Source organism: Quercus lobata, chromosome 10 (genome assembly GCF_001633185.2).
Source record: "Quercus lobata isolate SW786 chromosome 10, ValleyOak3.0 Primary Assembly, whole genome shotgun sequence".
NCBI classification, from domain to species: domain Eukaryota; kingdom Viridiplantae; phylum Streptophyta; class Magnoliopsida; order Fagales; family Fagaceae; genus Quercus; species Quercus lobata.
In genome coordinates this window covers 63,135,533-63,196,480 of record NC_044913.1, presented here as the reverse complement: position 1 = coordinate 63,196,480, position 60,948 = coordinate 63,135,533, and the positions used below count along the sequence as shown (strand labels likewise).

The following is a 60,948-nucleotide window of genomic DNA, read 5'->3' as shown; positions in this document are numbered from 1 at the left end:
TTTTGTACCTCTCGCATTGGGTCGGTGCCACAATATCATAGTTTGAAAATCTTCTATTAAAATTCTCATTTTTAATTTAAATAAAGAGAATGTTTCGACAAAAATATATTATTAAAATTTCTACAAAGTAGTACAAATTAGTTAAAAATGGTAATGAAGAATTGTGTGTATCTAACTTTTTTTAAAGTAGACAATCGAGTGGATAACATGCATTGCAGTAGCTGATTTCTCAAATTGTTTGGCTCACACACGTGTCATCTCCTCAGTCCACAAACTTGATATTATAAAAGCAACAATAATTGAAACTGAACACACAGCATAGATTGACGTAGAGAAACACTGAAACACCAGAAGCTCTTAGAAAGACTAACAATGGCTAGTGGTGTTGTTGGTGAAGAAGTGAGGAACAAGCAAGTAATATTGAAGGACTACGTGTCTGGTTTTCCTAAAGAGTCGGACATGCAAGTGATCAATGGAACCATGAAACTGAAGCTTCAAGAGGGGTCCCATGGAATAGTAGTGAAGAACCTTTACTTGTCCTGTGATCCTTACATGCGTAGCCGGATGACAAGAGTTGAAGGTCCTAACGTGTTTACCTCCTATACTCCTGGCTCTGTAGGCTCCCTCTCTCTCTCTCTCTCTCTCTGCTTTCTTTTAAGAGAAATCTGTAATTTGACATGGTATCAGAGCAAGAGATCATGTCTTTAATCCTTAAGATTCAGCAGCTCCAACGATGAAAGCCTCACAGATTTTTCTATGGCTCTCTGGCTCCCTAAATCTCATTTCTCAACTCTGATGTCTTCTTTTTGGCTCAAGGAGCATGGAAACTGAATTCCTCAATTGTTTGGTGCTTGCCTGTTTCCTTAAGTTGCTCGTATGAGCTGTGTTAACTACCTGCTCGGGCAGGTTCTTATTTGAGCTTCTCTCATTAGGGAATTTATGGGACCAACAATGTCACACTCAATACAAATTACATTGTCATAGATATTTGCCAATTCAAATCATCATAATATATATTAGTACGTAACATATAGGGTTCGAAAATTATATTGATGAAATTTTTAGAAAGATAATCATAATTAAATGGAAATTAACTAAATGGTCAAATTCATTGTATGTTGTAAGCATTATATAAAGTTAAAAATTTCCACCTCTTGCAATATATATATATATATATGTTGAGTGGGCTTTGTAAAATGACTCAGCTTGTATCTTGTTCAGAGTGCAATTCTAATTTCTTTTTCTGATGATAACATGAAGCAGCCATTAACTGGGTTTGGGGTGGCCAAAGTTTTGGATTCAGGACACCCGAACTTCAAGAAAGGTGACTTGATTTGGGGCACAAATTCATGGGAAGAATACAGCCTCATCACAGAACTGGAAGGACTCTTTAAAATCAAGAACACTGATGTACCCCTTTCCTACTATACTGGAATTCTTGGTAACTTAGTCATCTACTCATTCAATGAAATATTCTAGATTGAATTAGCTATTAAATTACAATGAATGCTGCTTGTGCATGCGCCTTCATGTGTATGATTTAGATATGCATGTCTGCTTGGGTGTGCGTTTTTATGTATGAATTGGATATGCATGTGTTAGCTTGTAAAATTCTTATTTGAAGGTGATTACTTCATATTTTCAGATGCGCTATATATGCAAATGCACCATAAAACTATGTGAGTTTCATAGTTTCTTACTGCCATTTGTCTATTTTTCTCTTACTAGTTAGTTGTCATAGTTAAAAACAATGACGGTTAATAGTTATTCCATGGTGATGGCCTTTACATTGTAATTATAACCCTCAAAAGTTTGAATCAAAACTTGCACGGATAATCCATATCCTATAACTTTGATCCTGAGAAGCATGAATTCAATTCTTTTCTTGTGTTGAAATTTTGAGCTAGTGTGGTACAGTTGGGTCCTTGATCAATTCAGTGAGCTGGCTCTGTAGTTTGCTGGAACAGATTTCGTAATTACAACTGTTTATGATTGTGGCTTTAGATCAGATATAATTGGTAGATGTAGTTGATTCTGAACAAAGTATGTATTCTTAATTGAAATTATGTGTTGAGTTTAGTAGTCTAGTTGGTTAGATAATTCTAGGTTTTCAACTAAGTTTGCAACGTACATTCTGTTTAAATTAATCACATACCAACAATGTGCATATTAATATGGATGTTTAGCAACATTGCAACAGTAAATGTTATTAAATGAACATTTGACAAGATTAGGTGAGATTCTGCCATTTTACCTTTCCATCTACTAATATCCGCCCTATAATTGGCTGAACATTTGGATTTTATTCTAGGTATGCCTGGTTTGACTGCTTATGTCGGTTTTTATGAAGTTTGTTCTCCTAAGAAAGGAGAGTATGTCTTCATTTCTGCTGCATCAGGTGCAGTTGGTCAGCTTGTTGGGCAATTTGCAAAGTTGATGGGTTGCTATGTAGTTGGTAGTGCTGGAAGTAAAGAAAAGGTGAGCTATTTCTATTTGGCATGCTTCAAAGTTGGACCCTATCTATTCTTTATCCACTGCCTGCATTGAACCTTTTTTTTTTTTTTTTTTGGTTATCTTTTCATAATATGATTCAATTACATGCAATGACCATGATTAAGCATTGCTAACCTGATCTCATCACATGTCATTGGATTTCTTCGAAAATTTGTAGTCAACCTGACCGAATATGTGAACTCTTAGACCAATAGAATTTCTCTCTTTCTATCATTAAGCTTACTTCTTTTGTTCTTACAGTCGCTTCTTTTTCTATGACATAATGAAATTTCCACAGGAAAACTTATAAACTCATATAATTCTTACTAATTAATACCAAAATACTTCCCAATTTTCTCTTCCCATGGAATGGTCCTACGGTTAATGGACTACAATCTTCTGACCACTATGTAGACCTGGTTTTCTTCTTGAAAATTTTGGATGGGAAACAGAAGGTATATTGAAGGCCTTGTTTTAGAAATACAAACATCATATACATAAATAATTCTTTATAGGAAGTAATCATTGCATTGTTTTGAAAGGATAGATTTCTTGCTACAGTTGTTAGCCATACAATATCTTTCTTTCTCCTTCCCTTCTCTGCTCTATGAGGGAATAAGCAGGCCAGTCAATACTCAACAAAAAAATTTCTATCTTCTTTCTGTGTTTTGATGTCATGCAGGTTGATCTACTACGGAACAAGTTTGGGTTTGATGAGGCTTTCAATTATAAGGAAGAAACTGACTTGGACGGAGCTTTGAAGAGGTCAGTATCTATAAATATTTCCTAACACTTTTCTTGCTCTGTAGCTTTAATTAATCATTGGACATCAGATGGATATAAAGTTATTCCTTCTATCTTTCTTATCATCTATATATGTGCGTGTGTCTATATTTTTATACTATTAAGGATAACATACATGATATGGTCTTGATCATCATAATGATATTAGAAATTACTATCTTCGGGTGAGTTCCATGGTTTACGTTACTAGCAGATTAATCGTTGCATTGGAAGCATGGCCAATGGGTTGAGGCCTTTCTATAAAATATCCAAAAATGACTTTGCACACGAAAGTGTACATTCTTCAATTGCAGATTTTATATTTGATTTTTCTATGTAGGTAGATGCATGGTGATAGCACATTAATGGAAAATCTTATTAACAAGAAAGGATTAAGATGGTAACGGAAATTCATAAGATTACATTATTGCAGTATTGATTATGCATTTCCAAATCCTTTTTAAAATAATGGTTATACTGCATCCACTAACATGCCCAGGCCTGTCTGATTAAAATAATAATAATAATAATAAAAAATAAAAAATAAAAAACGAGGCAGAATAAGGTGAAGGGGAGGATAGGAAATTATTTATTTATTTTTTAAATCAAAGGTGCATATTCTCCCAATTTAAGTTTCAGCCCACAGCTGTTAATTATGAGCTATTGAAATGTTCTCTCAGGCACTAACTACAGTCTGACTATTTCTGAGTGTCACCAGGTACTTCCCTGAGGGCATTGATATCTACTTTGAGAACGTAGGGGGGAAAATGCTTGATGCTGTGCTTCTCAATATGAAAGACCATGGCAGAATTTCTGTATGTGGACAGGTTTCACAATACAATATTCTCGATCAGCCTGAAGGTGTTCAGAATCTGATGTGTCTTATTTATAAAAGGATTCACATGAAAGGATTTGTTGTCTTTGATTACTATAACATTTATCCCAAATTCTTGGATGTAATGCTGCCTTACATCAGAGAAGGGAAGATAATGTATGTGGAGGACATAGCTGAAGGCCTTGAGAGTGGCCCTGCTGCTCTGGTAGGACTTTATAGTGGCCGCAATGTTGGGAAACAAGTTGTTTTGATTGCTCGGGAGTGATTTGGCCATGATTTATGTATCCATTTGCTATTATGTTGAGTTTTATGTCAAATTCTTCGATGTTAGAGGTCCACCTTGTGGTAGTTTAATAAAGCCCTGTCTGCAGCCAGGGAAAGGTTTATGGTTTGGTGTTGGTACAATAAATCTACAAGAAGGAACTTTAACAATTTACAAAACCACATTATATGAGTTTCAGCCGTTAACTTAGTCATGAAGGATATGTCATATCTTATTTAGGAAACTATGTTTAGTAAGCTTTGAGACCTGTAAGATAATTTAAAAAAAAAAAAAAAAAAAAAAAAAAAAAACTGGCTCCATCTCTAAAGAATGTGAATTGAGATTTTTAAGAATCTGATTTGCAGGCATGTGTATTATTCATTCTAGTGTGCAATGAAAACTTGAGAGTAGCTTAGTTTAGTGTGCAATGCAATTTGAGCCGCAGAGGTATTGTCAAATTATCATTTCTTGGAATTAAAAAAGTAGCTTTGAGAAATATCTGTTTCAGGTTGAGTGATTGATGACCTTAATCATATGCGACAACGCAAAGGAACAGCTCAAGACAAAGCCACGTAGCCGTAGGCATTAGCTGAAGCCCACCCCCCCCAAAAAAAAAAAAACACAAATATAAATAAAAATAATAATTAATAATCTTTCATATCAAGAGACGAGAAGCATTTAAATACTATATTAAAATGAAAGAAAAACACTAATTATATATAAAATTATCGTCTAATTGCTCAAATTGTAATGAGCGGCCTTGTCTTTGCATACCAATTAAAATTTACTACTTTGTTTGAAAATGAAAAATTTTAAAATGTCAATGTAAAACTTAAAATAAATAATTATTATTATTTAAAGGAAACTATTCTCTCTTAAAATTGATGTGTTTTGTGGTTTTTAAAATAATACTATTATTTAATAAAAATAAAAATAAAAATAAAAGTAAAAATATAATGATTTTTTTTTTAAAGAGGGTAAATTACTAACATGGTTTTTGGACTACTAGATAAAGTTTGATTTGCTAACTCATTATCATAACTTTTATATGGAGATTGCGGTGTGTCTCTGGGTTAGAACCCCATTCTCTCTCCATTTTGGTCTACTTCAGTACATTCGGTCCACTTTGGTCTATTTGGACCATTCGCTAAACTTCAATTTGATTCGGTCCAATACAGTCCACTTCATCCATTTGCTCCACTTCATTCTATTTCATCCCTTTGTTCCACTTCTATCCATTTAGTTCATTTTGGTCCACTACCACTTTTGTCCATTCGGTCCATTTAGCCTAATTCGGTCCTTTCGGTCTATTTGGTACATTTCAGTCCATTACGGTCTAATTCAGTCAAATGGGTCCATTCAGTCTATTTTGGTCCACTTCAGCCCATTCACTTTACTTCAATCCATTTCAGTCCTTAAGTTAAAGTCAAATTTATCTTTCTATAATTTCCTACTCTCGAAAATGGCATTGACCTAATATTAAAGATGTCTAAATTAAAAGCATTTATAATTATGGAATGTAACCTCAACAAATTAAAATGACAATGTTTTGAAAGCTTTAACCGTAGTCCAAATTGTCCAATTGGTGGATGGAAGAACCATATTGAACACAGAACAAAAGTTGAACAAAATTGGATAAAAAAAAAAATTTTTAAATCAACATATTTAGAAATGAAATTTGAAAAATTCAAGGTCATTTGGATGAAAAGGGTTTTTTTTTTTGGGGGGGGGGGGGGGGGGCTAAAGATTCTTCGGACACGGTTCCCTTGCTTTAACTTTGGAAGTAGAAAAATCTTCATTCAAATAGAAAAGGAATAAAAAAATTGTATGTGATAGAAAATTATTAAGTACTCCTGAAGTATCATAAATGTGTACTTCTTCTTCTCACATGAATGGTGGGTCTCACCATGAATTTAATTAGTGGGACCCACCATTTATGTGAGAGGAGAGAGTACGTATTTATGGTACTCTAGGAGTATACAATAATTTCAGGCAAAATTTCCCAATTACTAGTTTTAAATTTAATTATTGAAAAGTTACACTTTGTTATCTTGACATACTCTTGAATTCTCCCAATTCATTTAAGCTCTATGAGCAATTTCTTTTTTTTAAGTACTCCTGTATGGTGATTTGATCCACAGATTTCATTATTAGAGAAGATGGCTACAAAAATAAGTTTGAAGAAGCTCAGAAAAAGCAACCTACAATTTTCGTGCAAACAATGTCATTACATCGGGAAAAATGGGGACTGTCTACAAGGCAATGCTTCCGGACGGTACTTCCATGGCAGTTAAGAGGTTTCATGCATCACACAATCAGAGCTAATCACTTTGGCTAGTTTGAGACATAATAATTATTTATTTAATAGGTGTCATGAGAAAAAGAATTATTTACTTAATAGGAATATGTCCCGAACACGGTTGTGACTAATTTGTACAAGAGAAAAAGAACAAAACAAAGTTGCTTGTACTTACACCCTTTTTGTTTTCTTTTTGTTTTTGTTTTTATTTTTATTTTTTTGGAAAAAATTTCAACATATGGTATTTGCTCCTAATAATCTCTTATTCAACCAGTAGAGACCTTACCATTTGAGTTAACTGAAACCCACATCACATTTTTTGTTTTCTATTACAAGGTAGTGGCTAGGTTTTTTCTCTATCAATTTGTGTATTTTTATTTATTTATTATTTGGTATAATAAATTTTGTTTTTTCATTTAAAAATAATAATTTGTAGCGCGTAGGTTATTTGCTTTAATTATTTCAATTTATATTACTAAATTGAATTATTTAAAATGTTTCTTTGTAATTTGAACATCATTTAAGGGGTATTAATGTACTTATCTGTGATATATTATTACTTTTAAATTAATTTTAGATATATATTTTTTTTAAATTTTGCTTGTTAGTAATTATTTTTTAAACCTAAATTATAGGTTAAACTAAATAATATATATTCAAAAATAAATATTAATTTAATCAATTAATTTTTTATTCCTTCTGTGTCATATCTTAATTTTTCAAAAAATGTTGTGTTGTATCGTAATGCATATAATTTTGTACCTCTCGTATTGTGTCGGTGCCACTATATTATAGTTTGAAACTGTCCTATTAAAATTCTCATTTTTAATATAAATTCAGAAATATAAATTCAGAAATAATGTTTCGCCAATAAAATATTATTAAAATTTCGATAAAGTAGTACAAATTAGTTAAAAATGGTAATGAAAAATTGTGTGTATCTAACTTTTTTTAAAGTAGGCAATATTTTAATGACGATCAAGACATAATCAAATGGATAACATGCATTGCAGTAGTGGATTTCTCAAGTGTTTGGCGCACACACACGTGTCATGTCCTCAGTCCACAAACTTCATATTATAAAAGCAACAATAGTTGAAACTGAAAATACAGCATAGATTGACGGAGAGAAACACTGAAACACCAGAAGCTCTTAGAAAGACTAACAATGGCTAGTGGTGTTGTTGGTGAAGAAGTGAGGAACAAGCAAGTAATATTGAAAGACTACGTGACTGGTTTTCCTAAAGAGTCGGACATGCAAGTGATCAATGGAACCATGAAACTTAAGCTACAAGAGGGGTCCCATGGAATAGTAGTGAAGAACCTTTACTTGTCCTGTGATCCTTACATGCGTATCCGGATGACAAGGGTTGAGGGTCCTAACGTGCTTACCTCCTATACTCCTGGCTCTGTAAGCTCTCTCTCTCTCTCTCTCTCTGCTTTCATGGTTTTGCTTCCTCTATGTTAGGAACCACTGTAGGCATATGGATAATAATTGTTGTTGTTATAATAAATGAATAAATTATCTATCTCCTTTTAAGAGAATCGATAATTTGATATGGTATCAGAGCAACAGGTCATGAGTTCAATCCACCAGTGCGAGCCAAAAAAAAAAAAGCCAATGTAAGAAAACTAAGTTCTTTAAGCATATGCTCCTAACGAATTAGTAGCTCCAACGATGAAAGCCACACAGATTTTTCTAAGGGTCTCTGGCTCCCTAAAGCTCAATTCTCAACTATGATGTCTTCTTTTCGACTCATAGAGCATGGAAACTGAAGTCCTCAATTGTTTGGTGCTTGCCTGTTTTCTTAAGTTGCTCGTATGAGCAGTGTTAGCTACTTGATCGAGCAGGTTCTAATTTGAGCAAGACAAAATCCTGATTAGAAAACACCCTCTGATAAAATTGCGCTCGAGCGAGATTTTTCAAATTGCAAAACTCTGAGCTTCTCTCATTAGGGAATTTATTGGACCAACAATTTCACACTCAATACAAATTACATTGTCATGGATATTTGCCAATTCAAATCATCACAATATATATTAGTATGTAACATATAGGGTTGGAAAATTATATTGTTGAAATTTTTAGATAGATAATCATAATTAAATGGCAATTAACTAAATGGTCAAATTCTTTGTATGTTGTAAGCATTATCTAAATTTAAAAAATTAAAAAATTTCCACCTCTTGCAATATATATATATATATATATATGTTGAGTGGGCTTTGTAAGATGACTCAGCTTGTATCTTGTTCTATGAGTGCAATTCTAATTTCTTTTTCTGATGATAACATGAGGCAGCCATTAACTGGGTTTGGGGTGGCCAAAGTTTTGGATTCAGGACACCCGAACTTCAAGAAAGGTGACTTGATTTGGGGCACAACTTCATGGGAAGAATACAGCCTCATCACAGAACTGGAAGGACTCTTTAAAATTGAGCACACTGATGTACCCCTTTCCTACTATACTGGAATTCTTGGTAACTTAGTCATCTACTCATTCAATGAAATATTCTAGATTGAATTAGCTATTACATTACAATGATTGCTGCTTGTGCATGCGCCTGCATGTGTATGATTTGGATTTGCATGTCTGCTTGGGTGTGTGTTTGTATGTATGAATTGGATATGCATGTGTTAGCTTGTAAAATTCTTATTTGAAGGTGATTACTTCATATTTTCAGATGCGCTATATATGCAAATGCACCATAAAACTATGTGAGTTTCATAGTTTCTTACTTCCATTTGTCTATTTTTCTCTTACTAGTTAGTTGTCATAGTTAAAAACAATGACGGTTTATAGTTACTCCATGGTGATGACCCTTACATTGTAATTATAACCCTCAAAAGTTTGAATCAAAACTTGCACGGATAATCCATATCCTTTAACTTTGATCCTGAGAAGCATGAATTCAATTCTTTTCATGTGTTGAAATTTCGAGCTAGTGTGGTACGGTTGGGTCCTTGATCAATTCAGTGAGCTGGCTCTGTAGTTTACTGGAACAGATTTTGTAATTACAACTGTTTATGATTGTGGCTTTAGATCAGATATAATTGGTAGATGTAGTTGATTCTGAACAATGTATGTATTCTTAATTGAAATTATGTGTTGAGTTTAGTAGTCTAGTTGGTTAGATAATTCTAGGTTTTCGACTAAGTTTGCTATGTACATTCTGTTTAAATAAATCACATACCAACAATGTGCATTTTAATATTGACGTTTAGCAACATTGCAACAGTAAATGTTATTAAATGAACATTTGACAAGATTAGGTGAGATTTCTGTCATTTTACCTTTCCATCAACTAATATCCGCCCTATAATTGGCTGAACATTTGGATTTTATTCTAGGTATGCCTGGTTTGACTGCTTATGCCGGTTTTTATGAAGTTTGTTCTCCTAAGAAAGGAGAGTATCTCTTCATTTCTGCTGCATCAGGTGCAGTTGGTCAGCTTGTTGGGCAATTTGCAAAGTTGATGGGTTGCTATGTAGTTGGTTGTGCTGGAAGTAAAGAAAAGGTGAGCTATTTCTATTTGGCACGCTTCAAAGTTGGGCCCTATCTATTCTTTATCCACTGCCTGCATTGAACTCTTTTTTCTTTTTCTTTTTTGTTATCTTTTCATAATATGATTCAATTACATGCAATGACCATGATTAAGCATTGCTAACCTGATCTCATCACATGTAATATCTTTCTTGCTAGAGTTGTTAGCCATGCAATATCTTTCTTTCTCCTTCCCTTCTCTGCTCAAGAAGGGAATAAGCAGGCCAGTCAATACTCAACAAAAAATTTCTATCCTCTTTCTGTGCTTTGATGTAATGCAGGTTGATCTACTACGGAACAAGTTTGGGTTTGATGAGGCTTTCAATTATAAGGAAGAAACTGACTTGGACGGAGCTTTGAAGAGGTCAGTATCTATAAATATTTCCTAACACATTTCTTGCTCTGTAGCTTTAATTAATCATTGGACATCAGATGGATATAAAGTTGTTCCTTCTATCTTTCTTATCATCTATATATGTGTGTGTGTCTATATTTTTATACTATTAAGGATAACATACATGACACGGTCTTGATCATCCTAATGATATTAGAAATTACTAGCTTCGGGTGAGTTCCATGGTTTACGTTACTAGCAGCTTAATCATTGCATTGGATGCATGGCCAATGGGTTGAGGCCTTTCTATAAAATATCCAAAAAAAGAGATTGTTAGAATAAAGAATGCACCATTTCATCAATTTGTATAATAATTTTACCTTCTTTATTGTTGATGTAACCATTCATCACAATGAAACCATGTCTTACAGACAAAGCCATGTAAATGACTTTGCACATGAAAGTGTACATTCTTCAATTGCAGATTTTATATTTGATTTTTCTATGTAGGTAGATGCATGGTGATAGCACATTAATGGAAAATCCTATTAACAAGAAAGGATTAAGATGGTAACGGAAATTCATAAGATTACATTATTGCAGTATTGATTATGCATTTCCAAATCCTTTTTTAAAATAAAGGTTATACTGCATCCACTAACATGCCCAGGCCTGTCTGATTAAAAAAAGAAAAAAAAAAGAGGCAGAATAAGGGGAAGGGGAGGATAGGAAATTATTTATTTATGTTTTAAATCAAAGGTGCATATTCTCCCAATTTAAGTTTCAGCCCACAGCTGTTAATTATGAGCTATTGAAATGTTCTCTCAGGCACTAAATACAGTCTTCTCTATTTCCGATGTCACCAGGTACTTCCCTGAGGGCATTGATATCTACTTTGAGAATGTTGGGGGGAAAATGCTTGATGCTGTGCTTCTCAATATGAGAGACCATGGCAGGATTGCAGTATGTGGAATGGTCTCACAATACAATCTTGCTCAGCCTGAAGGTGTTCAGAATTTGATGTGTCTTATTTTTAAAAGGATTCACATGGACGGATTTGCTTTCTTTGATTACTATAATGTTTATCCCAAGTTATTGGATGTAGTGCTGCCTTACATCAGAGAAGGGAAGATAAAGTATGTGGAGGACATTGCTGAAGGCCTTGAGAACGGCCCTGCCGCTTTGGTAGGACTTTATAGTGGCCGCAATGTTGGAAAACAAGTTGTTTTGATTGCTCGGGAGTGATTTAGCCATGTTTTGTATATCGATTTGCTATTATGTTGAGTTTTATGTCAAATTCTTTGATGTTAGAGGTCCACCTTGTAGTAGTTTAACAAAGCTCTGTCTGGTTTATGGTTTGGTGTTTTAGTACAGGAAATATATGAGAAGGAACTTTGAACATTTACAAACCACATTATATGGTTTTCAACCTATAACTTAGTCATGGATGGTATGTTATATCTCATTATGGAAACTATGTTTAGTAAGCTTTGAGGTCTGTAAGATAGAAAAACCTGGTGGCTGGCTCCATCTCTAGAGAATGTGAATTGATACTTTTAGGAATCTGATTTGCAGGAACATGTATTATTCATTCTGGTGTACAACGAAAACTTGAGAGTAGCTCTGTTTGGCGCACAATGCAATTTGAGCCAAAGGTACTGTCAAAGAAGCCATTATCATTTCTTGGAATAAACAAGCAGCTCTGTGAAATATCTGTTTCAGGTTGAGAGATTGATGGCCTTAATCATATGCAACCATGCACAGGGTCGGTTCAAGACAAAGTCACTTAGGCATTGCCTTAAGGCCCCTCAAAATCTAAATACAAAAAAAATAAATAAAAATAATAATAATAATAATAATAATAATAATAATAATAATAATCTTGCATCTCAAGAAATGAGAAGCATTTAAATACTATATTAAAATGTAAAAGTTCTAATTATATATAAAATTATCATTTTATACCCCAAATTGTAATGAGCAGCCTTGTCTTTGCTTACCCATTAAAACTTACAACTTTGTTTGAAAAAGAAACTTTTCAAATGTCAATGTAAAACTTTAAAATAATAATAATAATAATTTAAAGGAAACTATTCTCTCCCACACAATAGATGAATTTTATGGTTTTAAAATAATAATATCAATGATAAATAAATAAATAAAAAGTAAAAATATAATATTTTTTATAAATCGGGTAAATTAATAATATGGTTTTTGGATTACTAGATAAATTTGATTTGCTAACTCATTTTCATGGCTTTTGAATGGAGTTTGTGATGTGCCTTTGTGTTAGAATTTCATTCTCTTTCCACTTTAGAGAATTTCATTCTCTTTCCACTTTAGTCCATTTGGACCAATTTGATCTAATTTGGTCCATTCAGTCCACTAGGTCCCTTTGGTCTATGCGGTCCAGTGGTTCCATTCAGTCTAGTGGGTTCATTTTGGTCCATAAGTTGAAAGTCACATTTATTTTTTGTGAGGGTGCCTTTTTTTTCTTAGCACACAAACTCAAGGATCTTGGGCCAAATACTTATTGTTTGGTGGACTAGGCTTGGTTCACCGTAGCTAAATGGGTTGTTTACAAACCAAGTGGTGCACAAAGCAAGGAATCCTACAACACGTATACACTAGCAAGCAAGAATATATGTATTGAACAGTAAGAAAAACAGCAAAAGGAAAACAATGTAATAAGGAAAAGCACACAATAACTGTCAAGGATCCTCAAGTCAATATGAAATATTTGATTATTTTCTTAATTATGGATTACAATGTGCTCACTAAGACATATTACAAGGTCCAAATAAACTCAAAAATCACAGACTTTAATGGCTATTCAAGCTTCCAAGACTTGCAAAGTTTGAATCTCTTTGAATTCGAGTATATTCTATAGTGGTTGTGTTGGGATACTGTATTTCTCTTTCTTTTACTACTTTCTCTAAGTTTTGATAGAGTTTTCTCAATGTTTCTATTATGATTCACTACTGCTGAATTGCCCCTTCAATGTTGGTTGTCTTCCCCTTTTATAGTGCCATGGTAGGGTTTCGGGGTACCACTAATTCTTCTCTTTTGCTCCCCTAGGTACCAGAGCTTATGCTAGAGCTCGTGCTGTGTCAATTACTTAGAGGGCTGGTCCTTTTCTTATTCCTCATAATTTTCTCTTTTTGGTGCTGTCTCCCTGAACGTCCTTTGCTAACTTTCCATTCCGAGATGCCCTTAGGTAGATGACCTCAGCTTTTGGCTCCTTACTTTTTTAGCTTTTTTTGGCTGTCCCCTTTTCTTGTCATTTTTCCCAAGTGGTTAGAATCCTTTCCTACTGGGTTGAAGGTTTTCCAGTCACTTCCCCTTTTATAGTTCTTCATTTTGGGTTTCCTAAAGTGCCACCCCCTTTGTTCACGAATTGTTACTTCATGTCTTCTGATTCCTTGTTGTATCACTTGGTACTTGAGAAGGACATATCTGTCCTTCGTTCCTTATGCCTTTTGGTACTTCCTTTGAGCTGTCTCAATCTTGCCTTAGCTGTGCTGTACGTCCTAGGGATCTCGAGCCTTTGGCAGCCTCTGGGGATCCCGGCCCAGCCTTTCCTGCTGGACTCCCCTCAATCCCCTGATCTTGGCAGGCTAAGCTTTTCCTTTCGCGGATTTTGGGCTTCAAATATTTTGGGCTTACCATCCTTTCTTCTTTGTGGTGAATTCATCCCTTTTATGATTACTTGTCATGGGGTTGGCCCATTGTGCTATTTCTTTGGGCCTTGGTTTCATGATTTTTTGGACCTCAACATTTTTCTATAATTTCCCACTTTCAAAAATGACATTGACCTAATTTTAAAGGTTATCTAAATTAATAATCATTTATAATTGTGGAATTTAACCTCATAATATCATTTGGAGTACAAAATTAGATGTAATACAATTAAAAACTAGTTACAGACTCATGCGATGCGCAGGAAAATTTGATATGATTATTTTTTATTAGATAATTATTAAATTAATATATTAGATTGTATATTTTTAAATATTCAATAGTTGTTATTTGAAATTGTGTTTTAAATTAGAAGTTTTTTTGTAGTGTAGCAAAATATATTTTGTAATTAGGTATTATATATAGTAAGCTATGCATGCAAGCACAATGCAATATTAGAAGAAAAAAAATTGATTGTGTGAGAACTATTAGACCAAGTGTAACTATGTATACTTTGTTTATTACTATAGATATGTATGCGATTTAGCTCTTATAGGTATATTTTTCTTCTATACATAGATCCACATCGATCTCTTTCTTCCTCACAATTGAAACTAAGTGAAAAAGTAAATAAAGATAACTATACAATAGATCATTGTCAATAAATCATATATCATAAAGTAGAAATATAAAATAAAATAAAATGCAAAAAGAAAAAGTTTCTTAAGTATCTATACATAAAAACATTAATAGCATAATGACGCTCTAGAGTAAATTATATTTTATCTTATTCTCTTTTTGGCATTTTCAGTAAAGATGATTAACTAAGTAAAGTAAAAGTTTACCAAGAAAGTTCAAATTATATAAAATTTTGATGGCGGAGATGCTAATTATATGTAATAAAATGACCAAAATAAAAATAACAAATAGATTTGAGAAAAACAAATAAGATGCAACAATACAAAATTACTACACTGAATATTTTTTAACTTTTTTGATACTCTACAAATAAAACAACTTTATTCACTTTTCGTCACCGTATAGGCTATAGAGCGATTACAATGTTTATTATAATCTCCCCCCTTAGAGGTTCTTTTATAAGCACTTTGATTGAAATCAAAATATGCTTTTTATTTCTTTTATATTTTTTGCCCAAAGGCAAGTTAGCCTACTAGATAATCCAAATTATTATCATATGGACTTGCTACCATAGAGCAATTTGGTAAATGTCTATTATATCAAACATTTGATGAAATTTTAGGTTTAAATATCATAGATTCGTTTTCTCAAAATAAACTGAATGTCTCTCCGTAATAAATCTAATAAGGGGATTCTCCACAACATCACCAACTTGAGTCTTGTAACAGCAAACTGATATCTTTTCATTACTTGTAACAACTACAACCTCGTCTTTGCGAGTTAAAAGCTCATTTTCCATAACCATATGCATCTTGTACTTTTTAAGAGTCAGTCTTCTCCAAAAGTATTTGTATATCTGTCTCTAGTTGTTTGGTCAGGTACAGGAGAACTTTCAGTTCCATTTCATTATAAAATAACAAAAAGTCAAGGAACTTATAGCAAAAGGTTTTCTAAACAAAATTTCAGTAGAAAGGAGAATAATAGGCCCTCCACTGTTTTCAAGGCATAGGGGATTATGAAAGACCATACATCCTTTGCCTACCCTTTTCTCTTTCTCAAATTCACATTACCAAAGAAGTATATGAAGTTAAAAACATTGTGATTACATCTATGTTCAATGGAAGTCCATTTGTAGACATTCAAATTTGTAGCCATATATATTTTGTTTTGATATAAACTCAAATTTCTATTTTTTTTTAGGGACTGGCTCACCTCCTGTTAAGAACCCTCCCATTACCTCCTGCTTTTAAATAGATTTGAGACACCTGTCAAATGATAAATCCAATGGTCAAAAACAAAACCACGTCACCCCACCTTATTTATCACACATCTACTATTTTTTTTGTCTCAAACTTTCTCCCTTTGCAACATCACTGTTGCCGCACCATCACCGGAAAGGGGACCCTTGCACGGCAAAGAGCTTAAGGAGACACGATTTGGTGGAGATCTTTCCATTGCCATTTACCTCTCCTTAAAAAACCTAGAAGCTAATAGATGGAACTTGACCCAGAGATCTTTGATCCCAATCTTGTTTTATTAGCTTCACTTTCATAGGTTTGCTAGAATTTTATTAATGTTTGGGTTTTGCTGAATTTGAAATAAAATTTGGCTCATGTTGTTTATAGATTTGACTTTTTTGAATCATTAAAATTTAGTAAATCCATTCTCCATCAAAAGAGAGAGAGAAAGGTTCTTGTACTTTGCATCAAGGCCTTGTGGACCTATGCCTCCGCCAGCAAACTGAAGCTTTCTTCTGTCCACGTGGTTGTTGTTGCAGAGAGAGGAAGGTTGAGACAAAACAGAGGAGAATGTGTGATAAATAAAGTGGGGTTGACGTGGTTTTATTTTTGACCATTAGATTTATTATTTGACAGGTGTTTCAAATCTATTTAAAAACCGGAGGTAATGGGAGGATTCTTAACTGGAGGTGAGCCGGTCCCTTTTTTTTAAAATAACATATTAACCCAAACCAAAATTCAACCAAATCTATAAGAGAGATTTGTGATGGGAAATTTAAAAAAAAATACAAAACTAAAAAATTAAAAAAAAAAATCAACCTAAATTAGAAAGACCAACAAGGGCGAACCAAGTGTATCGTTCATCCAAAGCTTCCTTAAAAGGATCGTTCGTCCTTAGAAGCATTTTGACGGACAGACTTCATTAAAAAGCTTGTCCATCCTTAGAAGCATTTAGACAGATGTGCTCTACACTTGAACAAAGGAAATTAGGCCTCTTTGTCACAAATCGTTTCCAACGCTTCGTTATGGAAAATAAAGTCAAGAAACATAACTCCCACGACAGTTACAGGAGTTAACTCCAAATCCTACGGACTCCTTAATAATAGGGGGAGTTATGAGATGAATAACCGCTTACATCGACCTATATAAACACTTTTATTCCCATGAAGAAGGGTAAGTTCATTTTAGACAATACTCCTAGAATCTTGAAATTTTAGATTTCCTGAAGAAAGAAACTAACTTTATCATCGGAGGATTTGTGGCCGGTTACCCCGGTCTCCTCTGACTTTTATCAATTCCTTTTTAGGTCCGACACATCATTGGAATCATTGGAATCCATATCATCCAACCTACTGATTTTCCAAGAAACAACAGTAATATTTTGTAATAAATAGTCAAACATATGCATATATCTACAAAAAAAAAAAAAAAATTTATTTTGCAATTTTTTTTTCTTTCCGTGACAAAGGGTTGAATGATTCGGACCAGATCGAGGGCTACTAGCCCAAGCCATCAGGGAAGCAGAGACGCTTCAATCAACCCTCATTGCGATCGCCAGTTTGCATCGGTCATACAGACAACATCTGTCTAACATGTGCAATCTATGGTGGCTGCAATGGCGGAGTTAACTCGCCAAAACCAAGAATTAAGAAGGGAGATTAATCTGAGAAGACAAACACATGAAGAGCGTGAAGGAGGAGGACAAACACAAAGTCAAGATGATAGAGAAAACACTGAAATTGGAAGTCAGTTAAGAGGTACCACTTCACGAACGGTTCCACACTTGAAACAAGAGATGGACCAAATGAAGAAAGTCATGAAAGAAATGAAAGAGAGCATGAGAAGGGCGAATCCTGTAGAAGATTTGGTCCACATAACTGATTCCCCCTTTACGGCTTCCATCAACAGTCACCCTCTACCACCAAAGTTCAAGTTGTCTTCTCTGGATTCGTATGATAGGACACGAGACCCTTTTGATCACATTGCCACCTTTAAGACCACTATGCATCTTCAAGGGGTTCCCAATGAAATAATGTGTAGAGCTTTCCCTACCACCCTCTAAGGCCCAGCACGAGTGTGGTTCGGCAAAATACCCCTGAATTCAGTAAGTTCTTTTGAAGAATCAAGTAAGTTGTTTGTCAATAACTTCATCGGAGGACAGAGACACAAAACGTTCTTCGTCCAGCCTATTGACTATAGAACAGGGGGAAAATGAAAGCTTGCGGTCCTTCATCACCCATTTTAATAGGGAAGCCTTGGCGGTGGACGAGATGGACGATAAGTTGCTATTGGCAGCTTTCCATAACGGACTTAATTCAGATTTGTTCATCCACAAGCTTTACAAGCAAGAGCCTCAAACTATGGCTGAACTCGTCCATTCTGCTCAGAACTTTATGAATGCAGAAGATGCAATCATAGCCAAGAAGAGGAAGAGAACTGAGAAAATGGAAGTGAACTGCCACTCTAAACAAGGCCCCCATCCAAAGAAGGGACGGACGGACGATAAAAAGGACCGAGATAATAGGAAGACAGGCCCCCCAGCAAGGAATCAGAATTATACACCCTTAAATGCCCCACTCAACTAAGTGCTCATGCAGATCAAGGATGATCCTTCCTTGAAGTGGCCAGAGAAGATGAAAGGCGATCCTAACAAGCACAATAAGAATAAATACTATCGCTTCCATAGAGATCATGGCCATGACATGGTCGAGTGTTATGACTTGAAGCAGCAGATTAAGAATCTTATTAGGCAAGGAAAGTTGAGGCATTTCGTTGGAAGAGATCATAAAGATGAGAAATTGAAGGGAAAAATGGAAGAATCATCACGGCCCCCACTTGGAGAGATAAGGGTTATATTAGGAGGGACTTTAGCAGGACAATCTTCCAAATCAAAGAAGATGTACCTCAAAGTGGTGCAAAACGTCCAACTCTCTGGACGATCACCAAAGACGAAAGGGACCGACGAGTCAACTATCTCATTCACCGACGAAGAAGCTGAAAGGATCCATCATGCACATGACGATGCCATTGTCATCACTTTACTCATTGCAGATTATACAACCAGGAGAGTGTTGGTGGATAACGGAAGTTCAACAGATATATTGTACTACCTTGCCTTCCAACAGATGAGACTTGGACGAGATCAACTTCATCCAGTGTACTCGCCATTGATAGAGTTTGGAGGAATGAAAATGCAGCCTGTGAGTACCATTACGTTGCCTGTAGTGGTGGGGGCATATCCGCAGCAAGTAACTAAGGACGTGAATTTCCTACTGGTTGACTGTTCATCGTCCTACAATGCCATAATTGGAAGACCAACTCTAAATAGTTGGAAGGCGGTCACGTCCACTTACCACCTGTCGGTTAAGTTCCCAATAGAACATGGAGTAGGACAAGTGCAAGGAGACCAACTAGCAACTAGAGAGTGCTACCTGGCCATGCTAACCATGGATGAACAGGTTCAGACAATGAACATTGAAGAAAGAAAACTTGTGGCGGAGCCCACCGAAGCATTGGAAGACATTTCATTAGATGAGGATAGACCTGAAAGGTGCACAAGAGTAGGGGCAGATTTAGAAGAAAATATTAAGAATGACCTTATCTGCTTTCTGAAGAAAAGCATTGATGTATTTGCTTAGAGTCATGAGGACATGCTGGGTATAGACCCTAAGGTCATCACCAATTGTCTGAATGTATATCCTTCTTCTAAGCATATACGACAGAAGGAGAAAGTGTTTGCCCCTGCCATTAGAGAAGAGGTGCAGAAGCTGAGTGTAGCAAAGTTCATCCGAGAAGTATATTACCCGGATTGGTTAGCTAATGTGGTCATGGTCAAGAAGGCAAATGGCAAGTGAAGAATGTGTGTAGATTTCACGGTTCTAAACAAGACTTGCCCCAAGGATAGCTACCTGTTACCACGCATTGACCAGTTAGTGGATTCTACTGCAGGTCACAAGTTGCTTAGTTTCATGGATGCTTTTTTGGGCTACAATCAGATAAGGATGGACGAAGCAGATCAAGAGAAGACATCATTTGTCACCAGCCAGGGATTATTCTATTATAAAGTGATGTCTTTCGGTTTGAAGAACATAGGGGCAACGTACCAACGGTTGGTCAACCATATGTTTTGTCCTCAGATTGGACGAAATGTAAAAGTTTATGTAGATGACATGTTGGTGAAAAGCCTCAACGAAGAAGGGCACCTGGACGACCTGCAGGAGACGTTTGATGCACTTAGGCGATACAACATGAAATTGAACCCCAGCAATTGTGCTTTTGGAGTGTCGTCAAGAAAGTTCCTTGGATTCATGGTTTCGCATAGGGGAATTGAAGCAAATCCAAACAAGATCCAAGGAATCATAAATATGGAGCCCCCGCGAAATATCAAAAAAGTCCAATCTCTCACCGGATGAGTTGTTGCCCTCAACAGGTTTGTCTCTAAAGCCACTGATAAATGTTTGCCTTTTTTTAAGGTACTTAAAAAGGCGTTTGAATGGAACGACTGTCAAAAAGCCTTCCAAGATCTGAAGATGTACCTCACTACCGCTCCTTTGCTAAGTCCTTCCGTGCTAGGAGAGGAGTTATACTTGTACTTAGCGGTGACTTCACAAGCCGTAAGTTCAGCATTGGTGAGGGAAGAAGGAAAGGTACAAAAACCTATATACTACACAAGCAGAGTGCTAAGAGGAGCATTGTAAGTAGCAACCACAAGAAAGACACGTGGAGGTTTGCATGCACACTATCCAAATTTGAAAACCATGTTCACGGCTTATTAGTTACTAGGCTTGGCGTTGAAATTCAAGGCTACAAGGAAGCCATGTGTTCGCGTGGGGCATGGAAGCTTTAGGCATGTATTTAATGTGCACCTTAGTTGTCACATGAAGATGAAGGCCAGAGTGCTATAGTCATGTAGAAGCAAAAAGAGACAATTAACAAGCCAATGCTTCTTCTTACATGGTGTCCACCTTGGGTGAATTTGAATCAACAAAAGTCGATTGCTTTTGGAGCTTCAAGGACAACACAACTCCTCCTTTAACACTGCGTATGCAAAGAATCAACATGAAAACATGCGACTCACAGGGAAAAGGTTGGGGCGCCCAAAATCAAATGCAGTGCGTTACAAACTCACAATGTGGAATAGTAAAGAGCTTTAGACGACCTTTACTCTTTGGCATGGGTAAGGAATAAGGATAGGCAAACAAAGCTCACACAGATAGCCGGGGAACCAAGGTAGTCTGATGTTAATGTGGGCAAAAGCGAATGGTTCTTGAACCCGACATTATAGAAGAATAACTGAACAATTTAGCTTGCTTCTTTAGCGCTGATGCGTGAAGGAGGTTCGGAGACGAGGCAGAGATCTCACTATGGTAGTGCCTCCAAGAGCTTGCAATTAGAGTTTGTATCCGAACTATCCGGCAACAACAGTCAACAGCTGCGAGATGAAGAGTGAAACACACGAAGGAACCTACACCGATAGTCGCAAGATGAAAGCAATGGGACAGCTAGCTTACAAGTCGATGGCCACAAGATGAAGGCAGTGAGATGGCTACGCCAATGAAGCTCTCAGAGATAGTGAGAGGACCGTTGATGCTTGAATCCCTTAAATGCTGAGTCGAAGATTAGAACCCCATAACTCGTTCTGGACCACGGCGCAAAGGACATCAACTCACAATAGAGGTGACTGCAACAAGGTCTAAGTTGAAGCTGCTAGTACTTCAATCTGCAAGGCGTTGAAAGAAGAAGAGCGTAATTCAGAGATGAAACAGAGACCTCACTACGGTATCGCCTCCAAGAAATGATAATTGGTTGCTTGAATCCATATGTGGCTATCTCTATGCTCCTGTGCCAATAGCTGCGAGGTGGAGACGATGGATGCGCAAATAAAGCTATACACCTATGGTTGTGGAACGAGGGCAACAAGGGTAATCCGTTGGAGGCTAGAGGAAAAGCAGTGCACGATGACTCACTCTGGACTTAGTGCCGACTCAAGAAGGTTGTTCGAAGACGAAGCCGCCAATGCTAGGATCTGTTGGATGCCAAGGCAAGAAGATCATAACACAGACTAGTTTGGAGGAATGAACGAAGCAGATCAAGAGAAGACATCATTTGTCACCAGCCAGGGATTATTCTATTATAAAGTGATGCCCTTCGGTTTTAAGAACGTAGGGGCAACGTACCAACGGTTGGTCAACCACATGTTTTGTCCTCAGATTGGACGAAATGTAGAAGTTTATGTAGATGACATGTTGGTGAAAAGCCTCGACGAAGAAGGGCACCTGGACCACCTGCAAGAGACTTTTGATGCACTTAGGCGATACAACATGAAATTGAACCCCAGCAAGTGTGCTTTTGGAGTGTCGTCAGGAAAGTTCCTTGGATTCATGGTTTCGCATAGGGGAATCGAAGCAAATCTAAACAAGATCCAAGCAATCATAAATATGGAGCCCCCATGAAATATCAAAGAAGTCCAATCTCTCACCGGACGAGTTGTTGCCCTTGACAGGTTTGTCTCTAAAACCACTGATAAATGTTTTCCATTTTTTAAGGTACTTAAAAAGGTGTTTGAATGGACGAACGACTGTCAAAAAGCCTTCCAAGATCTGAAGATGTACCTCACTACCGCTCCTTTGCTAAGTCCTTCCGTGCTAGCAGAGGAGTTATACTTGTACTTAGCGGTGACTCCACACGTCATAAGTTCAGCATTGGTGAGGGAAGAAGGAAAGGTACAAAAACCTGTATACTACACAAGCAGAGCGCTAAGAGGAGCGGAAGGACGATATCCGCAAATGGAGAAGTTGGCTTTTGCATTAATAACAGCTTTTAGGAAACTGAGGCACTACTTCCAAGCTCATGTTATCAATGTCATGATAGATCATCTGCTCAAGAAGGCAATGAGCAAGCTGGAAGCCGTAGGACGACTAATCCAGTGGGCAGTCGAACTTAGTGAATTTGATATCAGATATCAACCAAGGCATGCAATAAAAGCTCAAGCTCTGGTAGATTTCATTGCAGAGTTCACTCCAAGTTGTGAAGACTTAAGCGAGGTGGAAGATAAAAAGAAATGGATCGTCCATGTAGATGGGTCATCAACGCAGCATGCAGGAGGAATTGGAGTTGTTTTACTATCCACTGAGGGAGATAAACTGAAACACAAGGTTCGTCTGCAGTATCAAACAGCTAACAATGAAGCTGAATATGAAGCCCTACTTAAAGGGTTGGAGTTGGCTAAGTCTGTGGAAGCAGAATCGATACTCGTCCTAGGAGACTCACAACTAGTCATAGGCCAAGTGAATGGGACATGTGAAGCCAAAGAAGAACGAATGAAGAAGTACCTAAATAAGGTAATACGCCTTGTCAAGAAGTTTAAGGAAGCCAATTTCGTTCAGCTTCCAAGAGAAGAAAATATTGAAGCAGGTACATTAGCAAAAGAAGCCTCAGCGAGCGAAGTAATGGACAAGATTGATGAAATTCAATACCTGCCTAGTATAGACTTTCCAGAAGTGCATCAAATAGAGGTGAAGAAAATTGGATGACTCCAATAGTATCATACTTGAAGAACGGAAAGCTTCCAGAAGAAAAAGACGAGGCCAGGAAACTCAGAGTTAGATCAACTAGATACGTCCTCATGAACGAGGTGCTATACAAAAGAGGTTTTTCACAACCGTATTTGAGATGTTTAGCTCTGAACGAGGCCAACTATGTATTGAGAGAAGTTCATGAAGGAGCATGCGGCAGCCACTCTAGAGCCAGATCACTTGTCCATAAAGTCATCCGCGCCAGCTACTATTGGCCAAACATTCAAGCTGGTGCCAAGGCATATGTCAAGGTCTGCGATCAATGCCAAAAATTTAGTAATGTCCCCAAACAACCATTAGAATATCTTACCCGATGATGGCCCCATGGCTTTTTGCACAATGGGGGCTAGACATTTTAGGTCCTTTTCCACTTGGGATGAGACAGATGAAATTTCTGATAGTAGGTATCGATTATTTCACCAAGTGGGTAGAAGCAAAACCCTTGGCAAGTATCACACAATAAAATGTCAAGAACTTCGTTTGGAAGAACATTGTGTGCAGGTTTGGGGTACCCAGAGTATTAGTGTCTGACAACAGACGACAATTTGACAATGTACTTTTCAAGGACTTTTGTAAACATTTTGGAATTCAAAATCATTATTCCTCACCCATCCATCCCCAAGCAAATGGTCAAGCCAAAGTTGCAAACCAATCCTTGTTAAAAATCATCAAGACTCGGCTTGAAGGGGCAAAGGGAGTATGGCCAGACGAGTTACCAGGTGTTCTATGGGCGTACAAAACGATGGTGAGAACCCGTACAGGAGAAACTCCTTTCAAGTTAGCCTATGGAAGCGAAGTAGTCATACTCGCAGAAGTGCACATGGCCAACCATAGGGTGATGATGTATCAAGGTAAGGATAACGAGGAGCAACTTCATCTAAACCTCAATCTAATAGACGAGGTGAGGACGGACGCAGAACATAGGACGGCCAGGTACAAAAACCTAATGGCTAGGCAGTATGATGCAATGATGAAGCCAAGGCGATTCAACATAGGAGATCTCATCCTGAAAAAGGTCTCTTTGGCAACCAAGAACCCAGCTCATGGGAAATTGGGGCCTAATTGGAAAGGACCCTACAGAGTTATCAACTGTAAAAGGCAAGGATCCTAATACTTAGAAGCCCTGAACGAGAGAAAATTGGAGCATCCTTGGAATGTTGAGCAGCTGAGGAAATACTATCAGTAAAAGTGATAGCCTGGACAAGTATTACAATGGACGAGCTTGGAGCTTGTTTATCTACTTACATTCTACTTATGTTTGATGTTGCTTATGTTTAATGCTGCTACTTTATTATTTATGTTATGGTTATTTATGTTGTGGTTATGGACGAAGTTATGGAGTTTGTACTTATTAAATTCCCTAAAAGGCATTAGCTTGTAAGTATGTGCCTTATTTGTAAATAATATTTATGTTATGTACAAAATGTTGTGTGAATTCCAAATCTCCATACTATTTTCGTTCAAGCTAACCCACAAAGGGGGCTAAAAGTTCAAGACAAATAAATTCTCTAGACGCAAAGATGTAACGTCTATAATTTTTCCTGAGTAAAACAAGGAAAAGTTTAGGCATACTCGTCCAAGTCATGAACGAGGGAAAGCCTTGTAAAGCAATTTCGTCCAAATTAAGGACGAGAATAAAAAAAAAAAAAAAGCCAACTGAAACAATCCAATCTTTGGACGAGTGAAAAGTTAGGCAAAAGAAACTGGATAGAATGTAAAACCAGCTTGCAAGTCTTAGGACGAATGAAGCTAAGGGAAAAATACTACCATCCACAAAGACGAGTTACATGTGACAACAAAAAATTTCACTATGGACGAGCCAAAGCTGGAATTAATATAGATAACAGCATTCGTCCACACAATAATAGAAAATAAACTTTCATTCATTAACTAAAGGGTGGACAACCTACGTCCAAAAACTCTTAATTCAAGCAAACTGAAATGATTGTTTAACACCCCATCCTAAAACCATGGACGAGGCTAATGTATTTGGGTTACATGAAAAGGTCCCAAAACTAAGGACCTAAAGAAAACCAAAAAAGAAAAAGAAAAATACAAGGATCACTAAAAGATTGAAATCTCGTCCTCAAACAGAAGGGGCATTAGTGTTCGGATCGACTTGGGGTAGCTAAGTAGAAGCATCGTCCTCAATATTGATGTCCTCGGAGCCAGTTTGAACAAGAGAGCTGGTAGCTGCAGCTAGGTTGAGTTTGATAAAGCTAAAGTCAACCTCAGGGAAGTTGTCTATAGCGTCCATTTGAAAATCCTCAAAGCCTGCTGCATAATTATGATCCATCAAGTCCGTAAATTCTTTGGACGCCTTGAATTCAGCCATAGCATCTTCTTTGGCCTGGGAGAGAAGAGTACTCAACTCGTCATCCTTTTTTTGAAAATGATCAAGACAAGTATCTTTCTCCACTACATTAGCTTTCAGCTCCTCGATCAAATTTTGATGCTTAGTTCCTTCCTCCTTAGCTTTAGCAGCTACCTTAGCCCATTTTTTACAGTCATCCTTCACCTCTTGAATCCTCGTCTCTAACAAGATCCTCGTCTTATCCAGTCCTGTGGCCTGCCTGGACGCCGCAATAAATTTTGACATGGCCTATAAAATGGTAAAAAAGAAAGGATGGTTAAACGAGGAAAAATTGTTTAAACGCGAAGACAAAGTAGAGATACAAACATACCTTAAAGAGGTCATGAATGCCAGAATGTTCAAACTCCTTTAAGGACATGTTATTGCAAGTGTTTATGTCCTCGTCCAAAATAGCCATTTGAAAACACTCCTAAGCTAAATCTTCATTTTCAATGATATTTGTAGGGGTCTTCTCATAAGGCTGGGATGAGGCAGGCACAGTTGTCTTGGATGGAGGAGTTTTAGACGTATTGGTCTCAATTGGTGTGGACAGTCCACATCGAAAATCTGGACGGACGGCTAGGACGAAGGGAGGCTGGACTTCATTACTTGGGATGACCCATGTTTGGACTTTTTGCCTCGACGACTAGGAAGGCTTCCCAAATCAAAGTTATTTGGTAAGGTTTTCCTTTTGTCCCCAGTCGACGGACGAATTTAAGACTGAACCTCAAGACGACTCCCCTCACCCACAACTTCTTTCCCTTTATTTTCCTTCATTGTTGACATTCCTAAAACAAATAATAGTTGTCACAATAAGTAAAATAGTAAATAGGTCAGAAATATACAACATAGAATATTCAAATAGCCAATAAGTAGAAACTTACTTCTGCATACAGTGACATTGTGAGCAATAGCCTCGTTTGATGGCTCAGGACCAAGCCCCCACTTGGCAAGACTTCGAAGGGTGACTAGAGAGTGAAAACTCCTGTCAATGTGTAGACGAGCCCTGTGGATGCGGTCAAGGTGGAACTTTCTTAAAGACAGATGTTTAACAACTTTAAAACAATAAGTAAACGAAGGTTAGAAATGCAAACAAGAAATAAAATAAAAAGAGAAGTAAAAAGGGGAGGGACATACCTTCAGGACAAAGGTTCCCTAAGTCCCCACTGTAAGGAGCAAAAGGATCCCTGCCAACGTCCACAGGGTTCCCTGCCCAAAAACCAGAGATGAAGATAAACTCCGTCTTCCAATTTCTATCAGATGAGGCTAGGGATTTGATTAACCTATAATCATTACCCCTAGCTGTGAATTGGTAAAAACCATTGGATTGATTTATTTCGGAGGGTTTATAACAATAAAGGAACTCGTCCACAATAAGAGGACGATCCCCACCAAACACTTCCCTCCACAAAATTTGCATAGAGATAACTAATCTCCACGCATTGGGATTAAGCTGACACACACCTAAACCTAGTCTAACCTAAGACCACCTAAGAAATAAGCCTCATAGATGCCTATTCCAAAATGAGGATTGCAGCACCATTCTCCACGGACGGGCAACCTAGGGTTAAACTCGTTCGGGATTTGGTACCAGATTTTAAGATTGTTAAGCCTTTGTTCACTCGTCTTGGAATGAACACCTACTGCACAACTATAAACGATCTCCACCTCGTCTATAGAATCAGATGGAGGGACACTAGATGGGGAACCGACTTGAGAACTAAAAGCCTTTTTAAGTTGTTCCTGGATAACTTCTACAGGGAACCTAGGCACACCAGAAGTGTACCCCTCATCCGTAGAACTCCCCTCACTACTATGACTACTATCACTAGAACCACTATAACTGGTGGTGTTGTGATACTCGTCTATAGCTTTCTCTATAATATTACTAAACGAAGAAAGAATCGTCTCAGACATTTTTTTGAAACTTAAAACCTAAAGACGGGAAAAAGGAGAATACCTGGCTCTAGACGGAAGAGGACTCAAGACGCAAAGGGGCTTTTAGACGAGGCTCTAGACAAGAAATGTCAAGAATGAAATTTTAGAAAATGTGAGAGCGTAGGGGAGGAATTCCACTATTTATAGACAGCCCAATAGGGCACTTGAAACGACACAAACCAATCAGAAGATAATACGTGGCATACTCCTAAAAAAATAAATCGACGCAACCAATAGCCATAAGAATTATAACGCGTGGCACGTCCAGTCACTAACATAAATGCGTTTGATCAAAAAGTGATCTAAGAACATACATTTCCTTAGACGGCCTATGGATTAGGGGGCAATTGATGGTGTCAGAAAATTAACTCCATAATCATCCATTAGGGCCGTCCAAGGAAAGACCAACAAGGGGCCATCCAAGGAAAGACCAACAAGGGCAAACCAAGTGTATCGTTCATCCAAAGCTTCCTTAAAAGGCTCGTCCGTCCTTAGAAGAATTTGGACGGACGAACTTCCTTAAAAAGCTCGTCCGTCCTTAGAAGCATTTGGACAGACAAGCTCTACACTTGAACAAAGGAAATTAGGCCTCTTTGTCACAAATCATTTGCAATGATTCATTATGGAAAATAAAGTCAAGAAACATAACTCCCACGGCGGTTACAGGAGTTAACTCCAAATCCTACAGACTCCTTAATAATAGGGGGAGTTATGAGATGAATAACCACTTACATCGACCTATATAAACACTTTTATTCCCATGAAGAAAGGTAAGTTCATTCTAGACATTACTCCTAGAATCTTGAAATTTCAGATTTCTTGAAGAAAGAAACTAACTTTATCATCGGAGGATTTGTGGCCGGTTACCTCGGTCTCCTCTAACTTTTATCAATTCTTTTTCAGGTCCGACACATCATTGGAATCATTGGAATCCATATCATCCAACCTACTGATTTTCCAAGAAACATCAATAATATTTTGTAATAAATAGTCAAACATGTGCATATATCTACAAAAAAAAAATAAATAAATAATGAATTATTCAATTTTAACAATTACTTGAAATTAAAAAGAAGAAAATGAAAAGTTGAAATCAATTTGGATGGCTGAACAGTCAAATATTTGCATTTAAAACAAATGAATAGTAATATACTGAATAGTAATGAAGTGCAATAACAGGTTTGTCCATGAATTAAATTTAATTATTTTATATAAAATAGAATAGAAAAATCATAAAAGAAATTTTTTTTTATAAGTATGGCTGATGAAGTGGCTTAAGAGGAGTATATTAACATTAAATTCTACGTATCTGCTTTTAGATATATAATAATATATATAGATAGATAAAATAATTATTCACAATTTTTTTCTAACTTTGTTTTGTTTAAAAATGACAAAAATAAGATTTATAAATAAATAAATAAATAAATCCCCTAGTTCTGAAATGTTTCCTACAATGGAGGACAAGAATAGCTTAGTAGTTTCGAAGTGACCATGATAAAGAGAAAATGAAAAAGAATTCAACCAACGGGAATCGTCACTGCTGATTCTCAGAGTCACAGCTAACAATCATCATGAGTGACGTATCATGGTATACATTTGACATTACACCCATTAAAAAAAAATCATCAGTGACGTATCATGGTACTCAGAAGTCAGAACACACATTAAAATATTGTCATGTAAAAGCACTCACACAACACCTATAAGTATAAATAGAATCCGTTCTCTATCTCTTATCTCAAAAAAAAATAATATATAGAACCGTTTCAGACAAAACACAAAACACAGACAGTGAAAGTGAAACAACAAAGATTGTACTAGTGGCAATGGCAAATGTTGGAGAGGAAGTGAGTAACAAGCAAGTGATATTCAAGGACTATGTCACTGGTTTTCCAAAGGAATCAGACATGTACGTGATCACAAGTACCATAAAATTGAAGGTTCCAGAGGGTTCCAATGCTGTTCTTTTGAAGAACCTTTACTTGTCCTGCGATCCCATAATGCGTATCCTAATGCAACCAGTTGTTCCTAGTGATTTCTCCAGTTACACCCCGGGCTCTGTGAGTTCTCTGTTTGATTCCCCAGAAAATTTTATGGGATATGGAATACTGATAATTGTTACTGTTTTTGACTTATTTGAATTGGGGTTGTTTTAATTAAATTTGGAGTGTGTCCATAATATGATAGCATAGCAAGATGATATTTTTAATTCTTATTCTTTTATAGTTGGAAATTGGAAATTTTGGGTTTCAACTGTAGAGTTTTATGTTGTTCATGGTGATTTATTTTTGAAAACTTAAGACAATTGTTCAATTTGACAATTGGATTTTAGAAATTCAAAAAGATGATAGAATCTTTTACTGGCAAAAAATAAAAAAATGATGAGGAAGGAGAGAGAAATGCAGAGTATCCTTCATTGACAGAAGAAGGAAAGCAAAATTTTTGAAGAGGAATATCCTTGTTAGACATTTTAGAGATTACTAATAGATTAACTAATTCTTTGTGAGATAAAAAGAGATTAATGAGATAGCATTCTATATATATATATATATATATATATATATTAAAAGGCAAAGCTAAGAGAAAATCTAATTGAATTCTAAATTATGGTCTAATTTTGCGCTACATGTCTCATCTAATTTTTTAATTTTTGTGGCAAGTAAATTATTAGATGCAAAAACCGAAAAGTCTAAATCCCATTAAATTTTAAATAATATATATATATATATATATATAGTGCTTGCTTGTTTATATTGATGTTGTATAAACAATATTGACCTTGCAATTGTGAACTTCTGTTGGTAAATACTTGCAGCCGTTAAACGGGTATGGGGTGGCTAAAGTTTTGGATTCTGGGCACCCAGACTTCAAGGTAGGTGATTTAGTTTGGGGAGCTAATACTAGATGGGAAGAGTACAGCCTAACCACGGCAACCGAAAGACTAAAAAAGATCAAGCATACCGATATACCCCTTTCCTACTATACGGGCCTTCTTGGTAAGTTCTTTACTCATTCTATAAGTTTTGAATTGATTTCCATTTAACAGAAGATAACTATATTATGCTAATTCCCTTTGGATGTATGCGTGTCTCCAAGAGTAGTTTAAGGATTCTTGTGATTGTGTATTGGGCTTCATGTCAAATTTCCCTATAAATGTGTTTGAATCTTTTGACTTTTTTTCTTTTGTTTACAAAATAGGTATGCCTGGTGTGACTGCTTATGCTGGTTTCCATGAAGTTTGTTCTCCTAAGAAAGGAGAATATGTCTTTGTTTCAGCAGCATCTGGTGCAGTTGGCCAGCTTGTTGGACAATTTGCAAAATTGTTTGGTTGTTATGTTGTTGGAAGTGCTGGAAGCAAAGAAAAGGTATATGTGTACTTTTTAGTTCACCATTACTTCTTTATTTGAATGCTACTTCATTGATTGTGGACTGCACCTGGTGGGATGAACTTACCATTCACATGAAAAAAATCTTCTACTTTTTATTTAATTTAATTTTAATTTTTCTTACCTTTTTTAGTGTGAAAAACTTATGTTTCTTCTGTTGTAAATTAGGTTGATCTACTGAAGAATAAGTTTGGTTTTGATGATGCTTTCAATTATAATGAAGAGCATGACTTGGATGCAGCTTTGAAAAGGTCAGTACAGAGTGTCATTTGCATAATATGAATACAAATTTCTCTGAGATATGATATATTGTGACCAACATTAGGAAATTTATTTGATAAAGAAAAGGAAATTGTGAGGTCACAGATTCAATCGTGTATGACAGCATGAATTGTTTTACTCACTTTCCAAAAAGAACACCCTCCTCCCCCCCCACCCCAGAAAAAAGGAAAAAAAAGAATTTATTAATGTAGAAATTAAATTTTCATATCCAACTATTAAAATCCATCTATTAGAGCCTTAGTAATACCTTGATTTTTAAAATACAGTATTATTGGTTTGTGTCCATCATCAGGTATTTCGCAGAGGGCATTGATATCTACTTTGAGAATGTTGGGGGTAAGATGCTTGATGCAGTGCTCCTAAACATGAGAAACCATGGTCGTGTTGCTGTATGTGGAATGATCTCACAGTATAATCTTGATCAAACTGAAGGCGTGAAAAATTTGATGCACCTCATATTCAAGCGCATCCATGTTACAGGATTTTCAGCTCTTGATTACTATCACCTCTATCCCAAGTTATTAGATACTGTGCTGCCTTATATCAAAGAGGGGAAGATAGTGTATGTGGAAGACATTGCTGAAGGCCTTGAAAGTGGTCCAGCTGCCCTGGTTGGACTCTTTAAGGGTCGCAACAAAGGGAAACAAGTAGTTGTAGTTGCTCGAGAATAATTCAGCCTAGTCTTTTATATATACTTATGTGCAGTGTCTTCCTAGTATAGGTTGCAAAGTAAGTGTTTTGAGGTTTAATTGGTCCAAACTCAATGGTTTGTTGGGTTGAAAAGAATAAAAACATTGTAGGTAATTGTAATTCCCGTTTGTTATGAGTGTATACTCCCTGGAATAGATGAAAGGGAAGAGAATTTGTAATGTGGCAGTAATGCTTTGGTGTATGTATTTCCTTGTAACTTTTGTTTTATGGTTGTGAAGAGGAGAAGACACTGCAATTTACTTACTGTTGTCCTTGAGGAAATAATTATTAGCATCATTCAGGTTGCTCCATATCTCTAACTAGACGCAGGTTGCAGTTACCTTAACTGATAAAATTTGTTGTCATCGAATAAGAGATTTGAGGTTCAAACTCCACTTACATAAAAAGTTGGTTGAGATTTGAGGTTTAATCATCATAGAGTGCACGTCATATATATATATTTTTTTTTGGAGAAAGCACATCATAACTTGAAGTTCTATTGTATTTATTAAAAAAAACAAATGATGACAATACTAATAATTAGTCCAGAGCTTTCATTTATTTTGGTTTTATTATTTGTTTGGGGAAGTAGAGGTAAGTTGGCACAAAATTCATTTCATTGTCCTCCTTTTTCCGCTCTTAATGTCTCTTTATGTAAAACTAGTGTGTAGCCCAATGCATATGCACGGGTATAATTAAAAATTTTAGAAGAAGTCCAAATTATACATAGTATTAATTTATATTTTTTTTAAATCACACATTTCTAAAATATGTAATGGCTTCTCATATTATATTAAACTAGTGTTTAACCCGCGCAATGCGCGGGATCATTTTCCATATTAATGATCTTTGCATCCAACATAACCTTAGTTCTCATACTTTCACTACATACATTTAAACCTAAATAATTTTGTATATTTAAACATATAGTATCTAATATTCCCTAAAATTTTTAAACATTAGTCTCTTCAAATCACTTCATGTATTTACTTCCATTCTCCAAGAGACCACTTGGACTAACTTATGATATGAGCAACCACCACTGTTATAATTATTCATTGCAATCAAATGAGTTCAAATGAGGGGAATTCTCTAGAATACCTGAATTTTGCATGCAAATATGCAATATCTTCAAAACCATCCAATATCACATAATAATAATAACAATTTATTATAGTGGAAATCATATAGAAAATAGGGAAAATATATCCAACTAAATTGGTATACCATCATTGTCTAAACATTTGGGACTAAATCTTCAAAGTCGAGTCAATACATTGAGGAGGATATTAAGCTAATCCAAAATATCACTATAAGAAGCAGTTATAGCACCGAATTTGTCAGGAGTTTGATGAAACCTAATACAAAAAATGAACACAATAATTACATAATGGCAAGATGATAGGCCTATGATTTAGATTATATATAGACCATCAAGAAAATATATTCAATTGCAGGTCTATTTTGTCACGAATCTGTAATAGGAGAAATGAATATATGTTGATAGTTGATAATTAATATATATATATTTAAAAGGCCTTTGCAAAACTTTTTTTTTTTTTTTTAACAAAACAATAGTGGTATTTATTAAGAACTTATAAAACTTGTACATCAGTAACTGTTAATTGAATCTGAAATACATTCAAGAGTATCATACCAAGATTTGAGTATACTGTATTGCCTCAAAAGAATGCAATGCACCTGAAAGCATGACAAAGAGTTAAAGCATATTAGGTTCACTCATCAAAAAGCATATTAAGTTCTTGAATGACAGAGCTATCTTCATACTCAACCTCCAGGTCTCATATTGACAAATGCTTGGCAAATTCCAAGGCTTTACATATCCCAACAACTAGCATTTCCAATCAATCATTACCAGTATCCAACAAATCCAGTGATCCGTAAATAATGCTCATATACCAAACAAAAAATCCTTTCCATTTTTTTCTTTTTATTTTGTTTTGTTTTGTGGTTCTATATATCAAACAAAGCTAAGATATACAAAAATGGTCCTCCAAAAGGCCAACATCACTCAGCTAATCTAATACTCTTTTCTTTCTTCTTTTAAGCAATTTGATGGTTTTTGAACCTTGATTTCTTGAGTTATTTGGCTTAGACAATCATAAAACTACAAAGATTGCAGGAAGAGATTGGCTCGCAGATTAACTGTCTAAAGAGAATCAAAAAGAGGACAATTGAAAAAAAAAAAAAAAAAGCGCACACACACACACGCATTTCTTAAATTTATTCCTGGATTATGGCTTGCGTAGAACACTCTGTAGTGGAATGCTCTATGGTTTTGGCTTTCAAGAATCTGCCCTTTACTAATCTCACTAACAATTTGCAAAGGTCATTTTATTTTTAAAACATTTACTAAAACTTACATAAAAGCTTGAAACGCACCAATCTAAAACTTACATAACAATTTCAAACACCAAATTTGCTATTCCTAGGAACCACAATGAATCGCACCGAACTAAACTTTTATGACAATATTAGTTATAGTCCTTGAGGTATGTATCATAATTTGTGTGAGGGTATGAAGGAGCATATAAAAAGTTAAAATAAAAGAAATATCTCTTAATGTTTTTGTCGATTAAACCCAATTTATCACCACTTTTAACCCCATTCCTCCCATTCTCTTTCAGGTATTACAGAAAGTATTGGAAAACTTTAGCCTACAATATTCTCATAAACTAAACATAATTTCACAAATGATGATTTAAAAATAAAATACATAGGAAATCCTTATATTGCCTAATTGTGCTAAGTGCTAACAAATCCTAGATTGTACAATGACTTAAAACAATATACGAAAGCGATCACAATATAATGCACACGCAATGAACATGATAAATCAATTCTAACATTTGTGAAATCACCCAACAGGAAAAACTCAGATTTGTGTAAAATCAAGTCTTGATAGTCACAAATTTACAATCAATATTGTGGCATCCAAATAAAACCCATGATGATAAAACTTTCAATTGTTCATTACATACTAAAAGCATATTAAAAAAAATCAAAACAACATTGTAGCGATAGAAGTCCTAACTGCTAACTTGAAGTAAAAGAAGAGGACTGTTTCCATCAATTCTGTTTTTTCTCATTTACATTGGTAAAATAGAGAATTTGAGTACTTGAATCAGTAGACAACTTCCACAGTAAAATAAAATCATTTAAATAAAAATCCTGAGCTATTTAATATAATATATAAAGCCATAGTTGGTTAGTTTAGCAAGTACAACTTTCTAACATGAGTAATAAAAAGTTTAGCATAGTGCATTCTCATCATTCCTTCTAATAATTAATTATGCTTTTCCAAAAATGAAGGAAAGCCAATGAAAGAAAAGATTCCCCACATTTTTTTTCATTCCAAGAACTTACAGGTGGTTCTTAAGGAGGGAAATTCTTCTAATTCTAGGCCTGAAAGATTTGCTTCAGATGTTTCTAGTGCCAGCCTTTGGATTTGCTTGAAACAAAGATGGGTTGGCAACACTAACTCTACTTTCACCACTTCTATCTCCTTCTGCTTCATGGAAACTGGATATTACTGAAAATAGTGGCTTTTGTGTGAAATATACAATTTTAAGAAAACCGCAACACAATCCAAATTAATTAAGAAAACTGCAACACATTCCAAATTAATTAAGAGAATACAACACTTTGTACAGAAGCCTCGACACAGAGTCCATTACAGAAACAAAAAACCAATAATTAAAGATGTATAACATAACCAAAAAAAAAAAAAAACTAAACTAAAATTTTAAAAGAAAGCTTATTTGATCCAAAAGACATCTTTAAGATTTCTGTTTTGAACACTTTAGGGTGAATCTTTTTTAGTAATTTCTGTAATCTATACAAATATAAGACGATGTTTTAAATAATTTTTAATGCATTTAAGGCCGATTGACAACCATAATCAAACACATTCAAGGCAATTCATCAAATGACAAAACACCAGACTCTTACTTTTTAATTAGCACACGTTGTTGCTTATAATAGTATAAAGATAAATTTTAATCGAGAGCCAAGCTAGTTAGCGCAATTAAATCTTCAAATTGCTTCCAAAACAAATCATGAACTTATGAAAATTATTCTATAAAAAAAATGCCAATTAGAAAATTTCATAACTGTGGTGCTTCCTGGCTTCACTTCAAACTTGTTTTTGCCAAAAATCTTCAGTTGGGCTTTAGCATTTTCTGTTAAAAATCCACTTTGTTCTTCAAAAATTTCTTCTAATGCAATGTGCTCCCATCAAACCAAAATATTTCAAAGATTTTAAAAATTAAAAACAGAACTTTACAAGTAACTATTTCGGCAATCTGACTATGTGTGAAGATTGATTTTTCTTTCTCTACTTTAAAATCTCAAATCTCTAAGTCATTATTCTAAAAGCCTTAAATTTTTCCTGTTTGATACTAAAACAGTTTTTAACAGCAACTGCAGTTCTACCTTTCAACAGAAACTGCCATAGAATGGTTGCAGACAAAAAAAAAAAAAAGTAAGAAGAAAGAAAAGAAAAACCAAATAGAATTCAGAGAATAAGAGGAAAGAAAGAAGAGCACAATAGCAATAACAAAAAAAGGAATATACAAATCTGAAAAATAAGAATTAGAACGAATTTTTTTTTTCCTTAGAACTTTAAGTCTCTCATTCCGATGTGCCCCTTATGAACTGTTTCTCTTTGCGATTGTGGTTCCGGTGGTCTAAGTTTGGCGATGGAATGAATGGTAGAGGAAAAACTGATGGTTATGGCCAGCCTTACATATTGGCGCCCTATGAACTCTGTCTCTCATATCTCTGTATCTCAAGCCTTTCAAGTTTTGATTGCATTTTAAGTTTCGAACTCAAATAACTAAATCTAAAGCAATCCAACCAAAAAATTCAAACCTAAATCATATTCAATCCCTAGATTTGAAAAAGAAAAGGAAAAAAGCAAAAACAAAAACAAAAACTTTACTGATTATGGGTATACGGCAAAAAAACCTAAAATAAATATCAATGCAACATTCAATCCTATACTTATTTAATCCCAACGATTTGGTTAAGATTAGAAACAGAAGTACCCAAACTAAAACCAACATTTTTTTAGTGATTTCTGTAATCTAAAAAAAAAAAATTCCGTTTCTTTATAGTGAAAAACCCAAAAAAAAAAAAAAAAAAAAAACAAAACAAAACAAAACCTAGTGTAATCCAAATACCCTAATAAATTCAATCCAACCAATCTCATACCCAGATCTAAGAAAGAAAGGAAAAAAAAAACCTTACCAATGGTAGTTCCGACGATCCGATGGTAACGTGTTAATGGCACTTAGTTTTCTCTTCCTCAATCTCTACTCCTGTGCGCCTTATGGACTGTCTCTCTCTATCTCTGTATCTCTCAATCTGATGGTAACGGTGTTGATGGCTTTCTGTAGGTGTGCGTTTGAGTGAATGAAGCCACCGCCTGATATTTTAAACCATGTCTCTCTGTTTCTCATATTCACTCTGTTTCTCGGGCTCTCTCTGTCTTTCAATTTAACCGTGTTCTGCTTTAGACCGTGTGGAAAACACAGTAAACGTACGGATTAATTTGAGGCCCTCAAACGGTGTAACTATCGGGCAATTTGCCTTTAAAGTGTATACGTGGCAGCATTTTGGAGGCCTTTTTTCTTAACGTGGCAGCACTTCCGTAAAGGCTTCTGTTATTATATATAGTATTAGATTAGATTAGATTAGATCATATATATATATATATATATGATTTAGAATTTAATTCGTTTTAGACTCTTCAGTTTTTGCACCCAATAATTCACTTGTCACAAAAATAAAATACTTAGATAGACATGTGGCCAAAAATTGGATTTCAATTGAAATCAAATTTAGTTACTAATTAGATTTGGACTCTTCGATTTTTACACTCAATAATTTACTTAGCACAAAATTAGAAATTAAATAGGACATATGACATAAAATTGAGAATCCCATTAAAATCTAATTGAATTTTCTCTCAATTTTGTGTGTGTGTATATATATATTTGCTCTATTTTACTTCTAGGTAATCATATATAATTTAATTGACTAATTTGCTATACCGATTCATTTATGCATAGAAAAAATTGATTGGTATATTATACTTCAACAATATTACTATTTAGGCTTTCTGAAAAGGAGACAATAATATGTACATTTTGTTTATTTGATTTTAAGTTATTAATTAATTAAATATTAGTTTTAAATTGATCCTCCCTTTAAAACTCAAGTTATCAGTAATTTATATTGTTATTTTTTTTTTAAGTCACAATTTCTATTACTCTAAATGGTAAGATATTTATAATTCAAATCTATAAAAAAAATATACAAATGGAAATTGTGGGGCCCGGCCCAGAAATAATGGGCTATTCCAAATTCAGGCCCGTCCGAGGAGCGCCCTGTCCGAAGAGAAACCACGTATGAAGCATTACTCAATCCCAATAAACGCCAAGGAAACCTGTCCGAGGAGTAACTCCTCCTCGGACATCAAGAAGCCCAGACGAGGAACTCTCCCCAGCCACTTCAGTTCATCCTCCTAACATATAAAATGAATAAAATCCAAAATATCCCATGGAGAGCTACCACCACATTAATTGCGCCCCAACCACCCTCTTGGCCGCATTAATGAGGAAATGACCCCTGAACAGTACCGTCTTGGCCTCTGCAACTCACATGGGGAGAGATGAAGGCGTCTGATGGGACAGCCACTCAAGTAGGTGCTTAGATAGTCAACAAGTGTAGGGTTGAGATGAGAGAAGGGAACTATATAATGTAGTGGAGTCCCTTAGAGAGGAGGATGAAAAATTCTGTATGAGGAACTAAAGAAATAAACTTATACGTGAGAGATCCATTCTGGTGTTTTTATTTTCTGCAACAATGCTGTCCATGTATCAGACCGAATAGACTCGCTGAGACCAAGTTCTTCAACCCATCCTCTACAAATATTTATTGTGGGTTGCACTTTGGGCCAGGGCCTGATCAATCGAATTTGGGCCAGGAAAATCGTGCAACTACAGAAATAATTAACTTTTTATAGTAAAATATTTTAATATATAGCCTTGCTTTATAGTTTCAGTTATCTATATAAATTAACTATAGTATCAAATCATTAATATTAAAATCCTTACCCAAAAAAAAAAAAAAGAAAAGAAATAGAAAGCACCTTCACAGAGTGCCGGTTAATGCCTAGTTAATTTAATTGAATTGGTTGGCAAACGTGAGTTCCAGACTTCTAGTTACTCAATTGATAAAATTATTAATAGTTAAATAAGAGATTTGGGTTTTATCCATGTGGACACCAAAAATAAATTTATGTCTTGGACGCCTTGTTTCCATTAAAAGGGACACAAAAATTTTAGTTGTCATTTACACCTATTTACTTTTTTGTTTCCTTTATGTTAGAAATACTGAATGATTGTATTGTATTTCATAAATCAAAGAATATACATCAGTGTCTTAATATAGGAGACCTATGTGTGCGGTACAAGTAAAGTGTAGTACAAGTACAAGTGTGCTATACAAGTAACCTAGTTGGGCCTAAAGCCCATAACATAATATACGTTAACAGCCCCCCTCAAACTCAAGGTGGATGTGAGACCAGCTTGAGGTTGTCAACCAAATCACGATTGCGTCCCTTAGGAAGTGACTTGGTGAAGATATCTGCAAGTTGATCTTTGGAGGAGACGGAGAAAAGCTTGAGAGCACCATGGACAAGAAAAATAATGGATAAAATGACAATCAATCTCGATGTGTTTAGTCCGTTCATGGAAGACATCATTGTGAGCAATATGAATGGCACTCTGGTTGTCACAATAAAGGGGAGTAGCAGAGGATGTGGACACACCTAAATCCTTAAGAAGCCATCGTAGCCAAAGGAGCTCAGATGTGGTATCAGCAAGGGCACGATATTCTGCTTCAGTACTAGAGCGGGCCACAAAGGTTTGTTTCTTACTTCGCCAAGAAATCAAAGAAGAACCAAGGAGAAAGCAATAACCTGTAGTGGACCTGCGATCAGTGGGATCTCCTGCCCAATCAGCATCAGAGAATGCACAGAGTACAAGAGGAGACTGAGCTGAGTAGAAAAGGCCATGGAAGAGGGTGCCCTTCAGGTATCGAAGAATGCTCAGAACAGCAGCATAGTGAGTTGATCGTGGAGCAGACAGATACTGGCTCACCTGATGAACAGCATAGGAGATATTTGGACGAGTAACTGTGAGATAAACTAGGCTGCCAACCAATCGTCTGTAAAGAGAGGGATTAGACAATGGTTTCCCCCTTGAGGGAGTCAGATGCGCATTAAGCTCAACTGGAGTGTCAACAGTTGAGATAAGATAGACAAAAGACACAGGGTACGGGGAAGGAGTGAGTGTGAAGACAAGACTTACAACACTAGCACTTACAAAAGGACCTAACCTTTGTAAGTTGTAGCGAGACTTATAAACTGAAAACTCATTTACTAACTGACTGATATGGTACTTTAGACCACTTATCTTTCTTTCTTTTCTTTTTCTTTTTTATTTTTTTGAGATAATATAGACAGAAGAGATTAAGAAAGTTTAGTTGTCATTTTCAACTAATTTGCTATGTCAGGATTAAAAAATTTACAAGGCAACTTTCCAAACTGTTGTCATCCCACTAACATCAAAAATGGCGTGTCATTGAAAATTTGGCTGTTTCAATTTTGGGAATGGGTGGATTATGCGAGTTAATTTTAGTACGTGTTATATTCTAAATTTTAAATTTATTTTACAATTTACAGATAAATTTAGATTGTATTTTCTCCAAATCCTATATACCATTGAAGAAATCATAGCAATTGACCAATTTTCTCATAAGTCAAAGTACACATGTTTTGAACTATCAATACATTCTAACATTTTCCTAAAAAAGGGGGGGGGGGGGGGGGGGAGTTGTTAGTGCAACATCCATGTCACTACCCACTATATATGCTTACGAATATGTTGAAAATATCATTTATTTTTCATATTAACATTTGTAAATCATAAAGTTAACAAAAAAAATTTAATTTAATATGAGAAAACGATATAAAAGAGATTATAGATACATATATAACGGTGTTGTATCAGGTCTTGGTGGTTTTAGAAAAACTCAACCCACCACCCAACTTAACTCGCCATTTTCATAGTTCAATGCGGTCAATTTGTTTGGAAATTAGTTTCATACATGAGTAGGGTGGTGCAGAGCAGATTAGATGGTTTGAATAGCTTGTTGCACAAACCTAATTGTAAATGTTGAGAAACTAAATTAATACCATTAATAAATGTGAAATCAAATTGATACTATGAATCGTTACTCCTAACTCTCACATCTGACTATCATGAGTGAGTAATATACGAGAGTAATTATAATACCATATTAAAAGTAACAAATTTAGCCACAATTATCTTACGTAATAGACTGTAATTAATTGCATGTCACTTTCACATGGACTTATCACTTTTCTCTATGGCTTACAATTTGTCACATAAAAAGTTGTGGCAAGAGTTGTAGTTTATACGTAGTCTTAGAATTTTTGCATATATAATGGCATGCACAATAACGTCTTGCCACGCAAGCAATTACACGTAGTACTAGGAAGGTGTCATTGGTGTGTAGTGTACTGCAAAGTACAATTACAACCTCACATGTTCTACACAAATGTAAACCACACAAACGAAGAGAGAGATTGTTGTTTGTAATAGTGGCAATGGCGAGTGTCGTTGGAGAGGAAGTGAGCAACAAGCAAGTGATATTCAAGGACTATTTCACTGGTTTTCCCAAGGAATCAAACATGTATGTGACCACAAGTACCATAAAATTGAAGGTTCCAGAGGGCTCCAATGCTGTTCTTTTGAAGAATCTGTACTTGTCCAGTGACCCTTATATGCGTATCCTAATGTAGCGAGTTGTTCCTAATGGGCTCTCCAATTACACACCTGGCTCTGTGAGTTTTTGTGTTTAGTTCCCCAGAAAATTACTATATGGGATACGGGGTTCTGATAATTATTATTGTTTTAGACTAATTTGAAGTGGGGTTGTTTCAAATTTGGAGAGTGCCCATAATATGATAGCATAGCAAGATGACATTTTGAATTCTTTTTCCTTCATAATTGAAATTGGAAATCTTGGGTTCCAAGTTAAGAGTTTTATGTTGTTCATGGTGATTTATGTTTGAAAAGTTAAGAAAGTCGTTCAATTTGACAATTGGATTTTAGAAATTCAAAAAGATGATAGAATCTTTTACTGGCAAAAAAATGTTTATGAAGGAGAAAGAGAAATGCAGAGTATCCTTAAATGACAGAAAAGAAAGAAAGCAAAATTCTTGAAGAGGAATATCCTTGTCAAACATTTTAGAGATTACTAATAGATTAACTAATTGTTTGTAGGATAAAAAGAGATTACTGAGACAGAATTTTATACATATGCATGAGTGCTTTCTTGTTTAAATTGATGTTGTATACTATATTGACCTTGCAATTGTAAAATTCTGTTGGTAAAAACTTGCAGCCACTAATCGGTTATGGAGTAGCTAAAGTTTTGGATTCTAGGCACCCAGACTTCAAGGTAGGTGACTTAGTTTGGGGACCTAATACAAGATGGGAAGAGTATAGTGTAATCACGGAAACTAAAAGCTTAAAAAAGATAAAGCATAGCAATGTATCCCTTTCCTACTATACAGGCCTTCTTGGTAAGTTCTTTACTCAATTCTTTAAGTTTTGAATAGATTTGTATTTAACAGAAGATCATTATATTATACTAATTCCCTTTTGATGTATGCGTGTCTCCAAGAGTAGTTTCATAATTAATTTAAGGATTCTTGTGATTGTGTGTGGGGGCGCATCATGTCAATTTTCCCTATAAATGAGTTTGAATCTTCTGACTTTTTTCTTTTGTTTAAAAAATAGGTATGCCTGGTATGATTGGTTATGCTGGTTTCCATGAAGTTTGTTCTCCTAACAAAGGAGAATATGCCTTCGTTTCAACAGCATCTGGTGCAATTGGTCAGCTTGTTGGACAATTTGCAAAATTGTTTGGTTGTTATGTTGTTGGAAGTGCTGGAAGTAAAGAAAAGGTATATTCTATTAGGATATATGTACTTTTTAGTTCACCACTACTTCTTTATTTGAATGCTGCTTCATTGATTGTGAATGGCACCTAGTGGGATGGACTTAAAATTCACATGAATTTTTTTTTCTTTTTTAAGTATGAAAAACTTATATTTCTTCTGTTGTGGATATAGAAACCGTTTTTGATGATTAGGGTTTGGTTGTTGTCATTCTTGAGATATTGAAAACACTGTAGCCGCACTTTGTATTTTTTTCCCTGATAATAGTGAAATCCCTGCAACTCCGTGGACATAGGCAAATTGTCAAACCACGTAAATATTGTCTTGTGCATGTGATTGTTTTCTTTGGCGTGTGTTTTCTCTATTTTTTTTTTTTTTTTTTTTTGTTTCTCACAAGTTGGGAATTTCGGGTTTATTCCCCAAAACTAGTATTAGAGCCTAGGGTTAGGTTTGAGTGGAAGCAATGGCAAAGGAAGCAGGAAAGGCGTCTGGAATAGAAAATTTTGATGGCACAGACTTCGCGTATTGGAGGATGCAGATTGAAGATTATCTTTATGGGAGGAAATTGCATCTACCTCTTTTGGGGACAAAACCTGAGACTATGAAGGTTGAGGAAAGGGCTCTTCTTGACAGACAGGTACTGGGAGTTATCAGGTTAACTTTGTCTAGGTTTGTTATACACAATGTTGTAAATGAGAAGACCAAAGCAGATCCAATGAAGGCTTTGTCCGGTATGTATGAAAAGCCGCCAGCAAACAACAAGGTGCATCTGATGAAGAAACTGTTTAATTTGAAGATGGTAGAGAATGCATCAGTAGCACAACATCTGAACGAATTTAACACTATCACAAATCAATTGTCGCCTGTAAAAATTGATTTTGATGATGAGAACTGTGCATTGATCGTTTTGACTTCTTTGCCAAACAGTTGGGAGGCAATGAGGATGGTAGTAAGCAATTCTACAGGAAAGGAAAAGCTCAAGTACAATGATATACGAGATTTAATTCTGGCTAAGGAGATTCACAGAAGAGATGCAGACGAAACCTCAAGATCTGGTTCTGCCCTAAACCTTAAACAAGAGGTAGAGGTAATGACAGAAATTCAAATTAGGGCAGATCAAAATCCAGAAATTCTAATCGGAACAGAAGTAAATCTAGATCAGGCCAACAAATACAATGTTGAAACTGTGGAAAAACAGGTCACTTTAGGAGGCAATGCAAAAGTCCTAAGAAAAAGAATGAAGATGATTCTGCAAATGCTGTAATAGAAGAGGTATAGGATGCATTACTTTTTGTAGTAGACAATCCACTTGATGATTGAGTTTTAGACTCAAGAGCTTCGTTTCATACCACTCCACACCGAGAAATCATATAGAATTATGTTGTAGGTAATTTTGGTAAGGTGTATTTGGCTGATGGTTCAGCCTTGGATGTTATAGGTATGGGAGATGTCCGCATATTGTTGTCCAATGGATCTGTTTGGTTATTAGAGAAGGTTCGACATATTCCTAACCTAAGGAAGAATCTAATTTCTGTTGGACAACTTGATGATGAAGGACATGCAATACTATTTATTGGTGGTACTTGGAAGGTTACAAAGGGAGCTAGGATATTGGCTCGTGGAAAGAAGACTGGTACTCTATATATGACCTCAAGTTCCAAAGACACAATTGTAGTTGCTGATGCAAGTACTGATACAAGCCTATGGCACCGTAGACTTGGTCACATGAATGAGAAAGGGATGAAAATGCTGCTATCAAAAGGAAACCTACCAGAATTGAAGTCCATTGATTTTGACATGTGTGAAAGTTGCATCTTAGAAAAGCAGAAAAATGTGAGCTTCTTGAAAACTGGCAGGACACCGAAGGCTGAAAAATTGGAATTAGTACACACTGATTTGTGGGGCCTTCTTCGGTTGCACCCCTTAGAAGTTCAAGGTACTACATCACTTTTATTGATGACTCAAGCAGAAAGGTATGAGTTTATTTTTTGAAAAATAAATCTAATGTATTTGAAACTTTTAAAAAGTGGAAGGCCATGGTTGAGACAGGAACATGTTTGAAAGTAAAATCTTTGAGGTCAGATAATGGAAGAGAGTACATAGATGGAGGGTTCAGTGAGTATTATGCTACACAAGGAATTAGGATGGAGAAGACCATTCCTAAGACACCACAGCAGAATGGTGTGGCTAAGCACATGAATAGAATTCTCAATGAGCATGCTAGGAGTATGAGGCTGCATGCTGGACTACCAAAAACTTTTTGGGCTGATGCTGTTGGCACTGCAGCTTACCTGATAAACTGAGGACCATCAGTTCCTATGGAGTTCAAACTTCCTGAGGAGGTTTGGAACGGTAAAGAGGTAAAGTTTTTACATTTAAAAGTTTTTTGTTGTATTTCTTATGTTCATATTGATTCTGATGCTTGTAGTAAACTTGATGCAAAGTCTAAAATATGTTTTTTCATTGGCTATGGTGATGAGAAATTTGGCTATAGGTTTTGGGATGAATAAAACAGGAAAATCATCAGAGGTAGAAATGTGATATTTAATGAACAGGTTATGTACAAGGATAAGTCAACTGTAGTGTCAAATGTTACAAAGATAGATCAAAAGAAATTTGAGTTTGTCAACTTAGATGAATTGACTGAAAAGTATTGTCCAGAAAAGGGGTGAAGAAGATAAGGAGAATGTAAATTCACAGGCAGATTTGAGTACACCTATAGTTAAAGTCCGCAGATCTTCTAGGAACATTAGACCTCCACAGCGTTATTCACTCACTCTAAATTATCTCCTGTTGACTGATGGTGGTGAGCCAGAATGTTATGATGAAGCCTTGCAAGATAAGAATTTAAGCAAGTGGGAGTTAGCCATGAAAGATGAGATGGATTCCTTGTTGGGGAATCAGACATGGGAACTGACCGAATTGCCAGTAGAAAAGAAGGTTTTGCACAACAAGTGGGTATACAGAATAAAGAACGAGCATGATGGTAGCAAACGTTACAAGGCCAAATTAGTTGTTAAAGGGTTCTAGCAGAAGGAGGGCATTGACTACACAAAGATATTTTCTCCAGTTGTGAAGATGTTAACAATTATACTGGTACTAGGAATGATGGCTGCAGAAAATTTACATCTTGAGCAGTTAGATGTGAAGACGGCATTTCTTCATGGTGACTTGGAGGAAGACCTTTACATGATTCAGCCAGAAGGGTTCATTGTTCAGGAACAAGAGAATCTAGTTTGCAAACTGAAAAAGAGTTTGTATGGCCTAAAACAAGCTCATCGACAGTGGTACAAGAATTTGATAATTTTATGCATAGAATTGGGTTCAAGAGATGTGAAGCTGATCACTATTGCTATGTTAAGTCTTTTGACAATTCTTACATCATAATACTGTCGTATATGGATGATATGTTTATGGAGATTAATAATCTGAAGAAGCAGTTGTTCAAATAGTTTGCAATGAAGGATTTGGGAGCTGCAAAGCAAATCCTTGGTATGAGAATCATTAGAAACAAGGCTAATGGTACATTGAAACTTTCACAGTCAGAGTATGTGAAGAAAGTTCTCAACAGATTCAACATGAATGAAGCTAAACCAGTGAGCACACCCTTGGGTAGTCATTTCAAACTAAGCAAAGAACAATCACCGAAGACAGAAGAAGAAAGGGACTATATGAGCAAGGTGTCGTATGCCTCAACTATTGGCAGCTTGATGTATGCTATGGTGTGTACAAGGCCAGACATTGCACATGCAGTGGGAGTTGTGAGCAGATTCATGAGTAGGCCTGGAAAGCAGCATTGGATTTTGAGATATCTGAAGGGTTCATCAGATACATGTCTTTGCTTCACAGGTGCAAGTTTGAAACTGTAGGGTTATGTAGATGCTGATTTTGCTGGTGATATTGATAGTAGAAAGAGTACTACTAGGTTTATTTTTATTCTAGGTGATACAACTATATCATAGGCTTCAAATCTACAAAAAATTGTCACTTTGTCTACTACAGAAGCTGAGCATGTTGCAACAAGTGAAGCTAGAAAGGAGATGATTTGGCTACAGGGTTTCTTAGATGAATTGGGTAAGAAGCAGGAGATGGGAATTCTACACAGTGATAGTCAGAGTGCAATCTTTCTTGCCAAAAATTCTGCTTTTCATTCAAAGTCGAAGCATATACAGACAAAATACCACTTTATCCGTTACCTTGATGAAGATAAGCTGGTAATACTTGAGAAGATTTGTGGATCTAAGAACTCAGTAGACATGTTGACTAAGGGTGTCACTATTGAGAAGCTGAAGCTGTACAGCTTCAGTTGGCCTTCTAGCTTGAGGATAGGAGGATGAGTTGCAGGGATGAGGGATTGTTTTTGGAGGATTGCGGTGGATGTTGGTGATTGAACTAGTCTCCAAGTGGGAGATTTGTTGGGCTTATGGAGTCTAGTTGTGTTTGATCCGGTTGACGACCTGACCCGAATAATGTTACGTGGTTTTTAATGGGAGATTTACTGAGGCTTAGAAACCGTTGTGAATCCTATGCGTAGGATATAGAAACCGTTTTTGGTGATTAGGGTTTGGTTGTTGTCATTCTTAAGAGATTGAAAACACTATAGCCGCATTTTGTATTTTTTTCCTGATAATAGTGAAATCCCTGCAACTCTGTGGACGTAGGCAAATTGCCGAACCACATAAATATTGTCTTATGCGAGTGATTGTTTTCTTTGGCATGTCTTTTCTCTATTTTTTTGTTTCTCATAGGTTGGGATTTCGGGTTTATTCCATACAAGTATCACTACAAGAATTTTGGTCTTTTGCGACCAATGTTTTAGCGACAACGAAAAAGTCGTCACTATTAGGCACACATTAGCGACGACAATATATGGTCATCGCTAATAAGTGCATAGTAGCGACAACACTAAGGTAATCACTAATAAGTCGTCGCTAACACCATGGAGGGAATTTTATTTACTTTTGGAAAATGGAGGGAAACTTTTGGCGACTACAAAAAATTTTATAGCGACGACATTCCCATCGCTAAAATAAGGTTTATTTTAACAACGACATCTATCATCGCTAATAATCATTTTTAGTGATGACCTTGTGTGTCATCACTGATATGTGGCCTAATATATATAGTAAATATATTATATACATGCTTTCTTTATTAGTGACGACACATTGGTCGTTGCTAATAGAAGACTATTAGAGACGATATAAATTGTTGTCACTGATAGTCACCTTTTAGCAATGACACAACATGTCATCACAAATATATCTACCAAAATATGATGGAGGGAAAAAATTTCACTCTCAAAAAGTGGCGGGAATTAATGGAGGGAAGTAGATTATATATTATTGACAAATTAGGTCGTCGCTATTAGAGATCTTTTAATGACGACAAAGATTGTCGTCACTAATATGTGGCCAAAATAATTTTGATATAATATGATTTTTTATTTATCATATCCTCCAAATGCCTCTTAAAATATTTAAAATGACACAAATTCCTTTAAAATATTTGAAATGATTAAAATACCATTAACCTCGTTAAAATGACCGAAATACCCCCAAATTTATACAATGAACAAAATAACCCTGAAACCTCTAAAGTAATTAAATACTCTCAAATATGTTAAATAAAAAAAAAAAAAACAAAGAGACAAGGGAGGGCTTGTTGCCTCAAAATACTCTCAAATCATAATTTTACTTGTAGGGACAAGATTTGGAGCCCAGGCCCACTCTATATGGAATCCTGGTCAAAAAAGCCCAATACAATGAATTGTGTAGAGTATGGGTCAAAGAACTAGGTTTAGATGAGTTAAGCAGTGGTTCGCATGGGATTAAGGAACATCCAGACAGGAACAAAAGCTATCATGATGAAATGACCTCCGATCCAAGGAGACTTAGAATTTTATTTATGAATACAGATCATTACATTAGGGTTCTTTTGCATGCTACAGTATTCTCTCCTCCTTTTCTCATCCCCTTCTTATGGGGGCCTCTATATATTATAAAGGCTCTTCTTGATCATCTAGGCTTTTCACTTGTTGATTATCCAAGCCCCCACTTGAGCATCTATCCCATTAGACACCCCTTTCAGTCATTTGTGAGTTGTGATAGCCAAGATAACACTGTTCAAGGGTCTTCTCCACATTAATGCGGTCAGGAAAGTAGCTGCAGTGTATTTAATGTGGTGATGGCAGCTTTTGCTTAGATATTTTGGGTTTTCTTCCTTTTTATGTGTTTAGGGGGTGCGCTTCAGTGGTTTGAACATACCTCTGTTCTGGATTTTCAGTGTCCAAGGAGGAGCTCCTCCTCGGACTTTTTTTCTTGTTTCCTATGACAAGGCTTATAACGTAGATCATCTAAGTCACGTTGTCTCCTCGGACTCATTGGTGTCCTCAGATGGCCTAAGGCCCAACTCGTTACTTTGGGCCATAGCCCCCACATTACCCATTTGAAACTTGAAATCGATAAAATAACAAAAATCAATAAAGTTTTGATTTCACTCAAAATTAATACTAACCAATACCCATAGCTATCAAAATGCGAATCATATCGTGAATCAATATTTTATTTTTTTGTATCATGTATCGTAAGATACACAAATACTTAGTAAAATTACATATAAAAAAATTTATAGATACATATATATATATATATATATATATGAATGGTATATTCATCATAAACCATAATATATTCAACTAATAACTAATTTAATCATCAATTATGTAATAATATTTAGCAAAACTAACTAAATAAATCAAATTCACATATATTTATAACATACATATTCAAATTGATTAAACCCAAAAGTGATAGTACATGATATATGAGCCAAAATTATAGTTTTTTTCATCATCTTGCCTAATCAACTCTATCTAAGTCAATATTAACATCATGTTCATCATTTTGTAAAATTATTTCTTCTTTGAGGTTTGCTAACAACTATGCCAATACCCAATAACCCACTAAAAACCTTCCCACTTAACCAAGTTTCACCAAATCCAGCGGTCTCATAACCATCTATTAAGTTTAACCAGATTTGACCAACTTTAACAAAACTTTGACCACATCTTTCTCTAAATCTAACCGTCTGATTGTGATCATAATTTAACATAATTAACCTTTCATTACACTTTCCAAATTCGACTGTCGAATTCCAGATCTAAGTATGGTGTAGGGGTGTTAAATGAGTGGGTTTTTGGGTTGGGTGTATAAAACTCATTTACCCATTAAAATCCATTTAACTAATTGCTTCCAACCCAAACCAACCCAACCCAATTATTATGGGTAAACCCCAACCCACCAAATTACCCAATTATCAAAATTACCAAAATGCCCCTAAGTGTAAATGACTAAAGTATTCTAAAATCTTAAAAAATGACCGAAATACCCCCAAAACCTCAAAATTACCTCGAAACCTACAAAATGACCAAAATACCCCCGAATCCGAAAAAATGACTAAAAATACCCCTAAACCCCAAAAAATAACCAAAATACCCCCCCAAAACCTTAAAATTACCAAAATACCCCCAAAATCCAAAAAAAAAAGACCAAAAATACCCCCAAACCTTGAAAATTACCAAAATATCCCCAAAACCCAAAAAATGACCAAAATACCCTTGAAATCCAAAAAATGACCAAAATACCCCTGAAACCTAAAAATGATCAAAATACCTCCAAAACTCAAAAATGATCAGAAATACCCCTGAAACCCAAAAAATGACCACAATACCCCAAAAACCGAAAAAATGACCAAAGTACCTCCGAAACCTAAAAAATGGTGAAAATAACCCCGAAGCCTAAAAATTGACCAAAATAACCTAGAAACCTAAAAATGACCAAAATATCCCCTAAACCTAAAAATGACCAAAATACCCCCTAAACCTAAAAAATGATCAAAATACACTTGAAACCTAAAAATTAACTAAAGTAACCCTGAAACCTAAAAAATGACCAAAATACCCCTGAATCCTAAATATGACCAAAATAACCCCTAAACCTTAAAATGACCAAAATATCCTCGAAACCTAAAAAATGACCAAAAAACCTTGAAACCTATAAAATGACAAAAATGCCCCCTAAACCTGTAAGTTGATAAAAATACACCATAAACCTAAAAATTTACCAAAACCCCCCCTAAAACTAAAAAATGACCAAAATACCCTAAACCCTTATTTTGGTAATTTTAGAGGTTTTAGGTTGTTTGTGGCCATTTTAGAGGTTTTGGGTTTATTTGGGTCATTTTAAAGGTTTAGGAGTATTTTCATTACTTTATAGGTTTGAGGGTATTTTGGTCATTTTTTAGGTTTTAGGGGTATTTTGGTCATTTTTAAGGTTTAGAGGGTATTTTGATCATTTTATAGTTTTAGGGGGTATTTTTGTCATTTTTAGGTTTTGGGGTTATTACTATCATGATTTAGGCAGCTCTTGTCTTGAGCAATGATCATGATTCATGGGGTCAATGTCACCCCTATTAATGAAGAGTGGCTTAGGGCAGTGACATGAAGCTTTGGAAGTTTACAATTACTACTTCCATTTAGTAGTTGTATAAAAATAAGGATAGCAGAGTTGCCTTTTGATTGATGCTATAGGGTGGCTCATAGTTATTGAAAGGAGTTGCTTAATCTGCCAAAACCAAAAAGAGAGAGCTAGAAAGTTTGGGGGAAAGGTCTACATTCATCACTAGCCTTGTTTGTAGCTTAATGTTAATGGTACTTCCAGTCCTTGACTAGTGACTACATTCTACCTTTGACAGGTCTTAGCTAGTCTTGGGTTTGATTGATTCATTATAGTTAATGGGTATTAGTACGAAACTATATTTTGAAAGTTCATTTATTGGTAGGTGCAACTAGAAAAGAAAAGGAAGAATAAATAAATTGCTTGATTTTGTTAATAAGTGTTCTAAAGCTTTAAGTTAAGAGATATATTTAACATTGTAGTATTCAGTTTTAATGCTTTATTATTTAATTTTTTTTTTCTTAAGATAGGCGTGATGGTGTGTGGTTTTGGAGTTTTGAGATTGTGGAAATGTGAGGTTTGAAGATTGGAGTAGAAGAAGCTCTTTGATGAGGAATGTAAATGAGATAACAAGTAAGAGAATGCCGTTGTTTTTTTCTTTTCTGGTTTTTTTTTTTACCAAACCAAACAGAGGAAGATTCTGACACGACTCAACTAGAATTCAACTATTTATTTTTTAGTTCAATCCTAGGTTCAGTTGTACTGTTAATGCATGATAGATATACATTGGAAGTATAATAATTAATAATGAATAATAAAAAGCAGCTTTATCTCCTTCCCTTGAAAATGCAGGTTCAACTAAGCTAGTTCTTTCATTCTCCAAAAAAAATAAAAATAAATAAATAATACGAAGCTAGTTCTTTAATTAAACCAATCAAGTGTAAAAGTCAATTTCTCTATGATTGAAAAAAAAAAAAAAAAAAATTTAAGGCCCTTTCCGTGATTATATATTTTATAATTTTATAATATGCTCATTTTTATTTTATTTTTTCATAAAAATTATTAAGAAAAAATTAAATTAACAGTTTTTAAGGTTTTATGAAATGATACTCACTAAAATTATGGACTAAAGGACACTTGCCTTAGAGCTTTGTATAAATGCAACAATAAATCCAATGTTTCATGGACCAAACCATTTTTACAAGATGACTGACCTGCTATGTAGTGAAATTGAAAGTACAACAACCCCTCTCACCTTTGTTTCACTTTGAGTTAATTTGGTAGTTTTTATTTTTGATTTTGGTTAAATTACATTTTAAAATTTTAATTATTACTATACTGATATATGGGCTTAAAGTGCTTGAATCTGTTAAAATAAATGCAAGCCTTTGAAATTCCTTCTATTTGAATAAAGAATGCCTACTATGAGGCATACAAATTTTTTGTCATGATGGTAAAGATGTTTAAATTTTGATTCTTAACAGACATGAATGTCCTTATATGTGGATTAACTTGCATGCAGTACAAGTTCTATGTTGATGGAAAATGGGGATATGATGAATCTGAACATCATGTGGCTAGTGATTATGGGATTGTGAACACACTACATCTGTCTACGGATGACATGGATGCTGATAATGATGCCTTTTCGGCATGTGGTGAGTCAGATATACCATATGCTTGAAATCATGATTACCATGATACTATGGCCCTTCTCGTTGTCTTTTATATTTTGTTATGATTTTGATGGAAGTCAGAAATTTTAGTGATTACTATATGTCTCTATGGGCTTGACTTGAGGAGTTGTTTGAACTTTAGTGTTCTTAATACCCAGCCAAGCTTTGCTTATTTGAAACCTATGAGCCTATGAAGCAAGTTTTTATTTGGTATCTACTTCTTTTTCATTATATTACATTAGAATTTCATGTGTTGTAAATATGTAATTATTGTATTAATAAATTCCTTTTAAATTAAACTCATCTTTTATAGGCTAAGCATTCTTTGTAGGTGGTGAGTTTTGATTTTTTTTGAAGAGCCGTGTGTTTGGCTTGAGCACAGTAAATGCTTTACATTAGAATTTCATAACTGTTTTGTAGTGGGTTGTTGAGTGTGAGCAAACGGGTGGTTTGCATGGTGATATAAGGTGCTTTACATTGATATTGGGAGTGTTGATTGTTTTGTGTATTTTTGAATGACTATTTTGAACAGATTTTTTCAGCCCCTGCCCCACCTTAAATTCCCTGGTGAAAGCCATCTTGATGTTGGTAATTTTGCTTAATAAGAAAGTGAAGAAAAATTAAAAATATTTGGTTCTAAGATTCTATTTTTGGTTTTCCCCCCTGTTTTGATTTTGTTTATGATATCAAGGCCTCTTGGTTTTTTGGCTTTAGTTGTTTTACCAGCAAGATCACATGCATTTTGGATTAGTGATATTCTTGTCTATTAGTTGGTAATGTTGCATTTGCAAGAAAAGGTAGGTGAATGTGTTAGGCGAAGAGAATATAGCACGTAGAAGCTTATAGAGTCGGCAGTTCGATAGCTTAATGCTTGCCAGAGAGAGTTCTATAGCCCTTAGGATAAAGACATGAGCATAGGATTTCATAGAGAGTGCCTTTGGGCTCCTCTGAAATACCCAAAAAATTCTTTGTATTCATGTCAGGATTTCGCGCTGAGGAGGCCTCTTCGCTCCGTTGGGACGAGCTGGTCGAGATGTGGTGTCCAGTCACTCACATGGGTGAGGGCTGCGCTATGCCACCTGTCCTTACCCTGGTAGTACTGCTTTAGCAAAGCTAATGGTAGGTCAGACAGGTCTGGGACCATATTTCCCTTCATAGGCTGGAGCAATCCTTGCGTTTACATAGCTATGCCCTTTAGTTGCGCATGTTCAACCTAGGCAAGACCCTACTTGCTGGTTTATCCATCATTCAATCCACAACAAATCGGATGAAAGCCTGATACTTCTCACCTACATAAATGAGATTGAAAAAAAAACTACCATTCCGTCGAATCGGAAAAGGTTTCGAAGAGCACAGAAGGTCAGTTCGGTGGTAAGATCTGAAGGGGAGATTCACGGGTAACTTCGGAGGGTGGGGAAGGAAGAGCTGTCTGCTTTTTCCAAAGTTACCATCTAACTAATTTGAGTCTCCTTGGCTTATCGAACCAGCGTATTCCCATTCCTCCTTATGATGACTCCCAGTAGAGAAAGCCTAAATTTGCCGATGTGGATTGAAAGGAAGTTGGGGATGGACATAGATCCTTCCGCCTATCCGGAGTGTTGGAAATAAAGCAATGGTTTTTGTATTTTTGATTTCCTGATCACTGGAAGCAATCTTCACTGGCACAAGGATTAATTATCATGTTCACAGTATTCACCAGCTAGTTCTTTAATATTGATCTACTAAACATGCTAATAGTATAATGTTTAAATTTGATGGTGGTGTTGTAGGCTATTGAAGTGATAAGTATAGTGAAATCACAGTATTTACCGGCTAGTTCTTTAAAGAAAAATGCTAGAACCACAAATATGCTAATAGAATGCTAGTACCACATTGCTCTTTTTGTCATACTAATCTACTAAATATGCTAATAGAATAATGTTTAAATTTGATGTAGTGCAGTAGGCCATTGGAGTGACAAATAAAGTGAATTCACAGGTTGAAAAGACATGCATTTAACTATATCAGTATATGTTCATTAAAACTGTAGACCACTTTCATTAGAGTATTTCAATAATTTCCTTTGTGGCCAAAATGTACCAAGAGGAAGAGAGTAGTTTAATTTCTTAAATCTTGTTTTGGGGGGGGTGGGGGGGTGGGGGACAATGAAAGAAGTGGATTAGTTTTATTCTTTCACTCTTGAGTTCTAAATGTAACCACTTCCCATGTCATTCCTCTCTCACAATATTTCCATCTATTTTAGTATGAGTGTGTAGAACTAATAGAGAATTACTTTGAGGTTCTTGTCAATTTCTCCATTTATAGATAAAAATATGGTATAGAATCTAATTTTATATCATTTCTTGTGTTTTCGGACATATTAACTCATGTAATAATTTATTACATTTTTTTGTAGCATTCTATGAACAACAAAGGACTTAAATTGTATATTGAATTGTGTATTGTACATGGTAGGAAAAAAACATTAATTATCTCTCATTTTTTTGTTTGGGATGTTGGGACTCAACATGTCTATTGTCTTTCTGTTATTTTCCAAAAGAAAGATTCTCCTATGATGCTAGACTGTTATCTTTTTGGTTTGGAGAGTAGAAGAAAGAATTAAGTTTTTTTTTTTTTTTTAATTTTTTAAAATTTTTAAAATTTTGTTTTAATAACAATCTGTTTGTCTCCATTTAAATTCTATTGCTTTAAGTTCATGATATGTTTTTTAGATGAGTGATATTTCGTATGTATTAATGATTTTTCATTTGCTTTAAATTCTTTTACTTTAATTTCTTTACAAATATCTTTGGATATGTTCTTTGTTATGATTGTTAATTTCTTTTGGAGAATGAGTCTTGATGTAGTTTAAGTTTTGTTAAATGCATAAAGCTTTCATATCTTCTTAGTTATGGTATTTTTGAAAAATATAAATGTTAAAATTTTACTTGGATGTTAAAACTATTTATTAAGCATTTTTGTTATCTATTTTAGTTGACCTTTACATTGGTTTATGCTCTTTATTTCAGGTCAAAATATCGCATGCCTTGGGTTATAGATGATGTCGAGGGGAGATATATTTCATTGCAACAAAGTTTTAGCTTGGTTGCATATCTTCATGAGGAATTCGTTATCATTTGATTAGTATTTGAGTGAATAGATTCGAACTTATATTATGTATATAATATTGAACTTGGGTATTATTTTCCTTTATTAGTAGTTATTGATTGAGCAGTTGTTATACTTATATGAGTATTTGTGATTGAAAATTTGTGATGCGTATAGAATTGTGGTTTGTTATTTCCCAACAAGTACCCATGTAAAATTCAGAATGTAAATATTAAAGAAAAAAATGAAAAATATTATTAGCGACGACAATGTCATCGCTAATATTTTATCATATCATTAGTGACAAACAATATCATCGCTAATATGCAATTTTTAATGATGACATGTTTGTGGTCACTTATATATCGTTATCTGTGACGACAACAAGTGTCGTCGCTATTAATGATATATCAATGACCACAAACATGTTGTCGTTAATAATAATCTACTAGCGACGACAAAAAAATTTGTCACTACTAATGAGATAGTAGCGATGACATTTCGTCTTGGGGTCTCGAGTTATTTATGATGACAATTATCATTATTAGCGACAATTTTGTTGTCGTTAATAGTATTGTATTTGCGACAACATTAATATCGTCACTAAAAAACTTTTTTGTAACCAAATTCGTTTAACGAAAGTTAGCGACGACATTTTTTGTCACCAATATAATTAGCGACGATATTTAAAGCATTAGCGACGACTATATGCCGTCGCTAAAGACCAAATTTCTTGTAGTGTATAGTATGTCATTTGCATAATTTGAATACAAATGCCTCTGAGATATGATATATTGTGACCAACATTAAGAAATTTATTTGATAAAGAAAAGGAAATTAGGAGCTCGCAGATTCAATTGTGTATGACTGTGAATTTTTTTACTTAATCTAAAAAAGAGCTCCCCTAGCTCCACCCAAAAAATAAAAAATAAAAATAAAATAATTAATATAGACATTGAATTTTCATATCCAAGCCTTACGCAATATTTCCTTGATTTTGGTTTTTGTCCATCATCAGGCATTTCTCAGAGGGAATCGATATCTACTTTGATAATGTTGGCGGTGAAACACTTGATGCAGTGCTCCTAAACATGAGAACCCATGGTCGTGTAGCTGTATGTGGAATGATCTCACAGTATAATCTTGATCAACCCGAAGGCATAAAAAATGTGATGCACATCATGTTCAAGCGCATCCAAGTTAAAGGATTTTCATTTCACGATTACCATCACCTCTATCCTAAGTTCTTAGAAACTGTGATGCATTATATCAAAGAGGGGAAGCTAGTGTATGTGGAAGACATTGCTGAAGGCCTTGAAAGTGGTCCAGCTGCCCTGGTTGGACTCTTTAAGGGTCGCAACATAGGGAAACAAGTAGTTGTAGTAGCTCGAGAATAATTCATCCTCTACTTTAGTCTCTACTTATGTGCAGTGTCTTCCTAGTGTTGCTTGCAAAGCATGTGTTTTGAGGGTTGGCACAATCCAAATGGTTTATTGGGTTGAAAAGAATAAAAGCATTGCAGGTAACTAGCTGATGTCTCATGCGATGCACGGGTACAGTATAAATTTACTTTAAAATATTTTATTAAAAACTATATCTTTTTATATAAAATTATCTTTATGACTATGCATAATATTTATTCTTAATATTGTTGCCTCTACCATTGCTCCCAACCATGAATTATCTTCCTCCTTAGATCAAAACTTGTCAATAACATAACCTAAATCTCCCTCTAAGATGATATCTCTTACAGCATATCTCAATTTCAAAAGTAATAGCGTAGACAATCATTGTTAGTTTTGCTTTCTCCAAATTCAAATTGCTCTCCCTTTACAACTCAATGCTGTAATGAACGACTTGTTATCATTTGTTTTCAGACTTCCTCAAGTATCACATTAGAGATAAAAACTAATTAAAATTTAAAAGATAAGAACTCTTTATTTTGTTCGGTTCATAATTTTAAGACTTCCTCAAGTGCCACACTAGAGATAAGAACTCTTCAAAATAAGGTATGTGTCTCAAACATGTGTATTATTTATATGCTTCCAAGCCATACGCTTTTGATACATACTGCCCTTCATTTTGGTTTAAGAACATATGCTGGTAGAATCTAACGGATCATTGAGGTAGAAGGCCGAGGTGTTACTTTCTATGTAAATATTTGGGCAAATGAATGATTAAAATTAGTATCTTCTTATATAAATTTCACAAGTTTCTCATTATTCTATATGAGAAATATAGGGGAATGTGAAAGAAAATATAGTTTTAAAATCTAATAAATTTTAATTGTTTACAATTATATGTCCAATTTGGTTGATCAATACCATAAGGAATACACAATAGAAAAAGGAAAAAGCTTCAATTCTTATTCCTCAAACTTCCTCATCAGCCAAGCAAAGGATTTTTTTTCTTCTATAGTCAAATCATAAAATCAATTACAATTGAAGCTATACATAAAAACATACTTTAACCTTATGAAGTTACGATCAAACAATAAAACTACAAAAAATTATGTCTAAAAAATTGAAGAATTTGAATTATATGAGCAAAAAAAAAAAAAAAACTACCTAGTTTCAATGATCTTGACGTTGGTTTTCATCCGCTATTTCACTAAGCCATAGCCATAGCATTTTTCTCAAGTTGCTAAAGAAGCATTTAAAGACCAAATTGGGGCTTCTAATCTATAAAAGAAGTTTGTTTTCATGTCAAACATTTGAAATAGTGATTTTTTTTGGTTTTTTATTAGACACACCCAAAAACATATAAAACCAAAAATAAACCTTTAGTATAAAAACAATAAGAATTGGAGAGACAAACATCACTACACAAATGAAGCCAAGGAGGCAAAGACACACACTTAAACAACAATAATATAATATTTATATAATTCTAGAACTCCATCTATGCTTCTCACAATTTGGCATACCATCAGATTAAATACATTAAAAATTAAAGAAAAAATAGGCACGAGTGAAGCACTTACAGTATCCAAAGAGAGAAGAAATTAACAAAGCTTGAGAGTGAAAGACAAGTTTTGTAAGTGTGGAGAGCATGTCCGTGTGGTGGATTTAAGGGCTTTTCATCTTCTGCACTCATTTCTTAAGGTTGAGACAAAACCACATGCACGACATGACCAAATGTATGGGAAAGAGAAGAGACAGAAATAAGAGAATAGCAAGAGGTGAAAGGAGACATGGGTTTATGTTATTGTGTAATTGCACCAGGTATGCTATAAGACATTGTAACACCCCATTATTTTATTACTTATTTCTTTCTTATACATAAATTAAAAAGGAAGCCCACAATTAAATGGATTTAATTGATTTGGGTCTAAGATATTTAAATCAAATAATTATTGTGGTATAAGAGGCCCAACTGAGATGTCATAGGTAAATATATGGGCCTTAATAAGTTTAAAAAAAAAAAAAAAAACCTTGCCTTTTATCTGAGTTATATGTGTGTATATATATAAATAGGAGATCTCCCCTCTTTTAGTGGCACTAAGCAATCTTCTTGTTTTCAGTCTTCTCTGCGGTTGTGCGTGGGAGAATCAGGTCAGCCCTCCTCATTTCTTGGGTTCTTTTATTTATGTGATACCTAGCAAGTGTCTATATAGCTTAAGGGCTATTGATATCTCACACACCTAAGATAGAGAATGTTTATGTATATTAGTCTTTGTGCTGCACAGATCACAAGTGGTTAGGTTTGGACTTAGGAAATTAGTTTGTCACCATGCTAATGAGAAAAAGCTGCTTATGGCTTACTATATAATTGCACCATCTATCTAAGTTCACAATCTGTCATTCAAGCACCTGCCAATGTTCAAAAACTTGTCTAGCTTTATCATTAATCTGGCAGCATCAGGGGAATAAAGGGCTAGCTATGGGATTGATAAAATTAAGATATAATATTAGCTTCAACTATATATTAGATTGATTAGATATCCATCATTCAAGATTCAACTATATTGGAGTTTCATGAATATCTATGATTAAATTAATGGGAAAAAATCTTATTGGGCAGCAATATTTTTAAGCCAAAAATCTGATTAGGCAGAGCCAAAAATCTAATTATGCAGAAATATTTGTAAGCCCAAAAATCTAACACAGCTGAAGTGTATCTCAAAGAATCTAACATTTCCATAGGCGTTAATATTGATAGATAAAACTATTTGAGTGTGAAAACAGAGTTTTAAGTGGGAAATTTATAAAACTATTTGAGTGTGAAAACAGAGTTTTAAGTGGGAAATTTGTGTATTGATGGACCTATTTTTGGTGTTGCTAGGTTTTAATTCTACTAATTTATTGTGACTCAAGGG

General features: G+C 35.1%; 3 protein-coding genes and 2 long non-coding RNA genes across 5 annotated transcripts; all 5 read left to right on the top strand.

The window, feature by feature from the left end:
* Positions 1-336: 336 nt before the first annotated feature.
* On the top strand, positions 337-4,522 carry LOC115962911 (2-alkenal reductase (NADP(+)-dependent)-like). Its single transcript, XM_031081790.1, has 5 exons — positions 337-615; positions 1,264-1,441; positions 2,312-2,478; positions 3,176-3,258; positions 3,995-4,522. The coding sequence occupies exons 1-5, from the start codon at positions 373-375 to the stop codon at positions 4,374-4,376; spliced, it is 1,053 nt and encodes a 350-aa protein (XP_030937650.1). The 5' UTR covers positions 337-372; the 3' UTR covers positions 4,377-4,522.
* A 3,259-nt stretch (positions 4,523-7,781) lies between these two features.
* LOC115966066 (2-alkenal reductase (NADP(+)-dependent)-like) lies at positions 7,782-12,011 on the top strand. The gene is made up of 5 exons (XM_031085405.1): positions 7,782-8,083; positions 8,975-9,152; positions 10,024-10,190; positions 10,498-10,580; positions 11,417-12,011. Exons 1-5 carry the CDS (start codon positions 7,841-7,843, stop codon positions 11,793-11,795), a joined length of 1,050 nt encoding a protein of 349 aa, XP_030941265.1. The 5' UTR covers positions 7,782-7,840; the 3' UTR covers positions 11,796-12,011.
* Positions 12,012-29,742: 17,731 nt separating this feature from the next.
* LOC115965884 (2-alkenal reductase (NADP(+)-dependent)-like) lies at positions 29,743-32,680 on the top strand. The gene is made up of 5 exons (XM_031085179.1): positions 29,743-30,033; positions 30,789-30,969; positions 31,172-31,338; positions 31,528-31,610; positions 31,934-32,680. Exons 1-5 carry the CDS (start codon positions 29,800-29,802, stop codon positions 32,310-32,312), a joined length of 1,044 nt encoding a protein of 347 aa, XP_030941039.1. The 5' UTR covers positions 29,743-29,799; the 3' UTR covers positions 32,313-32,680.
* Positions 32,681-42,060: 9,380 nt separating this feature from the next.
* On the top strand, positions 42,061-43,441 carry LOC115965887. The gene is made up of 3 exons (XR_004086217.1): positions 42,061-42,289; positions 42,853-43,033; positions 43,251-43,441. It is a non-coding gene; the product is annotated as an uncharacterized LOC115965887 (long non-coding RNA).
* Positions 43,442-53,493: 10,052 nt separating this feature from the next.
* Positions 53,494-56,725, top strand: LOC115965886. The gene is made up of 3 exons (XR_004086216.1): positions 53,494-53,525; positions 53,857-53,924; positions 56,552-56,725. It is a non-coding gene; the product is annotated as an uncharacterized LOC115965886 (long non-coding RNA).
* Positions 56,726-60,948: the final 4,223 nt, after the last annotated feature.

Coding starts and splice junctions, on each gene's coding strand:
- LOC115965884 (XM_031085179.1), top strand. CDS start 29,800: ATGGCAAATGTTGGAGAGGAAGTGAGTAACAAGCAAGTGATATTCAAG. Junction 30,970..31,171: donor CTACTATACGGGCCTTCTTG/GTAAGTTCTTTA, acceptor TTTACAAAATAG/GTATGCCTGGTGTGACTGCT. Junction 31,339..31,527: donor GTGCTGGAAGCAAAGAAAAG/GTATATGTGTAC, acceptor GTTGTAAATTAG/GTTGATCTACTGAAGAATAA.
- LOC115966066 (XM_031085405.1), top strand. CDS start 7,841: ATGGCTAGTGGTGTTGTTGGTGAAGAAGTGAGGAACAAGCAAGTAATA. Junction 9,153..10,023: donor CTACTATACTGGAATTCTTG/GTAACTTAGTCA, acceptor ATTTTATTCTAG/GTATGCCTGGTTTGACTGCT. Junction 10,191..10,497: donor GTGCTGGAAGTAAAGAAAAG/GTGAGCTATTTC, acceptor GATGTAATGCAG/GTTGATCTACTACGGAACAA.
- LOC115962911 (XM_031081790.1), top strand. CDS start 373: ATGGCTAGTGGTGTTGTTGGTGAAGAAGTGAGGAACAAGCAAGTAATA. Junction 616..1,263: donor CCTCCTATACTCCTGGCTCT/GTAGGCTCCCTC, acceptor AACATGAAGCAG/CCATTAACTGGGTTTGGGGT. Junction 2,479..3,175: donor GTGCTGGAAGTAAAGAAAAG/GTGAGCTATTTC, acceptor GATGTCATGCAG/GTTGATCTACTACGGAACAA.